This window comes from Camellia sinensis, chromosome 5 (genome assembly GCF_055761805.1).
Source record: "Camellia sinensis isolate YWXY chromosome 5, ASM5576180v1, whole genome shotgun sequence".
Lineage (NCBI taxonomy): Eukaryota > Viridiplantae > Streptophyta > Magnoliopsida > Ericales > Theaceae > Camellia > Camellia sinensis.
In genome coordinates this window covers 174,502,522-174,574,610 of record NC_138965.1, presented here as the reverse complement: position 1 = coordinate 174,574,610, position 72,089 = coordinate 174,502,522, and the positions used below count along the sequence as shown (strand labels likewise).

At 38.5% G+C, this 72,089-nt stretch overlaps 1 protein-coding gene and 1 pseudogene across 3 annotated transcripts; both read right to left on the bottom strand.

Annotated features, from left to right (window-relative positions):
- Nucleotides 1-29,552: 29,552 nt before the first annotated feature.
- Nucleotides 29,553-35,402, bottom strand: LOC145790996 (26S proteasome non-ATPase regulatory subunit 2 homolog A-like; annotated as a pseudogene). The gene is made up of 12 exons (XR_014330520.1): nt 34,653-35,402; nt 34,434-34,574; nt 34,250-34,354; nt 33,650-33,871; nt 33,300-33,413; nt 32,999-33,214; nt 32,844-32,903; nt 32,630-32,743; nt 32,418-32,503; nt 31,370-31,478; nt 31,067-31,245; nt 29,553-29,950 (listed from the first exon to the last, which is right to left on the bottom strand). The product of XR_014330520.1 is annotated as a 26S proteasome non-ATPase regulatory subunit 2 homolog A-like (transcript).
- Nucleotides 35,403-35,417: 15 nt separating this feature from the next.
- LOC145790995 (putative E3 ubiquitin-protein ligase XBAT31) lies at nt 35,418-42,320 on the bottom strand. 2 transcript variants are annotated; one of them, XR_014330519.1, is made up of 6 exons: nt 41,250-42,320; nt 37,938-38,078; nt 37,744-37,851; nt 36,587-36,845; nt 35,691-36,338; nt 35,418-35,503 (listed from the first exon to the last, which is right to left on the bottom strand). XR_014330519.1 is itself a non-coding variant. In XM_082870479.1 (6 exons), the coding sequence occupies exons 3-6, from the start codon at nt 37,985-37,987 to the stop codon at nt 36,246-36,248; spliced, it is 510 nt and encodes a 169-aa protein (XP_082726605.1). In that variant the 5' UTR covers nt 37,988-38,078; nt 41,250-41,566; nt 42,124-42,320; the 3' UTR covers nt 35,426-36,245. The 2 variants fall into 2 exon arrangements, 1 of the variants encoding a protein (XP_082726605.1); XM_082870479.1 differs by having other exon boundaries at nt 35,426-36,338; nt 41,250-41,566; nt 42,124-42,320.
- Between the last annotated feature and the right edge of the window lie 29,769 nt (nt 42,321-72,089).

Sequence of the window (72,089 nt, the reverse complement as noted above, 5' to 3'; positions counted from 1 at the left end):
CTTTTTGGAGCTGAACCAACCCGGTAATGCCACGTGTCCGAGCTGTTTGTTAAGACAGCCGACAGACCTTGAAACAAATCATTTCTTGTCTCAAATCTTTGTTTTAGAGAGAGAAGCTCTAGAGAGGAGGAAGAAGAGTTCTTGAGTGAGAGTAGTCTTCCAAGCTTGATCTTTGTGGCTTGAACCGTTAGATCCGAGTTTTGAGGTTAGAATCTTGATCTCCTTTGGTTGTTCTTGCTGAATATCTAGCTGCATTGCATGATCGGATCTGTTTTGCATGTCATGCATCGTTTTGAAGTTGGTTTTAGAAAGAGAAAATGGTTTTTCATGTGTTCTTGAACAAAGTCTCATTTTGATCGTAGAGTTTGGAACGAAAACCATGTTTTTTGTGTTTGTTCTTGCATGACCTTCTTGAATGGGTACTTAGGTCCATATTTTGAACTCTTGGCATGAAAACTTAGATTTTTGTAACAAGTTGTGAGCTTGCATCCATCTTTCAATGATCATGTTCTCCATGTTCTTCAAAGGAAAACCCAGGTTTTTCCTGATTTTGTATAACGGGACCTCGGCTTAGCCCTGGACGGTACCCAGTGTGTTTTCGAGAAACGGGAGCAGTGGTTAAGCTCCCAGCTTGTTTTGCTTTGTCTTTGACTTGGATCTGGCAAGAATGCCGAGATCATTTGCATGTATTTGAAGCTTGCTTGAGAATGTGACTTGCCATGTGATTGTAGGTCCTTGATATTTGCTTCGAGTCTACACCTGAAGAACTAGGTGAGTGGTATTATTGATAAAGCTATGTTATACTCGTTTTGATAAATCTTGCTTGCTTGTTTGACGAAAGTATTTGATAGCATGAATAAATAGCTCTTGTTTGATGAGTCAAGTATACTCCTTGTTTTGATGCCATCTTTGGAAAGGATACGGTCCTTGTTAAATCGGGCTACGGGCCTAAGTAACACAAGTCCCTTGTGCTGGAGGACTCTAAACTTCCGCAGTACTATGTGTAAAGGATACGGTCCTTGTTAAATCGGGCTACGGGCCTAAGTAACACAAGTCTCTTGTACTGGAGGACTCTAAACTTTCGCGGTACCAAGTGCACAAGTCCCTTGTATTGGAGGACTCTAAACTTTCGCAATACTTTTGACCAAGCGATTACGGATCGTACAGCTTTCGATATTTGATGATGAATACGGTTCATCCCTTGTCTCGCCGATGTTACGATATTTGATGATGAATACGGTTCATCCCTTGTCTCGCCGATGTTACGATATTTGATGATGAATACGGTTCATCCCTTGTCTCGCTGATGTTACGATATTTAACGATGAATACGGTTCATCGCTTGCCTTGCTAAAGTTTTGGTGTGTTCCGTTTTGAAGGACCTCGGCTTTATTCATGTAAAACCTTTATTTTTAGTACCATTCACTGAGTTTTGTACTCACCCCTCTATATATATGTAGGTGATGAGCAGGACGGCGGCGACGCCTAGTTCGTTGGGATACTTGTTTTGGATTCGTGTATTTGTCGGCCTTACTTTGTATTTACGTCGGCGATGCCCTGTTTTGCATGTCGGCGAATTCTTGAAAATCATGCTTCTTGACTTGTATTAGCTGTATTTTGTAGATGTCGGCTCGAGAAGCCTTTTGATCAAGATGTAACATGTATGTTGTACCTTGTTGGATTTAAATTGTGAAGTTAATTGGAAATGTTTGGCACTGCTTTAATCTACGCACAGCTCTTATGGACCGCTTGTAATTGATTTATCGCTTCCGCATTTGTGAGCCCCCTATATTCGTACTCTGATTGTGTTAAGTTTTGAAAAGTTGGCCTTCGGTAATTACGGATTACTGGCCATCACGGCACCAAACTACTAGGGGCGGTTTGGGGTCGTGACAACATGCATTTACATTTAAACTAACCGCATCCCTTTCATTCATTAGAATTTCATTACATAAGTATTACATGTTAACCTCATAACAAAATGCCCTACGGGCTTACAGCTTTCCAAGTTAACACTTGGTTACAACAAAGAGTTCTAACTCGTTTACACATTAAGCCCTTGGCTTGAAGTTACATGTAATACATCAAAAGTAAAACAACTACACTATGCCCGCCTCAAGCCTCCCGAACTATGTCCTTGGAGGTGGCATGCTTCCTGTACCTGAAAATGATGTTCCCATATAGGGTGAGCCACAGCCCAGTAGAAATACACTAAACCAACCATGGACAATGACTAAAACATTAGCAATTGATAGTTGGTCAACACTGATACAATCACATAAATTACATATTTATGTCAACGACTTACAAGTCCCAATTACTTTTCATTTTCCCTTTTTCAACAGATAAGCATGCTAGCTCTATCATCATTTCCACAGATATGTATAAAAACTATATCTCACATTCAGATAAGCATAAAAGCTATATCCACATTCTCAACAGATATGTATATCAACATTATCCACTGATAAGCACACAAGCTGTATCCACATTCTACAACAGATATGTATATCAACATTATCCACAGATAAGCACACAAGCTGTATCCACACTTCACAAAGATAAGCATATGAGCTCTATCTTCACTTCTCTAGACAAGCATATGAGCTCTGTCTACGGAGTTCATCCCCTATCTCCTCCCAATACCTATCCGGTTTAGAGGTACATCCCCTATCTTCCCCTAAACCGCGGAGTACATCCCCTATCTCCTCCTCTACACATAACGTATATAAACACATTGGTTCTATATACAATCACACAATACACACAATTAATGTATTCTATCAACCGTCAAGTTCCATGACACTTTCCATTGATTAGTTTCAGTTTACCTAATCATCATGCATTGTCTACAACAATCACGGCTATCCTCCACCGATAGCCCAAGCAGTTATTTCTAAACAGAAAATAAATGCACAAATGGATATTCAATCAACATTTCTTTTCCTCATTTCTCACCAATTAATTATCTCAATTAATTAAACAATGTAATTAGGCCATTTTCCATAATTACTATTTCAACCCTTAGGTTCCATTTTCATCAATGATTCAACAATCATTCTATTTTTCTATGCCAAACATGCATCTAGGTTTATTATGAATAAAACCCCAACTTTTGTAAAATTACACAAAAGCCCCAAACTTTCACAAATTTACCAAACCAAGCCCAACATCTCAAAATACCAAAATTTAAAGACAAAACCCATAGAGAGGAGTAGGTTATCCCTACCTCAAATTCGGAGTCCCAAAGGAGAAGACGACAAAACCCAACGTGTTCCAAAACCCGAGATTTTCAGATTAAAATGAAGCCCTCGACGATCAACAACTTTTTTGTAAAGGCCAAAGGTGAGTAAATCACTCCTACTAGATCAAAACCTAGAGAGAAGGTAGAGTCTAGAGTGAGAGGCTCAACAATGGTGATTTTGGAAAAGTAAGAGAGAGAAGAGAAAGTGAAAAAGTGATTTGAAAAGTCAAAATTTCGGGATTTAAACCCAGTCTTCCGCTCGAGCGTAAAACACCCCGCTCGAGCGGCCACTCACAGACTTCCGCTCGAGCGGCCAACCTCCCGCTCGAGCGCAGAATGCACTCGCCCAGCACTTTTGCAGAACCAGGCCTCCGCTCGAGCTCCCAACCCTACGCTCGAGCTCACAACACTGCACAACAAGATACTGGATGGATGTAATCTACGCTCGAGCGCCAACACCTCCGCTCGAGCGTACAGGCCAAAAATCTGGGCAACTAGTTTTGGTTTCTAAACTCAACTAACCTGTAACAAACCCGCTCAACACATCCTATAACTCAAATACAAAGTAAGAAAGGATGTAAACAAGATAATAAACAACTACCAACATCCACGGACACATGTCCGGATCACTATACAACAAGGGTAAACCTGGGATCGCTATAACCTCCCCCCCTTAAAGAATTTCGTCCCCGAAATTAAACACAAGTTTTCAAAAACAAGTTTTCCTCCATTTTAAACAATGTTACATTTTAACATTCACCAATTCGACCCATTACCGGTCATCCCATCCCTTTAACAAGAGACATATCACAATATGTAAACAACATATGTATTTTCAACATGCATTAACATTATGCACTATCTTTCCAATTTCAACAATATATTTAACGCATATAATGTCACTTTCAACTTCCATAAGAGGCAAGTTCCAAAACATACTTCCATTAACCAAAACATTTTCAATGTTTCACAACTTAAGACATATATCCAAGCTCTTAAGTTCAACAAAATGTAAAATTTAAATGCAAGATTACATATCAACAAACAAGTCCGGATATTTCTCACGGACTTCCGACTCACGTTCCCAAGTGGCTTCCTCCACTCCGTGATGTTTCCACAAGACTTTCACCAAAGGAATGGTCTTGCCACGCAGGACCTGATCCCGCCTATCCAAGACCCGAACCGGTCTCTCCTCATACGAGGCATCCTCATCTACCTCTAAATCAGTCCAATCCAACACATGTGATGGATCTGGCTCATACTTCCGAAGCATACTCACATGAAACACATCATGCACTCCGGACAACTGCGGCGGTAAGGCTAACCGATAAGCAACCTCACCTATCCTCTCAAGGATCTCAAAAGGACCTATAAACCGAGGGGATAACTTCCCACTCTTTCCAAACCTCATCAGGCCTCGCCTAGGTGATATCTTCAGAAAGACATGATCACCTACCTCAAACGCCAAAGGCCTCCTCCTACGGTCGGCATAACTCTTTTGTCGACTCTGGGCTGTAACAAGCCTCTTACGGATAAGCTCAACTTTCTCCGTCGTCTCCCTAACTAACTCTGGACCCAACAAAGGTGCATCACCCACCTCGGCCCAACAGACTGGAGACCTACACGGTCGGCCATACAAGGCCTCAAACGGTGCCATACCGATGCTAGACTGAAAACTGTTGTTGTAGGCAAACTCTACCAATGGCAAGTGCCTCTCCCACGTCCCACTGAAGTCCAGGACACAACCCCGAAGCATATCCTCGAGGATCTGAATAGTACGTTCGGACTGTCCGTCAGTCTGAGGATGATAAGCCGTACTAAAGGTCAACTTAGTGCCCAAGGCACTCTGCAAACTCTGCCACAACCTAGCAGTAAAACGAGGATCTCTATCTGAGACGATCGTCACTGGGACCCCGTGCAATCTCACTACATCCCGAATATACAAATCGGCAAGATGATCTACCGAATCTCTCACGCGCATAGGAATAAAGTGCGCCGACTTAGTCAACCGGTCTACAACCACCCAAATAGCATCACTACCTCGCTGAGTCTTCGGAAGACCTACAACGAAGTCCATAGTGACATGCTCCCACTTCCACTCGGCAATAGGCAAGGGTTGCAACAAACCCGCTGGCCTCTGATGCTCGGCCTTCACTTGCTGGCAAGTAAGGCACTTTGATACGAAAACAGCCACATCTCTTTTCATACCCCGCCACCAAAACTGGCGACCCAAATCCTGATACATCTTAGTACCTCCCGGATGCACCGCAAGGCGCGAATGGTGAAACTCTCGGAGTACTTCCTCACGGCAAGCCTCCGGTACAAACAAACGGTCTCGGTATCTCACACTCAGGTCGGGATACACCGTCAAACCCTTCTCAACTTTCCCACTGGAGATCTTCTCTCGGAGGGATTCTACCTCAAGGTCACCTCTCTGTGCCTCTAACACTCTAATCACAAGTGTAGGCTGCGCAACAACAGAAGACAAGGCCGCAGCCTTGACAGATTCGCCCAGTAGCAAATCAAACTCGCCAAGTGCTCCCAACATCTCCCATTCCCGGATGGCTATACAAGCTACATCACTAATGGTTTTCCTACTAAGGGCATCGGCCACAACATTGGCCTTTCCCGGATGATAATGCAACTCAAAATCATAATCCTCGATGAACTCCATCCATCTCCTCTGCCTCAGATTCAAGTCTCTCTGTGTAAACAGATACTTCAAACTCTTGTGATCCGAGAATACCTCGAACCTCTCACCATAAAGGTAGTGCCTCCATATTTTCAAGGCAAAGATCACAGCTGCTAACTCTAGGTCGTGTGTGGGGTAATTCTTCTCGTGTATTTTCAACTGGCGTGAGCCATAAGCTACCACTTTCCCCTCTTGCATCAACACACAACCCAAACCCGCTCGTGAAGCATCACAATAAACCGCATAACCCAACCCTCTCTCCGGAATAATCAACACCGGAGCGGTGGTCAATCTAACTTTCAGCTCTTGGAACGACTTTTCACAAGTCTCACTCCACACAAACTTGACTCCCTTCCGAGTCAGCCTAGTCAACGGTGACGCTAACCTGGAGAAATCTTTCACAAACCGACGGTAATACCCAGCTAATCCCAGAAAACTGCGGATCTCAAACACACTCTTAGGCTGTGCCCAATCTTGCACTGCCTCAACCTTGGATGTATCAACAGACACCCCTTCCCCGGATATCACGTGGCCTAAGAATTTGACTTCCCTCAGCCAGAACTCACACTTCCCAAACTTGGCATACAGCCTATGGGCTCTAAGTAACTCAAGCACCACTCTCAAGTGTGCCTCGTGCTCCTCCTCAGAAGACGAATAGATAAGGATATCGTCCACGAAAACAACCACAAATCGGTCTAAGAACTCCCGGAAAATCCGGTTCATCAAGTCCATAAAGACTGCTGGTGCATTGGTAAGCCCGAATGGCATCACCAGAAACTCGTAATGGCCATACCGCGTACGGAATGCCGTCTTAGGAATATCTTCCTCCCTGACCCTCAACTGATGGTAACCCGATCTCAAGTCTATCTTAGAGAAACAACGGGAACCCTTCAACTGGTCAAACAAATCATCTATACGGGGCATAGGATACTTATTCTTAACCGTAGCCCGATTCAACTTCCGGTAGTCTATACACAATCTCAAGGCACCATCTTTCTTTTTAACAAAGAGTGCCGGTGCTCCCCACGGTGAAACACTAGGGCGAACAAAGCCCTTATCTAGCAATTCCTGGAGCTGAACTTTCAACTCAACCAACTCTGCTGGAGCAAAACGGTAAGGTGCCATAGAAATCGGCGCCGTACCAGGCACTAAATCAATAGAGAACTCTATCTCTCGGTGAGGTGGCAAACTAACAAGATCTTCGGGAAAGACATCCGAATACTCACAAACCACCCTCGGTAATACATGCTGGGTCTCACCACGCTCACCACTCTTAAAGCTAGCAAGTAGACTACTAAGCTCACTTCGCCCTCGCGAATCATACCCCGGTGGCAAAACACTACCAACCCGGTCTCCCAAGAAATGGAACCACTCCCCGCTCAAGGTACATAACGTGACCCTCTGGCGGTAGCAATCAATAACAGCCTGGTATGACGATAGCCAGTCCATACCCAAAATAACATCAAAACCCTTCATGGGCATGACAACAAACGAAAAAGGAAGCCTATAGTCGGCGACCTCTATATCACATCCTCTAACACCCTGTTTCAGGATCAACTCACCACCCAAAGGCGATACCACACAAATAGGAGATGCTAACTGTGCTAACTCCAATTCCAAAACAGATGCAAATGCAGCAGATACAAAAGAATGAGATGCACCCGTGTCTATCAACACATTAGCAACTGAGTTGCAAAACAGAAAAGTACCTCTCACTACTGATGGAGTCGGTACTAAATCCTGCGCGGTAACAGCATACACGCGCCCCGTAGGCCCCTGGTCTACCTGCTCACCTCTCGGAGCAAAAGACTACTGCACAGACTGGGATGACAAAACTCCCGGATTGACCCTCGAGGCCTGCACAGACTGAGCTGGCTGAAAACCCTGCGTCTGCCTAGAACCAGACGCTCCCGAAGTGGCACTCAACTGTGGGCAAAACCTCTTCATGTGCCCAGGTTGTCCACACTGATAACAAGTCAAGAGCTGCCCCCTGCCCAAACTCTGACTCTGCGGTCTAGCTGAAGAAGAAGCAGCTTTCTGACCCCCACCCTTCTGCGGGCAAACAGAAACCTTGTGACCCAGCTGGCCACACTTGTAACAAGTGAATTCCCCCTGACTGCCTCTCCCTGAGCCAACACTCGGCACTGGAAAGGTCGATCTAGAGACTGCACCCTGAGACTGCTGAGGGTTATAACCCTTCTGTCTCCTGCCATCACCCTGACTATCCTGGCTCCTCTTGGAGCCTCTCTGACCCTCCTCCTCCTCCTGCATCATAAGCTCCATATGAGCTGCAGCATCAACTAGGTGTCTATACTCTCGGATGTAAGACCCACCAATTCTCAACTTGAGGCCCCGCCTCAACTTCCGCTCAAACTCATAGCAACGGCGTTCCTCAGACGCCACCAGTTCAGGTGCAAACCTAGACAGGCTGGTAAAAGTAGCCTCAAACTCGGCCACTGACAAGCCCTGCTGATTAAGCCGGCTAAACTGATCCCTCAGCTTCTCCCTAGCTGCTGCTGATAAAAACCTCTCCTGAAAAGCATTCACAAACGCCTCCCAAGTACCACCAACACGAGCTTTCTCGTACTTCCACCATTGACCCGCATCTCCCTTCAGTTGGAAGGATGCCAAGGTCACTTTCAGTGCTCCGTCCTCGATGCCAAGCATCTCAAACGTCTTCGTTGTCTGTTCGAGCCATTCATCTGCCTTAAGCGGCTCTTTAGGATCCCCGATAAACTCGTCCGGATTACACCGAAAGAACTCCCTCTTCAAGAAGGAAGGCCCTGTCTCAGCCGCCTGATTCCCAGCTCTAAGAATACCCAAAGCTCCTGCTATCTCTCTGGCCAAGGCACCCATAGCCTGCTGACCTACTGGCTCGGCCACATTGGCCTGCCCAACTCCCTCCTGCACTGCCGGAATCTCACCCGGTAACGGTACTTCCTGCCTCGCAGGTCTACCACGCCTAGCACCTCTTCCTCGTCCTGACATCCTAATAAGGGCAACACAGAACATTAGCACATTCATAAATGTGCCGAAACTAAACACTCACGTCCTAATACATGGACAACTGTAATTCACTCCACATAAGCACATAAACACATAAGCACTTACGAATTTCATTTCCGGATAATGATAGTCCCGAGACGTTACTAGAGTTCCGGTTAGAAATAGCATTGATCAAGTGCCTTTCCAACAAGACTCCCAGAAACTCAAGGGTCCAATCAACATCCTAGAAATTAAATCCCATACCCACATAGTCACATAAGCATGTTAGCATTTAAGCACATAGCATATGATACTACATCTAAGTCTCTATCAAGCGAGACAAACCCATTGTGATCCTAATCACTTCCCACGTACCCAAAGTATTCGAACCCGGTACGCTCTGATACCAAGTTGTAACGCCCTCAAAATAATAACAATAAACCCAACAGATAAGACATGCATTTACATTTAAACTAACCGCATCCCTTTCATTCATTAGAATTTCATTACATAAGTATTACATGTTAACCTCATAACAAAATGCCCTACGGGCTTACAGCTTTCCAAGTTAACACTTGGTTACAACAAAGAGTTCTAACTCGTTTACACATTAAGCCCTTGGCTTGAAGTTACATGTAATACATCAAAAGTAAAACAACTACACTATGCCTGCCTCAAGCCTCCCGAACTATGTCCTTGGAGGTGGCATGCTTCCTGTACCTGAAAATGATGTTCCCATATAGGGTGAGCCACAGCCCAGTAGAAATACACTAAACCAACCATGGACAATGACTAAAACATTAGCAATTGATAGTTGGTCAACACTGATACAATCACATAAATTACATATTTATGTCAACGACTTACAAGTCCCAATTACTTTTCATTTTCCCTTTTTCAACAGATAAGCATGCTAGCTCTATCATCATTTCCACAGATATGTATAAAAACTATATCTCACATTCAGATAAGCATAAAAGCTATATCCACATTCTCAACAGATATGTATATCAACATTATCCACTGATAAGCACACAAGCTGTATCCACATTCTACAACAGATATGTATATCAACATTATCCACAGATAAGCACACAAGCTGTATCCACACTTCACAAAGATAAGCATATGAGCTCTATCTTCACTTCTCTAGACAAGCATATGAGCTCTGTCTACGGAGTTCATCCCCTATCTCCTCCCAATACCTATCCGGTTTAGAGGTACATCCCCTATCTTCCCCTAAACCGCGGAGTACATCCCCTATCTCCTCCTCTACACATAACGTATATAAACACATTGGTTCTATATACAATCACACAATACACACAATTAATGTATTCTATCAACCGTCAAGTTCCATGACACTTTCCATTGATTAGTTTCAGTTTACCTAATCATCATGCATTGTCTACAACAATCACGGCTATCCTCCACCGATAGCCCAAGCAGTTATTTCTAAACAGAAAATAAATGCACAAATGGATATTCAATCAACATTTCTTTTCCTCATTTCTCACCAATTAATTATCTCAATTAATTAAACAATGTAATTAGGCCATTTTTCATAATTACTATTTCAACCCTTAGGTTCCATTTTCATCAATGATTCAACAATCATTCTATTTTTCTATGCCAAACATGCATCTAGGTTTATTATGAATAAAACCCCAACTTTTGTAAAATTACACAAAAGCCCCAAACTTTCACAAATTTACCAAACCAAGCCCAACATCTCAAAATACCAAAATTTAAAGACAAAACCCATAGAGAGGAGTAGGTTATCCCTACCTCAAATTCGGAGTCCCAAAGGAGAAGACGACAAAACCCAACGTGTTCCAAAACCCGAGATTTTCAGATTAAAATGAAGCCCTCGACGATCAACAACTTTTTTGTAAAGGCCAAAGGTGAGTAAATCACTCCTACTAAATCAAAACCTAGAGAGAAGGTAGAGTCTAGAGTGAGAGGCTCAACAATGGTGATTTTGGAAAAGTAAGAGAGAGAAGAGAAAGTGAAAAAGTGATTTGAAAAGTCAAAATTTCGGGATTTAAACCCAGTCTTCCGCTCGAGCGTAAAACACCCCGCTCGAGCGGCCACTCACAGACTTCCGCTCGAGCGGCCAACCTCCCGCTCGAGCGCAGAATGCACTCGCCCAGCACTTTTGCAGAACCAGGCCTCCGCTCGAGCTCCCAACCCTACGCTCGAGCTCACAACACTGCACAACAAGATACTGGATGGATGTAATCTACGCTCGAGCGCCAACACCTCCGCTCGAGCGTACAGGCCAAAAATCTGGGCAACTAGTTTTGGTTTCTAAACTCAACTAACCTGTAACAAACCCGCTCAACACATCCTATAACTAAAATACAAAGTAAGAAAGGATGTAAACAAGATAATAAACAACTACCAACATCCACGGACACATGTCCGGATCACTATACAACAAGGGTAAACCTGGGATCGCTATATAATATACCAATTATTGATGATGATTAAATTGTATTTTGACCCAAAAAAATTGTAATTGATCTTTTTAACTCACTATGTTTTTTGAAAAATAAATTATTGTGTTTTTTAATTATCAATTGACTTAATTTGTGATTGATTTTTTTTTTAATTATTGATGATGATTAGATAGCATTAAAAAAATTGTGATTTGTATGATTGAAATTATCTCCTTTTATTTATAATTTTATTTTTTAATATGATTGAAGTTAGATAAACATAAACACTCACAAAAAGAAAAATGTGATTGTAGTTTGTTCAATGGTTCTATATAATCTTTTTTATTTACTATTTTAATGGTTATTTTTTTCAATTATTTTTTTTATTATGAAAAAAATGTCATTGTAGTTAGATAGCATTAAGAAAATAGTGATTTGTATGATTGAAGTTATCTCATTTTTTTTATAATTTGATTTTTTAATATGATTGAAGTTAACTCACAAAAAGAAAAATGTGATTGTAGTTTGTTCAACGGTTCTAAATAATATTTTTATTTACTATTTTAATGGTTATTTTTTTCAATTATTTTTTTTTATTATGAGAAAAATATGATTGTAGTTAGATAGCATTAAAAAAATTGTGATTTGTATGATTGAAGTTATCTTCTTTTGTTTATAATTTGATTTTTTAAATATGATTGAAGTTAGATAAACATAAACACTCACAAAAAGAAAAAATGTGATTGTAGTTTGTTCAATGCTTCTAAATAATCTTTTTATTTACTATTTTAATGGTTCTTTTTTCAATTATTTTTTTTTATTATGAGAAAAATGTGATTGTAGTTAGATAACATTAAAAAAAAATGTGATTGTATAATTGGAGTTATCTCCTTTTGTTTATAATTTGATTTTTTTTAATATGATTTTTTAATATAATTGTTATCATCCCAATTAATGAAAATTAAACGATATGTATATAATTTGTTTATAGAGAGATTAATTTATGTTTTTTAAAATATTTTGTAGGTTTCATATTTTCGAATATTTGGGTACATCGAACAAATTGATGTTGACAACTTTTGGATTGATTTGTGCAAAAGTTGCTATCAAAAAGTTGAATATCATTATGGTCACAATGTTTGTCGTCACTGCCTACATGATGATATTGATATTATAACAAGGTAATTTTCTTTAGGTAAATAATTACTATGTGCAATAATAATTCAAACTTAACAAGTGTTTTAATTTTTTATTAGGTACAATATTTCCTTTTAACAAGTGTCTTTTTTTTTTTTTGGTTGATAAGATACAATGTTAACCCTGTGGTCAAAGACAGTACTGGTTCAATAAATCTCACTGTTCAAGATAAACGGGCAGAGTTTATTTTGCGATGTCAACCATCATATTTGAAGAATATGAGATCAAATGTAGGAAATTATAAAATTTATTATAAATAACTTATTCTTACTTTTTCAAACACAAAGTTATAATTTCAAAATTTTATAGGATAATAACGTTAGAATGATTATATATTATATTTCGTCATGCCAAGACCGTACATATACATTTATCATACTTGTACCAACAATGCCATGTCAACTAGATTGTGCACCGTGCGTGTAGCAACCCTCACCTTACTCTTGTCATACTTGCATACATTCATGCATGATCTTGTCTTGATATGTTATTTCGCTAGTTTTGCCTTGCCTTGTTTTGGCTAAGTATTGCTTGCATGATTTTGTTCTTTACTCGACGTGTAGCCGAGGTCATCTTGAGATTTGATCCACTCTGAGCCTTTGTACTTTGAATGTTGTGGAACCGCTTGGTCGATACCATCTTCACCTCGGGCATTATTGCCGAGATGTTTTGCACATTAGTGAACATTGTCCGCAGGCAGGTATGGCCTAGGCCGAGATGTGGCACACCCCGGCCAAGGTGTGGCACAACTTAGTCAAGTGTCGTCCTCCCTAGCCGATGTCTTTGTTAACATGTTGCCGGATCCATGATTTGAGCCGATGTCATTACTTGCCGATGTGTCTTACCCAGCTTGCTGCGTACGCCTTGTCAGAGACTTGTCTTATCTATCAATCACCTTTTTGAGTTGAGCCAACTCGATAGCGCCACGTGTCCGAGCTGATTGTTAAGACAGCCGGCAGACCTAGAGACAAATCATTTTGTCTCAAATCTTTGCCTTTAGAGAGAGAAGCTCTAGAGAGAAGGAGGAGAAGTTCTTGAGTGAGAATAGACCTTCCAAGCTTGATCTTCGAAGATTGAACCGTTGGATTTGAGCCTTGAGGTAAGAATCATGATCTACTTTGATTGTTGTTATTGATCATCTAGCTGCATTGCATGATCGGATCTGTTTTGCATGTCATACATCGATTTGAAGTTGGTTTCGGAAGAAAGAGATAGTGTTCATGTGTTCTGAAGAAAAGTTTCGTTTTGATCCGAAAGTTGGAACCAAAACCATGTTTTTATGTTTGTTCTTGCATGACCTTCTTGAATGGGTACCCAGGTCCATGTTTTGAACTCATGGCATGAAAACTCAGATTTTTGTAACAAGTTGTGAACTTGCACCCATCTTCCAAATGATCATGTTCTTCATATTCTTCAAAGGGAAACCCAGGTTTTCCCGGCTTTGTTTTGATGAAGCCCTCGGGACCACACCTCAGCAAGGAGGTGTGGGACCTCGGCAAGGACCTGGTTGGTACCCAGTGTGTTTTCATGGGACGGGAGCAGTGTTTAGACTCCCAGCATGTTTTGCTTTGTTTGACTTGGATCTGGTAAGAATGCCGAGATCATTCGCATGTGTATATAAAGCTCGTTTTGAGAATGTGATTGCCATGTGATTGTAGGACCTTGATCCTTGCTTTGAGCCTGCACCTGAAGAACTAGGTGAGTGGTATTTTTGATAAAGCTATGTTACACTCGTTTTGATAAATCTTGCTTTGTTTTGTTTTGACGAAAATATTTGCTAAGCATGAATGAATAGCCCTGTTTTGATGTATCAAGTATAAGCTTGTTTAGATGTCATCCTTGAAAAGTCCCTTGTGCTGGAGGACTCTAAACTTTCGCAGCACTAAGTATAAAAGGATACGGTCCTTTCTTGGAAAGACTATAAATGTTAAATCGGGCTACGGGCCTAAGTAACACAAGTTCTATAATGTTAAATCGGGCTACGGGCCTAAATAACACCAGATCATCGTGTTAAAAGGAGCTACGGGCTTAAGTAACACAAGTCCCTTGTGCTGGAGGACTATAAACTTACGCAGTACCTTTGGCTAAACGCTTACGGATCGTACAGTCCTTGTTTGCCACTGACGGTTTACTGCGTGGACTTGCTTGTTTTGATAAGCTTGATGTGTTTTGCCGATGTCAGTAAGCATCCCTTGAGATTTGTAAGACTTGACAGATGAATACGGTTCATCCCTTGTTTGATAAGCTTGATGTGTTTTGCCGATGTCAGTAAGCATCCCTTGAGATTTGTAAGACTTGATAGATGAATACGGTTCATCCCTTGTTTGATAAGCTTGATGTGCTTTGCCGATGTCAGTAAGCATCCCTTGAGATTTGTAAGACTTGACAGATGAATACGGTTCATCCCTTGTTTGATAAGCTTGATGTGTTTTGCCGATGTCAGTAAGCATCCCTTGAGATTTGTAAGACTTGATAGATGAATACGGTTCATCCCTTGTTTGATAAAGGTTTGACGTGTTTTGTTCTATAAGGATCTCGGCTATATTCATGCAAAACCTTTATTTCTAGTACCATTCACTGAGTATTCAAGCTCACCCACTCTATATATATGTAGGTGATGAGCAGGACGTCGGCGACGCCTAGAATGTGTTTTGAAAGCTTGTTTTGGATCCATGATATTGTCGGTGTTATTTTGCATTCACGTCGGCAATGTCATTTTCATTTACGTCGGCAAATCTTGAAAATTATGCTTCTTGGCTTGTATTCACTGTATTTTTGTATATATCGGCTCGAGAAGCCTTTTGATCAAGATGTAATACGTATTTTGCTTGGTTGTATTCAAGTCTGTAAAGTTGTAAAGATGTATGCCATTACATTGGATCTATGCACTGTTCTTATGGACCACTTGATTGTTGATTTATTTCTTCCGCATTTGAGAGCCCCGTTATTTATACTCTGATCTTGTTAACTTTTGAAAGTTGGCCTTCGGTAATTACGGATTACTGGCCATCATGGCACCAAACTACTAGGGGCGGTTTGGGGTCGTGACAGAATAGTATCAGAGCACAAGTTCCTCAATTACGTTATTCACACACTTGAGTCCTAAAGAGCTTAGGATTTCCCTTAGAAAGATGTTAGGATTGCATCATAGTGCTTGCTACTCGAACAACGTGTGCATTGTCTTGACATACCTATGTGTTACTTGCCTACGTGGTTATTTGCTTGATTGCCTTAAAGTCATACTTTGCATGCTCATAGCATTATGAGGAGAGGTAGACCTCTGATTGGTCGAGATCAGCCCGAAGACAGAATGGATAGACTGGAAAGACTAGTTGAAGGTTTGGCCCGCGAGTTGAGGAAAACCAGACAGCAGTACGCTAGTGCCACGTCGACCCAGGCCGAGCAAACCAATGGCCGAAATGTAGTTCCGCCTCCACCTCCTCCAGTGCCGCAAGTTCCTCCGCAGCCAGCCTTATATGGGGATGGCAAGATAGCTTTGATCAGGGAATTCAAGAAAATGAAACCACCGAGATTCTCTGGGGGTATAGAGCCGATGAAGGCAGAGGCGTGGGTTTTGGAAATGGAAAAGTTTTTCGAGATCTTTCCTAGCACCGACGCTCAGAAGGTGACGTTGGCAGCATTCACCTTAGATAATGACGCTCGCAGATGGTGGATGATGGTTCGAGGAAGCAATCCAGATCTGACCTGGACCTGATTCTTAGAGTTGTTCTACAACAAGCACTTTCCAGTAAGCGTTCGAAACCGCAAGGCTACCGAATTTCATACTTTGACGCAAGGCAACTGAACAGTGGTGGAATACGACCGCGCTTTTACTGAATTGGCGAGGTTTGTACCTCACATGGCCAACGATGAATACATGAAGGCCAGGAAGTTCGAGTGTGGGCTTCGTGGACCGATTCAAGATCGAGTAAATTTACACAATATGCCGACTTATACCGAAGTGTTGAACAAGGCTATTCAGGCCGAAGCTAACCTGAATCGATACCAGAGCTCGGGAGAGAATCAGTGAAAAAGGCAGAACTATGACAACCGCCGAGGACAGCTGGGCACCAAGAAGAGAACGAACATGGGCAGTATTGGTAACCTAAGACAGGAGGGTACTACTAAACCGATGTGTTCGGATTGTGGGAAGCCGCATTTCGGGGTCTGTCGACGGACGTCTGGAGCTTGTTATGAATGTGGCGAGATGGGTCATTTTGTGAGAGATTGCCCCAAGACGAAGGCTGATAACAACAAGAAAGGTGAAGATACCTCGAACTCCGCTCAGAAGGGAAATGCTGGGAAAGGACAGATGAGACAGGGCAGAGTATTTGCGTTGGTACCAGGAGACACTCAGAATGCTGAGGCAGTGGTGTCAGGTATACTTCTAATTTGCTCCCAAGATGCCTATGTGTTGATTGATTCGGGTTCTACTTATTCGTTTATATCTACTAAGTTTGCCGAGAAAATTAATAGAGAACTAGAGCCCCTTGATTTCGTATTATCTGTGTCTACTCCATCTGGGAGACCTATGATTGTTGTGTCCATTTATAGAGCGTGTGTTGTTGTGATTGAGAATGTCGAACTGTTAGTAGATTTAATGCCTCTGGATATGATTCATTTTGATGTTATATAGGGAATGGATTGGTTAGTCGCAAATCATGCATCTATTAATTGTGTTTCGAAAAGTGTCACATTGAGACCCTCAAACCTAGCCGAGGTTATTTTCCAAGGTAAAGGGATAGTGCCCCCACCTTACTTGATTTCGTCCATTAAGGCCTGTAAATTAATTCAGAAGGGGTGCCGAGGCTACCTGTGTAGTATACTGAGTGATCAGGATGGAAATGTTAATTTAGCCGACATCCCAGTCGTTAGTGAATTTTCCGACGTCTTCCCAAACGAATTTCCTGGCCACTTAACCGATAGAGAAATAGAGTTTACTGTTGACATCGTGTCGGGAACGCAGCCGATCTCCAAAACACCTTATAGGATGGCCCCAGCTGAACTTAGAGAATTGAAACTGCAATTACAAGAATTGTTGGATAAGGGATTTATTAGGCCGAGCACTTCACCATGGGGAGCACCCGTTTTATTTGTTAAGAAGAAGGATGGCACACTCCGTCTTTGCATCGATTATAGAGAACTTAATAAAGTCACTATCAAGAACAAGTACCCATTACCTAGAATTGATGATCTGCTTGGCCAATTACAAGGAGCACGAGTCTTTTCCAAGATCGACCTTAGGTCTGGTTACCATCAGCTTAAAGTTAAAGCCGAAGATGTTGAGAAGACTACTTTTCGGACAAGATATGGCCACTACGAGTTTTTAGTAATGCCTTTTGGAGTGACCAATGCCCCTGCTGCATTTATGGATTTAATGAACAGAGTCTTCAAGCCATATTTAGATGAGTTTGTAGTTGTCTTCATTGATGATATACTAATCTATTCCAAGAGTAAAACTGAACATGAAAATCATTTGAGACTTGCCTTACAGATTTTGAGAAAACGGAAATTGTATGCCAAGTTTAACAAGTGTGAATTTTGGCTTTCTACTATCTCGTTCTTGGGTCATGTGATTAGTAAAGAGGGTATTTCGGTGGATCCTAGCAAAATTGAAGCCGTGGTTAATTGGCCGAGGCCGACTAATGTATCCGAGATTCGTAGTTTTTTGGGTTTGGCAGGTTATTACAGAAAGTTTGTGAAAGATTTCTCAAAGATTGCAATTCCATTGACGCAACTGACTAAGAAGGGAACATTGTATGAATGGACTAAAGATCGGGAGTCAGCCTTCTAGGAACTGAAGTCGAGGTTAGTTACAGCACCAGTACTCGTACTTCCATCAGGTAATGAAGAGTTTCATGTCTATAGTGATGCATCGCATAAGGGTTTGGGTTGTGTGTCAATGCAAGGGGGTAAGGTTATAGCCTATGCATCTCGCCAGTTGAAACCCCACGAGAAGAACTATCCTACCCATGATTTAGAATTAGCGGCCGTGGTATTTGCTTTGAAGATTTGGTGTCATTATTTGTATGGAGCCTCTTGTCAGGTGTTTACAGATCATAAGAGTTTAAAGTACCTGTTCACTCAGAAGGAATTGAATTTGAGACAGAGAAGGTGGCTTGAGTTGTTGAAAGACTATGATATGCAAATTCAATATCACCCTGGTAAAGCTAACAGTGTAGCCGACGCTCTGAGCAGAAAGTCAGATGGAAATTTGGCGTGTTTGACCATGATAGCAGTAGAGCCGACTATTGTTGATGAGGTAAAGACAAGACAGATGGAGGATAAATTCTTCAAGAAAGTAGCCGAGGAGATTGTTACAAAGCCGAGATCAGGTTATACCATCGAGAATCAAGTGCTTAAGTTTGAAGGAAGGTTATGTATGGCCGACATCCCAGAGTTGAAAAGGAAAATTTTGCAGGAAGCTCACGGTTCTAAGTTTGCTGTTCATCCAGGGAACACCAAAATGTATCAAGATGTGAAGCAGACCTTCTGGTGGCCAAACATGAAAAGAGAGATAGCCGAATTCGTGTCCCAGTGTTTACGTTGTCAACAAGTGAAAGCAGAACATCAAAGACCGGCAGGACTTCTTCAACCTTTGCCGATTCCTGAGTGGAAATGGGAACACATCTCCATGGATTTCGTGACTGGTCTACCGAAGACACCGAGAGGTATGGATTCGATTTGGGTTGTTATTGATAGATTAACTAAGTCAGTACACTTTTTACCTGTTAAGACTACCTTCAACGCCGATCAACTTGCCTCGTTATATGTGAACGAGATTGTCAGACTTCATGGAGTGCCGATGTCAATTGTGTCAGACCGAGACCCTAAATTTGTTTCTAGATTTTGGCAGAGTTTACAGAGGGCTTTCGGAGCCGAGCTGAGATTTAATACAGCATTTCATCCCCAGACGGATGGGCAGACAGAAAGGACAATTCAGACACTTGAAGATATGCTTAGACTTTGCGTACTGGACTTCCTAGGAAGTTGGGGAACGCACTTGCCCTTAGTGGAATTCACTTACAACAACAGTTATCAAGCCAGCATTGGCATGGTGCCATACGAAGCCTTGTACGGAAGAAAGTGTAGGTCGCCGATATGTTGGACCGAAGTTGGAGACAGAGCTCTGTTTTGTCCCGAATTGATTCAAGTAACAACAGAGAAGATTAAACTTATCCAACAGAGGATTAAAACTGCCCAGAGCCGACAAAAGAGCTACGCCGACCAGAGAAGGAATGAGTTAGAATTCGAAGTCGGGGACCATGTATTCCTGAAAGTTTCACCAATGAAAGGAGTTTCCAGATTTGGAAAGAAGGGTAAATTAGCACCTCGGTATATTGGACCGTTTGAAATTCTTGAGAGAATTAACCCCGTTGCCTACAAACTTGCTTTGCCGCCAGGTTTAAGCCAAGTCCACAATGTGTTTCATGTTTCAATGTGGAGGAAGTACCTCCGAGATCCACTACATATAATTGATCATTCTGGGATTACGGTTAATGAGGATTTGGGCTACGAGGAGAAGCCGACGAGAATTATTGACAGACAAGTGAGGCGGTTAAGAAACAAGTTGATACCAATGGTAAAGATAGAATGGAAAGAGCATCACGGCAAGGATGCCACTTGGGAAATGGAAAAAGAGATGAGAACTTGACATCCAGAATTGTTCCTGGAACAAGGTAATTTAAGTTTGGGGACCAAACTTCTTTAAGGGGGGTAGACTGTAGCAACCCTCACCTTACTCTTGTCATACTTGCATACATTCATGCATGATCTTGTCTTGATATGTTATTTCGCTAGTTTTGCCTTGCCTTGTTTTGGCTAAGTATTGCTTGCATGATTTTGTTCTTTGCTCGGCGTGTAGCCGAGGTCATCTTGAGATTTGATCCACTCTGAGCCTTTGTACTTTGAATGTTGTGGAACCGCTTGGTCGATACCATCTTCACCTCGGGCATTATTGCCGAGATGTTTTGCACATTAGTGAACATTGTCCGCAGGCAGGTATGGCCTAGGCCGAGATGTGGCACACTCCGGCCAAGGTGTGGCACTGCTTAGTCAAGTGTCGTCCTCCCTAGCCGATGTCTTTGTTAACCTGTTGCCGGATCCTTGATTTGAGCTAATGTCATTACTTGCCGATGTGTCTTACCCAGCTTGCTGCGTACGCCTTGTCAGAGACTTGTCTTATCTATCAATCACCTTTTTGAGTTGAGCCAACCCGATAGCGCCACGTGTCCGAGCTGATTGTTAAGACAGCCGGCAGACCTAGAGACAAATCATTTTGTCTCAAATCTTTGCCTTTAGAGAGAGAAGCTCTAGAGAGGAGGAGGAGAAGTTCTTGAGTGAGAATAGACCTTCCAAGCTTGATCTTCGAAGATTGAACCGTTGGATTTGAGCCTTGAGGTAAGAATCATGATCTACTTTGATTGTTGTTATTGATCATCTAGCTGCATTGCATGATCGGATCTGTTTTGCATGTCATGCATCGATTTGAAGTTGGTTTCGGAAGAAAAAGATAGTGTTCATGTGTTTTGAAGAAAAGTCTCGTTTTGATCCGAAAGTTGGAACCAAAACCATGTTTTTATGTTTGTTCTTGCATGACCTTCTTGAATGGGTACCCAGGTCCATGTTTTGAACTCATGGCATGAAAACTCAAATTTTTGTAACAAGTTGTGAACTTGCACCCATCTTCCAAATGATCATGTTCTTCATATTCTTCAAAGGGAAACCCAGGTTTTCCCGGCTTTGTTTTGATGAAGCCCTCGGGACCACACCTCAGCAAGGAGGTGTGGGACCTCGGCAAGGACCTGGTTGGTACCCAGTGTGTTTTCATGGGACGGGAGCAGTGTTTAGACTCCCAGCATGTTTTGCTTTGTTTGACTTGGATCTGGTAAGAATGTCGAGATCATTCGCATGTGTATATAAAGCTCGTTTTGAGAATGTGATTGCCATGTGATTGTAGGACCTTGATCCTTGCTTTGAGCCTGCACTTGAAGAACTAGGTGAGTGGTATTTTTGATAAAGCTATGTTACACTCGTTTTGATAAATCTTGCTTTGTTTTGTTTTGACGAAAGTATTTGCTAAGCATGAATGAATAGCCCTGTTTTGATGTATCAAGTATAAGCTTGTTTAGATGTCATCCTTGAAAAGTCCCTTGTGCTGGAGGACTCTAAACTTTCGCAGCACTAAGTATAAAAGGATACGGCCCTTTCTTGGAAAGACTATAAATGTTAAATCGGGCTACGGGCCTAAGTAACACAAGTTCCATAATGTTAAATCGGTCTACGGGCCTAAGTAACACAAGTTCCATAATGTTAAATCAGGCTACGGGCCTAAGTAACACCAGATCATCGTGTTAAAATGAGCTACGGGCTTAAGTAACACAAGTCCCTTGTGCTGGAGGACTATAAACTTTCGCAGTACCTTTGGCTAAACGATTACGGATCGTACAGTCCTTGTTTGCCACTGACGGTTTACCGCGTGGACTTTCTTGTTTTGATAAGCTTGATGTGTTTTGCCGATGTCAGTAAGCATCCCTTGAGATTTGTAAGACTTGATAGATGAATACGGTTCATCCCTTGTTTGATAAGCTTGATGTGTTTTGCCGATGTCAGTAAGCATCCCTTGAGATTTGTAAGACTTGACAGATGAATACGGTTCATCCCTTGTTTGATAAGCTTGATGTGTTTTGCCGATGTCAGTAAGCATCCCTTGAGATTTGTAAGACTTGATAGAGGAATACGGTTCATCCCTTGTTTGATAAAGGTTTGACGTGTTTTGTTCTATAAGGATCTCGGCTATATTCATGCAAAACCTTTATTTCTAGTACCATTCACTGAGTATTCAAGCTCACCCTCTCTATATATATGTAGGTGATGAGCAGGACGTCGGCGACGCCTAGAATGTGTTTTGAAAGCTTGTTTTGGATCCATGATATTGTCGGCGTTATTTTGCATTCACGTCGGCAATGTCATTTTCATTTACGTCGGCAAATCTTGAAAATTATGCTTCTTGGCTTGTATTCACTGTATTTTTGTATATGTCGGCTCGAGAAGCCTTTTGATCAAGATGTAATACGTATTTTGCTTGGTTGTATTCAAGTCTGTAAAGTTGTAAAGATGTATGCCATTACATTGGATCTATGCACTGCTCTTATGGACCACTTGATTGTTGATTTATTTCTTCCGCATTTGAGAGCCCCGTTATTTATACTCTGATCTTGTTAACTTTTGAAAGTTGGCCTTCGGTAATTACGGATTACTGGCCATCACGGCACCAAACTACTAGGGGCGGTTTGGGGTCGTGACAGTGCGTAACCTTTATTTTAAATATAGATTAGTCTGAAGAATGTCTATACCTTTTATAAAGTAAAAAAAAAAAAAAAAACATTTAAGTATAACGTTTTTACTTTATAACATTTTATAAATACATAATATATGTCTTGTTCATTAATTATAATACTAACTATAATGTTAACAATGCAGGAATGTTGATGGAAAGCTCACAACAATTTAGATTTTAGTTATTTTTTTGTTTTACTTATTCAGTAAATTTCAAACAAATGTAATAAATTCTTATTTTTATTACCTTAATTATGCAATATCAATATTTTCTTTTAAAATTACATATATTTTATGCTAACAATTTAAAAATATGTTTGACATAACTATGAATGGTTTTTTTTTTTTAAATTTAATCCCGTGCATAGCACGGGTGATATGCTAGTAAATATATTAAGGAAAAGGGAGTTTCTAAATCCCAAGTCTTGTGGGAGCTCCAATCTATCAATCTTAATTTAAAAAATTTTTGATTTAAAAAAAAAATCTCAGCATTTATTGATTTTGTCAAAACTCCCTGATCAACATTTATTAACTTTTTTCAATCCACATGCTTGTATTTATTGATTTGGTCAAAATCTCTGATTAGCATTTAAAATCCTTTCATACAAATAATTATAAATACAGTCCGTGCATAGTTACTGCAGTAGCCTTTTTAATTTCTCCTGTACACTATGATTAGTGATAAAATTGTTAAATTATTTTTATAAAAAATCTTAAAAAACATAATTTATATATTAAAAAAAATTAAAATAAATATAAATATCTATAATTATTCCGTATATAGCACGTGTGATAGGCTAGTATGATTATTATCCAAAATATTAAACTTTAATATAATATAATAAAAAAAAGAAAACATTTAATTCTTTGAAAAGTCCAACACATATGATTATTATCAAAATATTAAACTTTAATATAATATAAAAAAAGAAAAAAAGAAGACATTTAAAAAAAAAATTTAAAAATCGCATTTCATATATATAGATAATTTATACTATATATTAAGCAAAAGGGGGTTTTTTAACCCCAAGCTTTGTGGGAGCTCCAATCTCCCAATCTAAATTTTCTGATTTTTTTATTTAAAAAAAAACCTTAGCATTTATTAACTTCTCCCAACTCCCAAGTCTTACCCTCATAATAACACTTTAATTCATTAAGAACAAGCATAAAAAAAATTCTTTGAAATCCAATACATATGAATTTCTTAAAAAGTCCCAACACATATGATTATTATCTCTCATAATAACACTTTAATGCATTAAGAACAAGTATAAACAAAATTCTTGAAAAGTTCAACACATATGATTATTATCAAAATATTAAACTTTAATATAATATAATAAAAAAAAGGACATTTAATTCCTTGAAAAGTCTAACATATATAATTATTATCAAAATATTAAATTTTAATATAATATAAAAAAGGAAAAAAAGAAGGCATTTAAAAAAAAAGACATTTAAAAATCACAATTTACATATATAGATAATTATAAACACAATCTGTGCATAACACGTGTGATTTGCTAATCTATACTATATATTAAGCAAAATGGGGTTTTTAACCCCAAGGCCTGTGGGAGCTCCAATCTCTTAATCCTAATTTTTTAATTTTTTGATTTAAAAAAAAACTCAGCATTTATTGACTTCTCCCAGCCCACAATCCCTTTTGACTTCTCTCATAATTTTTGCAACACCCTTTTCAATTTCTCACATACACTATAGTTACACACAATTTTTTTTTTTTTAAAAAAAAATAAGAATTTAGCTATAGATCTCAAAAAGATATAACATCTAAATTTAAATTATAATTTAATAATATAATTATGTATTTTTTTTATGTATATCTATCACAATTTTAAATCGGTTAATGGGACAAATTAATCAATTTTTCAAAATTATTGATTTTTAATTTACAAAATAGATTAAAAAAAACTATTGACTGATTTATTTATTTTTAATTTAAAAAATAAATTAAAAAAATTATTGACTGATTTATTTATTTAATAACCAAAATATTTCATAATCTCTCCCTCCTAATCTCTCTCACAAATTTTCAAAAAAAAATAAATTAAAACTTGCATTCCTTTTCTCTTCTCCAAAAAATCAGATAATATTTTTTATTAAAGTTGTAGATATCTACCTATATTTTATATATTATATTATAACATAACAAAAAAAAAAACTAAAAAAAAAATCTTTAAAGTTTATCTAAATAAACTTTTAAATCTTATCTGAATAATCTTTAAATCAATAAAACTCACATGCCTATCACATATCTAACTCACATCATAACTTACCTAAATAATAATAATTAAAAACAAATGAAAACCACAGATAAATTAAATTTAAAAAAAAAAGATACCCACAACTCCATCTTAAATAAATTGAAAAAAAAAAATACCAGAATAGAAACCACACAAAAATAAAAATAAAAATAAAAATAAAAAGATATATCTATCTATCTATCTATCTATCTATATCTATACTATATATTAAGTAAGTGGGTGCTGTTATGGTGTGCAACCCCTTAAGGTTGCACACCATATGCAACCAACACAAAGGGTGTAAGTAGAAGGTGCAAACATAAAACAAGATAGCAAACAGAAAGACGTAAGTGTAAGGTGTAAGTTGTATACTTAAGAAAAGTCCTAAGTAAAAAGGAGTTTTTAACCCCCAAAGCTTGTGGGAGCTCCAATATGTCAATTCTAATGTTCTAATTTTTTATTTTTTTTAAAAAAAATAACCTCAGCATTTATTAATTTCTCTCAACTCACAAGATTTTTTGACTTCTCTCATAATTATTGCAGTACCTTTTCCAAAATAAATAATTTGTATATTAAAAAAATTTAAAACAAATATAAATATCTCTATCTATATCTATTTATTTATTTATATTTATCTCTAACCCACAAGTTTTGTGGGAGTTTCAATATCTAAACCTTAATTTCTTAATTTTTTTGATTTTTTTTGAAAAAAAAAACTTAGCATTTATTAAATTCTTCAAAGTCTTTTTTATTTTTCCAACACACACACTCTTTTTAACTTTTCACATACATATTGCAAATAGTGAGTCTCTTTTTTGTTTTTTCCTTCTTGACTTCTCACTTCTACACTTTCAACTTCAGTAACCACGTATGCAAACAGTAAGTCTTCTTTTGTTTTTTCTTTCTTGACTTTTCCTTTTGTTTACTGTTTTAATATTGTAGTTAGATAGCGCATAAAAATATTTGTGATTTATCTAGCGAATAAAAAATTATAATTTGATTTTTTAATATGATTGAAGTTAGATAAATATAAATCTTCACAAAGAGAAAAATGTGATTATAATTTGTTGAATGATTCTTTTTTTTTTTTTAATGTGATTGTAGTTAGTTTAATAGTTCTTTTTTTTTCATTTATTTATTTTATTATGGAAAAAATGTGATGTGATTGTAGTTTGTTCAATGGCTCTTTTTTTTAATATGATTGTTGTAGTTAGTTCAATGGTTTTTTTTAATGTTATTTAATCTTTTTATTTATTATTTTATTTTTATTTTTAATATGATTGAAGTTAAATAAACATAAACACTCACAAAGAAAAAAATGTGATTCTAATGTGATGTGATTGTAATTTATTTCAATGGCTCTTTTTTTTTTAATATGATTGTTGTAGTTAGTTCAATGGTTTTTTTTTAATGTTATTTAATCTTTTTATTTACTATTTTAATTTTATTTTTAATATGATTGAAGTTAGATAAACATAAACACTCACGAAGAAAAAAAATGTGATTGTAGTTAATTCAATGATTTTTTTTTAATGTGATTGCAGTTAGTCAATGGTACTTTTATTTATTTAATTTATTATGAGAAAAATGTGATGCGATTGTAGTTTGTTCAATGGTTCTTTTTTTTTTAATGTGATTTAATCTTTTATTTACTGCTTTAATGGTTTTTCTTTACAATTATTTATGAAAAAAAAATATGATTGTAGTTAGATAGCATAAAAATATTTATGATTTGATTTGATTTGATTTTTTTCTGATTTGGTTTTTAAAGTACCAATTATTGATAATGATTAGATTGTATTTTGAAAAAAAAATTGTAATTGATTTTTTTAACTCACTGTGTTTTTTGAAAAAAAAATTGTAAAAGATTGTAGTTTGTTCAATGGCTCTAAATAATCTCAATTTGAATTTCTAAATTTTTTATTAAAAAAAAACTCAGCATTTATTGATTTGGTCAAAATTCTCTGATCAACATTTATTAACTTTTGTCAATCCACATGTCTTTCCACATGCCTGCATTTATTGATTTGGTCAAAATCCCTTGATCAGCATTTAAAATCTCATCATACAAATAATTATAGATACAATCTGTGTATGGTTACTACAACACCCTTTGCAACTTCTCTCATACACTATGATTAATGATAAGATTGTTAAATTATTTTTATAAAAAATCTTAAAAAAACATAATTTATATATTAAAAAGAAATCTAAAACAAATATAAATATTTATAATTATCCCGTGTATAGCACGGGTGATAGGCTAGTACTATATATTAAGGAAAAAGGGGTTTTTAACCCCAAGGCCTATGGGAGCTTCAATATCACAATCTGAATTTTCTAAATTTCTTATTAAAAAAAAACTCTGCATTTATTGATTTGGTCAAAATCTCCTGATTAGCATTTATTAATTTTTTTTCAATCCACGTGTCTTTCCATATGCCTGCATTTATTGATTTGGTCAAAATCTCCTGATCAGCATTTAAAATCCCCTCATACAAATAAATATAGATACAATCCGTGTATAGTTATTACAGTACCCTTTCAACTTCTCCCATACACTATGGTTAGTGATAAGATTGTTAAATTATTTTTATAAAAAATCTTAAAAAACATAATTTATATATTAAAAAAAATCTAAAACAAATATAAATATCTATAATTATCCCGTGCATAGCACGGGTGATAGGCTAGTCTATACTATATATTAAGCAAAAGGGGGTTTTTAACCCCAAGCCTTATGGGAGCTCCAATCTCCCAATCTAAATTTCTTAATTTTTTGATTTAAAAAAAAAAACATTAGCATTTACTAACTTCTCCCAACCCCTAAGTCTTACCCTCATAATAACACTTTAATGCATTAAGAACAAGCATAAATTTTTTTTTTGAAATCCAACACATATGAATTCCTTGAAAAGTCTCAACACATATGATTATTATCCCTCATAATAACACTTTAATGTATTAAGAACAAGTATAAAAAAAATTTGTTAAAAAGTTCAACACATATGATTATTATCAAAATATTAAACTTTAATATAATATAATTAAAAAAAAAGACATTTAATTCCTTAAAAATTCTAACACATATAATTATTATCAAAATATTAAACTTTAAGGGTATTTTGTAAAGTTGATAAAAAGTTGACTTTTGACTTTTTACTAAGTTTTTTTGCTTTTTTAGAAAATGATATGAGAAGTTGGTAAAAATGTAACTTTTGACTTTTTAGTTAATATTTGTTTATGGCATTAAATCAAAGTAAAATGACCAAAATAACCTTGCCAAACTTTGGAATTCTACATAATTTGTTAACATAGAGGGTATTTATGTAATTTGACAAGGCAACGCTTTTAGCACATCCCAAATGCAACAATTGCTTTTTTAGTTGGCTCAGTTTTTTTTCCATAGCAACAACAGCTTAATATAATATAAAAAAGGAAAAAAAAAGAAGGCATTTAAAAAAAATAAATAAATAAAATAAAAATCGCAATTCACATATAGAGATAATTGTAAACACAATCCGTGCATAGCACGGGTGATATGCTAGAATCTATACTATATATTAAGCAAAAGGGGGTTTTTAACTCCAAACCTTGTGGGAGCTCTAATCTTGCAGTCTAAATTTCCTGATTTTTTGATTTAAAAAAAAAAACCTTAGCATTTATTAACTTCTCCTAACCCCCAAATCTTACCATCATACACTACAAGAAATTGCATTTTTCGCAACGCAACAAAATATGTTGCTAAAAGGGAAAATTCGTTGGCAAAGAGTTTTGCCGACACACAAAGCTACGTTGGCAACCCGTAGGCAAAAGTGAGTTGGCAAAAGTTTTTGCCGACGAAATGATCATTGCGTTGGTAAAAGTAATACCTTTAGCGACGAACATAGTCGTCGCTAAAAGCCTCCATCCATCGTCGGCAATTTACCTTGCGTTGGTAAAAGTCATTCAAATATGATAATTGTGTGACACTTTTCGCGACACAAATTTGCATGGGCAAAAAATATACTTTTAGCAACAACATATGCGTCGGCAAAAGTAAACTTTTGGCGACACATTTAAGTCGGTAAATGTTGCCATTTGCCGACGATTTGTTTGTCGCTAAAGCTTTACTTTTGGCAACGACAAATTGACATTGGCAAAAAATACACTTCTACCAACACAATATGAATGGGGAAAAGTAACTTTTAGCGACACATTTACGTCGGTAAATGTTGCCATTTGCCAACGATTTGATTGTCGATAAAGCTTTAGTTTTGGCAACGACAAATTGACATTGGCAAAAAATACACTTTTAGCAACACAATATGAGTGGACAAAAATAAACTTTTAGCTACACATTTACCGACAAGTTATTTGTCGAGAAAACTTTACTTTTTAACGACGACAAATTTGCAGCGGCAAAAATAATTGAAACTCATTTATAATTTTTTAAAAGATTTACAGTTTTACAAGAGGCATCCCTCAGGTGCCACTATAACAAACTAATAACAGTGATATGAAATCACACAAAATACCCATCCATACCCTTCCATCCAAAACACTAGCAGTTGCCCGAACTTACACCTAATGACAACCCCCATTAATGAAAACCTAATCTATTACAGATTGGACAAAAAATTCTGCACCCTTCCAAACATCAACAACACCAGCAAACATCCAACAACAACACCGCAGCACCTCATCGTAACAATCACCATCACAGCAGCATCACCACAGCATCTCAACAACAGCAGCAACATCGCAGCAGCACCAGAAGAATAGCAGATTAGTATAGCAGATCAGCAAACTGATTCAACACAGATCATCACCAGTTTAGAAAACCATTTCAACTCAGCAACCCAAACAAAATCATATAACCAAATCAGAATTGACGCAGCAGTTTACCTCATTTACCAGAACAGTCAGAAAACAAATCAAACAAAACCAGTAACAAAACTATACAAAATGCTCAGAAATCAGTTTACCATGTTTGTCATCCATCAATTGTTCAAACAGCCCTCAAAACTATACAATTCTTAGTAACTTTTAAGCCATCAGGTTAACAGAAGTTAAGTAAAAATTCAAACTAATTCACTGGCTGTCATGTTTACACTAGGAGAGTGAGTCATATAAAAACACTCAATTCAAGTACACCACAATGTTTACCAAGCTAACCTTATACCAATGCACTGGAAACAGTAAAAGTAACTAAGCATTGAGATTGTCCATACACCACAATGTTCACTAATGGCTCTCTTCACTGCTTTAGAATGTGACTGGTGCACTGAAATATGAAACAAAGTCGAATCATTTCACTCAAAACCATTAGTGGCAAATTTATTACACTCAAATCATTAAATTAGTCATGAGAAAGTCAACAAAATGCTTCTATAATGAAGGTACCAGTAAACAAGATCAGAAACATTGACCTCCTTCCCCCACCATCTGCTAGTGGAGAAAGAAAAAAAAAATATATATATATATCCATCCTACAATAAAATACCCGAGTAATGCACAATTAAAATCTTGAGATTGTTAACAACTCTCTCCTTGTATTCCTTGCCGCTTATTCTAGCTTCTGTAGGAAGCAGGTCTAGCTTCAATGGAGTCTGCAATCAATCGGAAGATGGTCACACGAGGGTGAGGAAGATAAGAGGAAATTTATGCACCCAACAGACTGATCTATAAAACCAAATAGACAACAAACCAGCTAGCAAGTTTGATGGCATTAGTATTACAATAAATGCTAATAAATGCATTCAGGTCATAATATATGCTTAGTATCTCACACATAGAACAATACGGTACGTGCATTATGTTGCAATATGTGATTTGTTATGTCCACGTTCTCATGAGATTTGGTTGTTTCTCTAGGCTTCAGTCTTGAATAAATTCTACACTAGCAAGGGATAGAATGTAGTACTTCTCAGTAGCAAGCTCCGCTCTATCACCAGCAGCCAGAAGAACCGGTGTTGAGTGGGTCTGGAAACCAGTAATGGTCTTGGGTCGACCTGCCTGGCCAACAACATCAACAGCTTGGCCTACCCGCACAGGTACTGACAGAGGTTTCAAGTTCTCATCTACTGTCAGTAGCATTCTTGGCTGTAGTATTGAAGGAAATATATAACATAATCAACCATTAGTAGTAGTGTGTTAACAGCCCAATGATTAAAAGCAATAGAGAGTGAGATAGAAGTAGACAAACTGTTATAAACTGAGACCAAACCTGCATTGCCAAAACGAGGAAGTAAAGAACATAATGATATTTCCCCAATATGATCGCTTTCATATCAAGACATGCATGCAGTAAGGTTACTATTCCAGCCAGTGCCATTCTGGAAGAAAAAGATGAAATACATACAGAAAGTGAGCCGACAGAAAAGCCAGAGGTATGACTTAAAAATACTTCTCCTCACAGATACTAAAATTTATTTATTCATTTAATTGCATAAAAGAAGGCTAGATCATAATCTAAAAACTTCATATTTGTAACCCTGTCTCCCAATATGCTTTATCCCACAAATTATTTATTTATTTATTTATTATTTTTTTATAAATAAAAATGTTTTACTCCACATGACAGCCTTTTAACAGCTTTGGACAAAATAGCCACATTACAGATTACAACAGTAAACAAACTTTGCAAACAATACAGATCATATATTCTTTTAGCTCTACTGAATGATTTACCCTGTCGAAGAAGTGAATGCATGAAGCATTTGACACCATTCTTAACCCAACAGAGCTGTAAGCTGAACTTATTTGGATCATCTGATTTAATCCTCTTCCAACACTCGGCTGTATCTAAGACCAAAACTTCTCTTATACAAAAGATGCTCATAGGATGACGAATTTTTTGTTTGTTTCTAGTGTGTTTGGAAATTCCATATGAATGCTATTGATTCATTTCTAGAATTCCATCACATAAATAATGTGGAATAATTCTTCTTTCAAAAATAAATCTCTTAAATGGGAAACAAACCATTGTTCCCCTATATACGGGATATTAACTAAAAGCGGAATGAACCACTTGAAATGGTAGGTTTAAACTACATGGACTAGCTTAGGTGCCATCAAAATTCTAACAAAAAACCTTTAGATTCAACAGAAACATCCCAATTAACGGGTCAGTCCTGATGTGAAAACTACCACTTTGGAAGAAGTCTCCCATTGTTGAAACTTGCTCATCTCCCGCTGGATATGTATGTATGTGAATCAGCTCTAACCCACACCCTAAAATTGAAAAGTTAATATGGGGGAGAAGAAACACTTACGGGGATAGCAAAAAGCGCTCAGAATGATATGGAGCAAGAGTCAACAAGCCTTTTCCCAAATGTACAAGACCCTGGGCAATTCGTACCTGCACAAGTGGCCAACACAAATCATTAAAACAGAACCCCTTAAAAAAATAAAAAATAAAAATAAAAATAAAAGAAAGAAAGAAAATCTGAGATGCACTGTGGAACAAATTCCAAGAGAAACTTACACAAAAAAGGAGGCTAGCTTCTTTGTAGTAGTAACTCGAAAGATTGCGAAGCATGCCAGCTATTCTAGCGTTGTTGGTTCCAGCACCAATCAACCCTAAGGAGATGACGCCAGCCTGTAGAATCCAGATAAATATGTCAAGATTTAGGCTGTAACTAACAAGGAATCGATAATACTAACTATAGTCCTAATATATTATATGAAAGAGAGAATACCATTGCTACTTCTGTATCTGTATCGTGACTAAGTCTGTTTAATGTATCCATAACATTGACCTGGTGAGAACATCCAATTCATAAATTAGCTCAACTGCAATTCAAACACCAGTTCCAAGGTTGCTCAGCTTGGAAAATATCACAGGATAATTTACCTTAGGGTTTGATATACAAAGAAGACCAAGAGCCAAAGGAACAGCCCTTCGGATATTCTGCTCTCCATACTGTAATAGATGCTCTAATGAGCGAATAGCCATTTCAAGTCCCAATTCTTCAGCCATTGCTACCATAGCAATTCCAAGTATAGCTGGTCCCTGATGGGTTTCTCCCTTCTCAAGATGTTGGGCACATTGACCAAGAAGGTGTTGGACCTATGTGAAAATAAACAGTAGAGTGAGTTATTTCATCTACATAACAGTCGACTCCAATTTAAATTAAAGGGGTTGGAGTAAACACCTTGAGCACATTCCCAGTTCCAGCATAAGCACAGGAAAGTAGGGTCATGTCATAATATTTCATAATTTTCTCATTAAATGTCTTAGAAACCTCTGTTGTTGCCTCCACACTTTACTGTCAAACGACACAATGGGATTCCAAAGAAAAAAAACACAACAAAAACGAATGATGTAAATAAGAATCAAGTCCAGAGTCTACAAGGTGTTATCAACAATAAATAAATAATAATTTTCAGATGCACCACCAAATTTTTTTTTTTTTTAAATTATCACAATTTGAAAAAGAATAATCTGTGATAAAATAGAAAAAAAAAATTAAAAAACGCCCCACAGCTTGCATTTTTTAGTTACCTGCTTCCCAAGGTATAGAAGGCCAAGGCCAAGAGGCAAAAGTCGAGTGAGGGGCTCCCCCAATTCTGATTCACTTCGGTCCATTAATGCAAATATAATTGCCTGACCAACCTCTTCATTACAGGAACCAACATATACCAAGGCCAATGAAATAGCAGTGAACGCAATCACATCAAGAGGCACTTTGTTATCTCCAAGGATAGGAGTCAATTTACTACGGATCTGACAAATGATTTAGATTAGTCCGCTGCAATGAGAAATAAACATATCAAACAAAGAAAGTAGAGGAACAAGTCAAATGATGTTTTTGCATTCCACAGATACAAGATAATTAACTATGGAACTGAGAAAAATTATAAATTAATCAACATCAACTTTAATTAAACATGTTGTACAAAGAGAAGGGAAGGTATCTTCCAGTACTCATCAAATTTTATCTCTCCCTCTCTATTTGTGTGAATTCTGTAACTTCTGTGATGAAATTAACAATCTATGGTAGAATAGACAGAATGATTCCACTGATGTGCCTCTTGAATCAGACATAGTATTGTTTCCATGGCCTACCAAGAAACCACCAGTTAAAAATGCAAGGAACCTCACCTGCTCATTTTGGGCACCAGCATAAGCATGGCCCAGACCCATTATTGCACCGATTCTGACAGAAGAATCCTCTGTATCTATATAATCAGCAAGAAGTGCCAATGCCTGAAAAAAAAAATTTAGGATTTCCAAATACATAACAGTCACAGACTTGTGTACAGAAAAATGCCAAAGTATAACTCACACGATCACAGTCATTCTTGATACCGCAGTTCACAATACCAACTCCCAACAATGCACCGGCTATGACATGGTTGTCATTACTGTGGAAATACTAGTCAAGTTGGGCAAGTCCAGAATCAACATCCCAAAGCAGAATCATACCCTATAAGGAAAAATGGTGATAATCCAGCAATAAAGAAACTTGGACCAGCAAATAGACTGAAAGGGGAGGGGAACATACCAGACTTGCTGCAGCACTGGCTTTTCCGTGTTCTTTATTCTCAACCTTTACAATTTCCTTCTTTGGCAAAAAGCCAAAATGAAATTTGTACATCTAGCGTAGTTTATATGCATCGTTAAAATAAAACTTACTCTCCAAACAATTATAAAAGGAGAGACAACCTAAACATTTTCTTCACTTGAATCCTTCAAAACAGCTATTAAAAGAAGCCTTTTAGTTTTGTTGTTTGTTGTTGCAGTAACACTAGAGGGTAAGGTTTAATAAACTTTATATCAGCAGGACTGCTCCATTTTACACTAGAGGGTAAGAGTCTCTCTCTCATTTTACTTGTTTCTTCCAACCAGGACTGCTCCATATCAGTAGGATGCAGTGGTGGTGGGTCTATAGGCCACAATCTGTGGGTTGGTGCTGACCCATATTCTTCATCCTACCCAATGGTGACCAAATACCAACCAGTGGCCCGATTTAAGAATTCTCTTAATTAGAGGTATAGATTACAAGGATGAGTGCACTGTGGCATTAGTTTGCTCGTGGAAGATAAGGAGTTCCATTATGCATAAAGACTACTATATTATTCTAATTTGTTAACCACAAGTCTAACAGATATCTTAATACAGTTTTCAACGTTCATATAATATTCAAATTCATTATAGGCTACGAACATATAATACAAATGACAAAATATAGCATGCATACATAGTCTAGTCTAAAAATAAGAATATACTAGTTGTTACCTTCCCTTCAAGATGCAAGCCTGTGCAACTTCACCCACATTCAGCAACCCATTCTCTTCCAGCAAGTATTGCACTCATATCATCTGCAGTTCAAAAATTCATCCCCAACTCCAAAACCTGCATTTAAAGATTTGTAATGAATCAGACAGATCCTTCAAGGTTGTCACTCCCGAAGTATTTATATCTGTCAATTTATTACTCCTAGATTCTAGTATCCGAGTGGCCTAAGAGAAAACGATGTAAGATTAACAAAATTAACTAACAAGTTTAACATATGAAAGAGACAACAACTTTCAGTTCATACGTCATATTTACTAGCAACAAATGAAGAGACATGTTCCTCCATGCATCCCCATTGTTGCTGTTGTTGAGAAACTGACCCCAAGATGGTCTTGTGCAGCCTTTTAAGCTCTGATCAAGCTGTGAACCAAAATTCAGAAGCAGCCCTTGGTTTTCTGCTTCTAATTTATTTTTCTGATCTGTATAACTTTTAATTTTAGTGAGTGCCTGAAAGCAATGCAGCTAAAGCACAAGAAAGAAGCACATTAACGCATGTAAGGACATACAAGTTCGAAAAATTTGTGCTTAGTAGTTATGCTAGAAATTGAACTATGTAATTTGATTAGAACATCCTAGGATAGGGTGTTTGTTCATCGATGTCATGACCTTGTGATCTCCAAAGCAACAAAACAATGTTACAGTATTCTAGTGTCACTTAAAGCTATTTCTTGTTAACCATGGAACCTTACTACTCAATTGTTTACTCCTAGCCAAGGGCTTTTTAGCCCAATGGTATTTACCCCAGCACTCTTATTTTAGTTTGGATGTTCAAACCTCGCCTTTTTAGCTCCTATCTATTCTACCCAGGACCACCACCACTTAGCGACTGGCTCTTTCCCAATACCATTAAGAGTAAGCTTTGGTAAAGAAAACCAGGTCCACTATTTGTTGCCTGCAAAGAAAATTTACAAGGTAAGAAAACTTCATCATCAGTCTGTTAGAAAATACTGTCAATTGCAGTTGTAGGTAGTTGTACTTGTTTGCATAGAAAGCTTTGGTAAAGAGGAGTCATTAAAATCCAACATTCAAATCAGAAATTAAAAGAAAAAAAACCTGGATAAAGGATGATTACATCTGAATCAGTGATCAGTCATGCAGTGTGTCAACTAGAAACTACAGGTTTAGTGGAAAACAATTTACCTCATACATAATGTCACTAGCCGCAGCTTCAGAATGCAAAGGCGATGGAAGTGAGTAGACTATCGCCTTCAAGATGGTTTTTTCCCTTTCCTTGTTTGTCTCCATTAGTGCCCTGTCTAACAATGCTTTTGCCTCTGGATTAAGCTCGGTAATGAACTTCAATGGTGATGGCCATATAAGAGGATCTGGAGCTGACGGGTTCAATAATGCTGCACATGTTGCATGCTTGTGCCTCAAAGCAACCATGTAAGGTATCCTCCTGCCAAGATATCAGCTGGTAACAATCGTTTCATTCACAAAACATTCGAAGCTAATGTCTCCACTCATTTAAAATACAAATAGAGCAAACTTCCCACAATATTGGAAGTATTAAAAACAGAAAAATAGCAAAAAAAAATTTCAAGTGCAACTATGTCAAAAGTTCAGTGGAACTCCAGTGGTGATTGCCAAAAGGAAAATGTCAAAATGTCATTTTTTTAGCAATGTTGTTCCAATGGTGCAAATGCGATTTTGGCACATCTAGATCATTGCTTAATTCTGTCCAATGGATGTCTCACATCCAGACCATTGGATCAAAACCCTCTCTTGGGTAAGTTGAGTTGGCACAAATGATGCACAAGATTTGGCAATATAAGTTTTTAACAGACCTTTTGGCAGGCCACTAGAGAGGATTTCTTAGGTGCAGCCACCATATAATTTGGCAATAGCAACCATTATACAAGCCCACTGAAGTTGCTCCTTCTTAGGTGTCAACCATATCTTTTGTTAAACCATACTTGTCAAAGCCTCAATCCAAATTCTTTAATGCCATCATGTCATCGTCAACAATCTCAATAGGAACCAATTACTCTCGATTTTCGTTATGATTGAGCATGAAGGCTAATATTGTTTAACCACACTAGAAATACGTAGATTGTGGCACATTCAACTCCATAGAAAGGGAATAACAATGGGGTTCAGACACTGCTATAACATTAATTCCATATTGAGTACTCAAAACTAATTTCAGCATCAAAGACCTTGAAATCACCTACTTCGTATGTCAGTGGATCTGGTCTGCATCAATTATCATATAGTTCTTTCTAAAGTCAGGAAAGAAAGAAAAACTAAAAAAATTAAAAACTAAAAAAATTAAAAATTAAAAATAAAAAGTTTACCCAGATGAATCTCTATGAAGTCTATCAGCCCCCCAAGCAAGTAATTCCCGAACACAATCCAATGAACCCCCACGAACTGCAAAATGAAGTGATATAATCCCAGGGAAACTGCAAACAGGACTCTTATAAATATTAATGACAAATTAAGAGTGCTATGACATTACACTAGAAAACCTTCAATAAGAGAGTTTTACCCATATCCTCTAGAAGATGCACAAACAAGAGCCCCACTGTCTAACAACATATGAACGCACCCCGGCCATCGTTGTCGGGCTGCCAAGTGCAATTGGGTTGCTCCATTTTTATCTCTTATATTCACAAACCTTGCAAATTCCCTGCCATCAACTCCAAATCAAACCAAACAAAACAACCACGGCTTTAGCAACTTCATGGATATTCTCTACACACAAGCATATATGAGTGTGTGTGTGCAGAGAGAGAGAGAGAGAGAGGGTCACCAGGAATGTGCAACAGAGGTGGAAAGGGTAGCAGAAAGAATAGCTTGTAGGCAATCTAGATGGCCATAGAAAGCAGCATAATGCAAACAGGTTTTTCCATGGAGTGAATCAAACATCAAAATCTAATGAAATTTCATACACAACCAATGATCAATTTATCTTCTACAATTCAACCAATGATAGTATTTTGTTTGCATAAAAAACAAGTATTGCAAGTGGGGGCGACATAGGCTAGCGGTAAACCAGGCCCCTACCGCACAACCACCGCATACTGCCAGCCATATATGTCTAAGGGCGGGCCCAAATTGCTAATGGTAGGGACAGAGAATAAGCACAGAATCAAAAAGTGAACAAAGACACCTCTCTACCTCTAATCTAATCTAATCTTACAGTGAGGAAAATGACAGTAACTACCAAAAATAATTGTCGAGACAATAAAAGAGATGTGTGCGGTGTGGAGGGCTCACTCCAATTGATTATATCTTCCTGTTATTTTGTGATGGTAATGAAACGGGATGATTCAAGATGCTTCACAGGGCTCACACTCTATTGTCAGCAATTGCACCCATGATTGCAAAAATTTCACAATGTGAATTGTAAGGAGTAATCATGACAACCAAAATAAATATTAAAAAATTAGAAGCACATCTGGTTATTTATAGTCACATAACAATAATCAAATTATTTATTTAAACATTGCCACAAAATCTTTTTTTGTATGAAATGGGGCTATAACTTAATTCTCATTATCTCAAAGAAGTTTGAGGCAAATGAACCCAAAAAAAAAAAAAAAAAACTCATTTTGATATGAATGATCATCAGAGAAGTGATGAACCAAAATAGAGCCAGCATATTCAAATAGTTATCTTGCCCAACCAAATTGCCCATTTACAAGTTTATTTACTTTCATTACAAATCTTTGAGGGGCCAAGATGTGTGAGAACATGTCTGTTATCAAATAGAATTGCAATCCACGAAAAATAATTTTAGTTTAGGTAATGGTCATAGAGCAACTGCAAAATATGCAATGGCCTTAAATAGGTCTAAATTCCATGAATTTGGCTGGGAAATTCATGACACGTCTTCATGAATAATTTGTAAGATTTTAATTTATCATAATCAAATCTTTCAAAGTCTATTACAAACAATAATTTACCATTTGTATTGCTAATCAGTGCTTGTTCATTGTTCAATAATTGCATCTACTAGCTTTTCAATTTCATTAATAAGTGCTTGTTCATTCAAGCACTTAGTGCCAAACAATCAGGTTAACAAAGTGATTTTATTTATTTATTTATTTTATTTTTTTTGTAGGATACATCTCAGTTTTTTACCTTTAGCATCTTCTTTGCCTTCTCAATTTCAAGATGAAATGGATGGCTTGTAACAAAACCCCCTTCCATATTTCTTCTTTTGGGATGGTGACTTTCAACTTCACCATCAATATGTTAATCGGTTATGACTGAATATTTGTTCTAGCAATAATCTCTTGTCTCTTCACTTTATTTATTTGTTTTTAATTTGCCTATAATTTTCTGTTAACACCAACCAGCTTTTTGACTTCGAATGAATAGATATAAATAAAATATATTATTCTATATTAAATATTTGTATATAAATTCTATTGGTACATTATAGTATTACCTTACTTGATTTTCTCTCAGTGATGTCAATTTCCAACTAGCCAAACAAACAGGCTTTGTCAAACGGGCCTGGTGATTCTTCATGTTTATGGTCCTACGATGTACAGTCTGATATAACATCATCTTTGAGGAGAACAAGTATATTCCTACAGGCTAAAGCATATTACTCACTAAAAATAGATCTAAAAGACATGAAAGGCAATTGTAAAGAAAGGAAATGACAGAGACAAACACTAAAAAGCCTTTTGCAGAGACAAACATGATATATATCAACTCAGAGAATAACAATTCCTGCTGGTCCTATTGTGAAAGTTTTGCACCATCGTTATCTTTACCAAAACAAAAATGACAAAAATGCCTAATATATGGTTGGTCTAAGTGAGAAATTTCAACAAATTACGAAAAAAATTTCTTAGAGGAAGTGGAAGGCCCCATGATCACATTGAAAGTCTATGATCCGTTTATATCTAAAATACACTTGACTACTACTGCAACCCGCATTACAACACGGTAATGACTGTTAATGAAAAGGTCTATTGTCGTGTTCACATTTTAATTTTTTTGAATTCATTGATCACAGCCCTATCACAGGTTCACCATGAATTTCCATAAAAGCAACATTTCATTTTATCAAAGTGAACAATTTTAGGGAGGTGGTTGGAGGTTTGGCAGTGACGGCTACAGGGCTAAAGTTATCCAGATTTAACTAAAAGATAAAATAGCAGGGAAATTGCATAACATGCCACAAAAAAATAGTAACTTTTTCTTATAATGTGTGCACTTTGTAAATCAATTAAGAACATTGAGACATCATTTAAGTGGCTAGTATAAAACATTTGTTTTATATTGACATAATGTTATAAAAAAGTACAACCTTTTTTTAAAAGCACATTAGACCTTTATACAGTAACAGAAAAATGTTATACAGCTCAACCACCCTTTTTCTACTCATTTTCTACCTACAAACCAATACAGACTAAAAATGCATCGATAGGTAATATTAACTCAAACTGTCTGATCTAATGCATGTATTATTCTTTTGGTTTATTCTGCAGAATTTTACAATACCTCTACAATTTTAATTTTTTTCTTGGGGGCAATGTTTTTTTTTGGGCTTGCCATGCCATTTATCACTTCCTTTACAATGTAACAAGCAACCTGAAAAAAACCACCAAAAAAAAAAAGAAGAAAAAGATGCACACAAAAGAACATGCTCTTTAATCTTTATGATGACTACAATTTAACATGTCACATTTTATAATTTTTCAACTTCTCTTCACAAATTGCCCCTGCAAAAAAAGTGAAGAAATGATATTGAAAAGAAAAACACTATCAAAATCATTTGCAATAGCTAAAACATTTAAACATGATAGATTAATTACATATATATATAATGTTTATTTACCTTCATACGAGGACGCTTCTCTGCGTTGATCTTTCGAACTTCATAACGGATACCTTTGAAGAAAAGCCAGTTCTGCCTCTTCTCCTTGTACCTCAACACACTAGCTTCTCTTTTCCCTAACTTCCACTCCTCTCCTCCTCCACCTTGAAATATTACTTCCTCTTTTACCTTGATATTATTGCCACCATCACCACAGCCATTGCTAATGCTATATTCTGGAACTGTCCACAACCCTCCATTACTTCCCCAACCATCCTTCAACCCCTATAATTCTTTTAATTTTCCTCCAAAGATCAAAATGGTGGTACATATAATAGCTTTACACATTCACCAAAACATGAACATTATTAGACAAGTTTAATACAAATTTTAATGAAACAATTAAAGCTGTAATAGATGGGTTAGTAAATCATCTAAAGCCGCTACATGTATATATACATATATATTTTAGGGGGAAACTGAAATATTTCATGATTTTCAAAAATCATGGATTTTCAAAATAAGGGGTACTAAATAATATATTTATAAATGCTTTAAAAATGATCACAAAGCAAGGGACAGACATTTCAGGAAATGTTCTCTTACAGAGTACAACAAATCAAAATACAAAATAAGGGCATTGATATACAGATTTTATTCTAAACCTAATTCAATCAAATACCTATAAAAGTTACTTTGATTTCATATCAGTAGGTTAATCACTACATATAGCTTACCGACAGTGGCATTTCGAACAGCAAAATCACATGGACATCAAAGACAGATCAAAGAAAACCAGATTAACAATAAAAAACATAGATCCACAACATACGAGAGAATCGATTTGAGCAAGAGACAAATAGAGAACTATAAGTTTTTTTAGTCGAATCTTCACCTGGTCTCGCACATCAGCAGCAAACGGCGGAAACCTGATAATCAACAAACGTCTATGCGGATGTGCGATTGTAAGGGTAGGGACCTACGGATTATGAGAGAAGGCTGTGCAAGATGGAAAATCGGGTAGAGTGATGAGGGGGTTTGTTACCTATCCTGGGGGAAAAAAGAGGGAATTTTGAGAGGGAACATTCACACCGCCTGAATAAGCAGATCACCAAAAAAAAATGAGGACAATAAAAACAATTTTTAGATTTTTTTTTGGAAAAACTTAAAATTAATTTGAGAACAATAAAAATCAAAAATATATTTTTAAAATTTTAAAAATTATTTATGACCTCCCAAAACATAAAATTATACAAAAATAATAAGTATATTTTATTTTTTCACCAAATGTTTTTTAATTTTTTAGAAAAAAATTTTTGAAATAAGTTTCTAAAAATACAACCAAATATATTGAAATTGATGATCTAACCACTTTGGAAAAGTTTAGATTATCTTAAATTAGCCATCTCAACTTAAAAACATGTTTGAGTTTGACGGGTTTATTTTGTGATATAATTCGATGATCACTTTAATTTTACAATTCAATAATTAGAATATTTAAAAATTTTTGAAAAATTATAATAAAAATACAAATAACTAGATCACCTCATTTCACTACCAAAACTTTTACCGACGAATAGTATTATCATCGCTAAATGTTTAACTCTTTGCCCATGCCAACTTGTCGTTGCCAAAAGTAAGCACATTAATAGCGACGCTTATTGTGTTGCTAAAAATTAAGCCTCGTAGCTAAAATTTATGAAATTTTGGCGCCAACCAATATTTTTGGCGCCTAGTCAGTGTTATGCTTTTTTAGCGACGATAGTAAATTGCGTTGGTAAAGGTCTACTTTTCCCAACGAAATTGATTGCTGTGTCGCCAAAAATATACTTTTAGCTACGAAAAATTGACGTTGTAGCCAAAAGTAGCCGCCAAAAGTGCAATTTCTTGTAGTGATAATAACAATTTAATGCATTAAGAACAAACATAAAAAAAAAAAAAATTCTTTGAAATCCAACACATATGAATTCCTTAAAAAGTCCCAACACATATGATTATTATTCATCATAATAACACTTTAATGCATTAAGAACAAGCATAAAAAAAATTTCTTGAAAAGTCCAACACATATAATTAATATCAAAATATTAAATTTAATATAATATAATAAAAAAACAGACATTTAATTCATTGAAAAGTTTAACACATATGATTATTATCAAAATATTAAACTTTAATATAATATAAAAAAGGAAAAAAAGAAGGCATTTAAAAAAAAAAAGACATTTAAAAATTGCAATTCACATATATAGATAATTGTAAATATAATCAATGCATAGCACGGATGATATGCTAGTTTATACTATATATTAAGCAAAAGGGGGTTTTTAACCCCCAAGCCTTATAGCGACCCCGGTCTTTTCCCATTTGATTATAGTATCCGCACTTAGGTTCCGTAGATTCTGTCATTGTATAATTGTTGTTATTGTCCCTTATTTTCTCATTTGGAGTTAGGATGTGTTGGGCAGGTTTGTTTCAGGTTGGTTGGGTTTAGAAACCAAGTGTTGCTGTCCAGAATTTTGGATCTTCGCTCGAGCGAGGAGTTGGTCGCTCGAGCGAGCTGTTGTTTTTGGTTCTTCGCTCGAGCCGGAGTTTGGTCGCTCGAGCGAGAGTTTGCGTCCAGTATAGACCTGTAGTATTGCATTCTTGGCTCGAGCGAGCTTTTCTTCGCTCGAGCGAGGCTTTCTTGTGTCTGGTCGCTCGAGCGACCATGTATTCGCTCGAGCGAGCCTGTCCAGTTTATATACGCAGCAGCGGGTTTTGATCAGTCTTTTTCATCTTCTTTTTGATTCCAAACCCTAGGTCCGACTTCTCTCTATCCCTACTCACCTTCTCTCTTAGATTTGATCTATTTAGAGTGTGTTTCTACCCTAGTTTCTTTATTAAAAAGATAGAGGGAGTCGAGGGCTTTCATTTAATCTGAACATTTGGCGATTTGGAGCACATTGGTATTTGGGTATTCAACTCTGTCTTCTCCATTTGGGTTGTTTTCTTCGAGGTAGGGATTTCCTACTCCATTTTATAGGTTTTGTTCTAAGTTTTGGTATATTGATATGTTGGGGTTACTTTGATAATTTTGAGAAAAAAAACCCTAGTTGTATTAATTAATTAACTAATTTGTATAATTAATTTAAGGGAATTGGGGAATTTGGTTAAATTCATGAAATTGAGGAATTCATTGATTAAATGGTGTAGTTGGATAATTTAAATCACTCGCCTATTGAATTGTTGATATATTTATTTCCAAATCTAGAAATAACTGTTTTGGGCTATCGGTGGAGGATAGTCGTGATTGTTGTAGACATTGCATGTGGATTAGGGATAACTAAAACTAATCACATTGGTTGAGTCATTCATTTTGACTGCTGAATTAATACAGGCATTATGTGTATTGATCGTGTGTTATATGTTATGTGTTTACATACATTGTTTTGTGTGGGAGGAGATAGGGGATGTACTCCACGGTTTAGGGGAAGATAGGGGATGGACCTCTAAACCGGAATTTGTTTGGGAGGAGATAGGGGATGGACTCCATTAGCATCACTTTTATGTGTGCTTATTTATATTGAAGTGTTTTTATTGATACAACACTAAAATGTGTATCAAACTGGAAGTATGAAGTGTTTTGATTTGAGCTTGAGTCTCATTTGTTTGTTGACATTGGGAAGAATGTGAATTTGATACATATAGTTCACTGTTGTAAGTTTGGCCAGGTTCTGAGTCATATTGATAATGTTGGAAAGTAAAACGTGTCTTAGACATTAATGTCATGAAACTGTATAATGAAGTAATTGATTATCTTGGTTAACCATCTGTTGAATGCTATTGCTTTATTCATTGCTTATATGTGGTTTAGTATATTTCTACTGGGCTGTGGCTCACCCTTTATGGGAACATCATTTTCAGGTTCAGGTGATAAACTACCTCCAAGGACTTAGCTTGGAAGGACTTGGATTTTGAAGACTATTTCTAGTTATTTGTTTTTCATTGTTAGTACATGTAAACACTCAAGCCTAGGGCTTTATTTATATTTGAGTTAGAACTCATACTTTTGTGTCCAAGTGTTGGCTTGGAAAGATGTAAGCCGTTAGGGCATTTAATTTGATATTACATGTAATGCTTTTGTTTAGGAAGACTCTGATGAATACTATAATGAATTATTAAAGTGTTTTCTTTAAATAATGCATGTCAATGATATATATATATAATGGGTTAATTTTTAGAGCGTTACAAGCCTTGTGGGAGCTCCAATCTCCTAATCTAAATTTCCTGATTTTTTGATTTTAAAAAAAAAAATCTTAACATTTATTAACTTCTCCCAACTCCCAAGTTTTACCAACATAATAACACTTTAATGCATTAAGAACAAGCATAAAAAAAAATTCTTTGAAATCCAATATATATGAATTCCTTGAAAAGTCTCAACACATATGATTATTATTCCTCATAATAACACTTGAATGCATTAAGAACAAGCATAAAAAAAATTTCTTGAAAAATTCAACACATATGATTATTATCAAAATATTAAACTTTAATATAATATAATAAAAAAAGACATTTAATTCCTTGAAAAGTCCAACACATATGATTATTATCAAAATATTAAACTTTAACATAATATAAAAAAGAAAAAAAAAGGCATTTAAAAAGTGGGGTTTTAACGCCCAAGTCTTGTGGGAGTTTCAATATCCCAATCTGAATTTTCTAAATTTTTTATTTAAAAAAAAAACATAGTATTTATTGATTTGGTCAAAATTTCTTGATCAGCATTTATTAACTTTTTGTCAATCCACATGTCTTTTCACATGCCTACATTTATTGATTTGGTCAAAATTTCCTGATCAGCATTTAAAATCCCCTCAAACAAATAATTATAGATACAATCCGTGTATAGTTACTGCAGTACCATTTTCAACTTCTCCCATGCATTATGATTAGTGATAAGATTGTTAAATTATTTTTGTAAAAAATCTTAAAAAAACATAATTTATATATTAAAAAAAATCTAAAATAAATATAAATATCAATAATTATCCCGTACATAGCACGGGTGATAGGCTAGTATATATTAAGCAAAATGGGGTTTTAAACTAATTCAAATGGCCTTATGAACCATTTGAATTTTTTAAATTTTTTATTAAAAAAAGAAAACTCAACATTTATTGATTTGGTCAAAATTTCCTTATTAGCATTTATTAACTTTTTTCAATCTACATGCTTGCATTTATTGATTTAGTCAAAATCCCCTCATCAAGGGGGGTTTTTAACCCCCAGAGCTTGTGGGAGTTTCAATATTCCAATCGGATTTTTCTAAATTTTTTAATTAAAAAAAAACTCGACATTTATTGATTTGGTCAAAATCTCCTTGTTAACATTTATTAACTTTTTTCAATCCACATGTCTTTCCACATGCCTGCATATATTGATTTGGTCAAAATTTTGATCAATATTTAAAATCCCCTCATACAAATAATTATAGATACAATCCGTGTATAATTACTGCAGTACCCTTTTCAATTTCTCTTATACACTATGGTTAGTGATAAGATTGTTAAATTATTTTTATAAAAATATTAAAAACATAATTTATATATTAAAAAAAATCTAAAACAAATATAAATATCTATAATTATCACGTGCATAGCACGGGTGATAGGGTAGTATATATTAAGCAAAATGGAGTTTTAAACTAATTCAAATGGTCTTATGAACCATTTGAATTTTTTAAATTTTTTATTAAAAAAAGAAAACTCAACATTTATTGATTTGGTCAAAATTCCCTTATTAGCATTTATTAACTTTTTTCAATTAATATGCTTGCATTTATAGATTTGGTCAAAATCCCTTCATCAGCATTTAAAATCTCCTCATACAAATAATTATAGATACAATCTGTGTATAGTTACTGCAGTATCATTTTCAACTTCTCTCATACACTATGGTTAGTAATAAGATTGTTAAATTATTTTTATAAAAAATAATAAAAAAACATAATTTATATATTAAAAAAATCTAAAACAAATATAAATATCTATAATTATCTCGTGCATAGCACGAGTGATAAGCTAATCTATACTATATATTAAGCAAAAGGAGGTTTTTAACCCCAAGCCTTGTGGGAGCTTCAATCTCCTAATCTAAATTTCTTGATTTTTTGATTTAAAAAAAAAAATCTTAGCATTTATTAACATCTCCCAACTCCCAAGTCTTACCCTCATAATAACACTTTAATGCATTAAGAACAAGTTTAAAAAAAATTCTTTAAAATCCAACATATATGAACTCCTTGAAAAGTCCCAACACATATGATTATTATCCCTCATAATAACACTTTAATGCATAATGAACAAACATAAAAAAAAATTCTTGAAAAGTCCAACACATATGATTATTATCAAAATATTAAACTTTAATATAATATAATAAAAAAACACATTTAATTTCTTAAAAAGTCCAACACATATGACTATTATCAAAATATTAAACTTTAATATAATATAAAAAAGGAAAAAAATAAGACATTTAAAAAAAAAAATAAATCACAATTTACATATATAAATAATTATAAACACAATAAAATAGGAGGGCATTCATGTCTACACGTTGTTTTTTATAAGATCTCCTCCGTTATAATAAGATAACACTTTATTTCTCTCATGTTATAATCCATATAAAAAAATTCTTTGAAATCCAATATATATGAATTCCTTGAAAAGTCCCAACACATATGATTATTATCTTTCATAATAACACTTTAATGCATTAAGAACAAACATAAAAAAAAAAATTCTTGAAAAGTCCAACACATATGATTATAATCAAAATATTAAACTTTAATATCTATACTATACATTAAGCGAAAAGGAATTTTTAACTCCCAAGGCCTGTGGGAGCTTCAATATCTCAATCTGAATTTTCTATATTTTTTATTTTTTATTTTAAAAAAAAATTCAGCATTTATTGATTTGGTCAAAATTCTCTGATCAACATTTATTAACTTTTTTCAATCCACATGTCTTTCCACATACCTGTATTTATTGATTTGGTTAAAATTTCCTAATCAGCATTTAAAATCCTCTCATACAATTAATTATAGATACAATCCGTGTATAGTTACTGCAGTACCCTTTTCAACTTCTCTCATACACTATGGTTAGTAATAAGATTGTTAAATTATTTTTATAAAAAATCTTTAAAAAGCATAATTTATATATTAAAAAAAATCTAAAACAAATATAAAAATCTATAATTATCCTGTGCATAGCACGGGTGATAGGCTAGTCTATACTATATATTAAGCAAAAGAGGGTTTTTAACTCCAAGTCTTGTGGGAGCTCCAATCTCTCAATTTAAGTTTCCAGATTTTTTGATTTAAAAAAAAAAACTTTAGCATATATTAACTTCTCCCAACCCTCAAGTCTTTTCCTCATAATAACACTTTAATGTATTAAGAACAAATATATAAAAAAAAAAATTCTTTAAAATCCAACACATATGAATTCCTTGAAAAGTCTCAACACATATGATTATTATCCTTTATAATAATACTTTAATGCATTAAGAACAAGCACAATTTTTTTTTTTAAAAGTCCAACACATGATTATTATCAAAATATTAAACTTTAATATAATATAATAAAAAAAAAAAGACATTTAATTCCTTGAAAAGTCCAACACATATGGTTATTGTCAAAATATTAAATTTTAATATAATATATGATTATATTTAATTCTTTGAAAAGTTCAACACATATGATTATTGTCAAAATATTAAATTTTAATCTAATATAATAAAAAAAAGAAGATATTTAATTCCTTATAGAGTCCAACTGTAACGCCCTCTAAAAAAAACACATTAAACCCATCAATAAAGATAAACATTCTTCTATTCATCAGAGTAGTTCTTTACAAAAGTATTACATATTAATCAACAAAAGCAAATGCCCTACGAGCTTACAGCTTTCCAAGTTAACACTTGGTTACAACAAAAGAGTGCTAACTTATTTACACATTAAGCCCTTGGCTTGAATATACATGTAATACATCAAGAAATAAAACAACAAAAGCCCGTCTGCCTCTAGCCTCTCAAGCTACGTCCTTGGAGGTGGCATGCTACCTGTACTTGAAAATGATATTCCCATAAAGGGTGAGCCACAGCCCAGTAGAAATATACTAAACCAAATATGAACAATGACTAAAACATTAGCAGTTGATAGATGGCCAACACTACTACTTTCCTTTATCACACTATACATTTTCATGACATACAAGTCCATATTACCATTCATTTTCCAATTCCTTTCAAATTCTCAATTTATAACCATGGCTCAGAACCTGGCCAAACAACTCATATGAGACAGTAACTCATATCAAGCACCTCCCATTACATAACAGATAAGCATACAAGCTATATCACATACTAACAGATAAGCATACAAGCTATATCATCACTTCTACAGATATGCATATGAGCACTATCACACTTCCAATGACAAGCATATGAGCTCTGTCAACACATTACTAGATAAGCATATGAGCTCTATCTACGGAGTCCATCCCCTATCTCCTCCCAACAACATCCGGTTTAGAGGTCCATCCCCTATCTTCCCTTAAACCGCGGAGTACATCCCCTATCTCCTCCAACACAACACAATGCATATAAACAATAATTATACACATCATCAACCAATACATAACATTTAATGTATTCATTCAACCGTCATACTCAATGACACATTCTGGTGATTAGTTTTAGTTTGCCTAATCATTATGCATTGTATACAACAACCAAGACTATCCTCCACCGATAGCCCAAAGCAGTTATTTCTATACAGAAAATAAATGCAACAAATGGATATAAAATCGACATTTCCAACTAGGTGAGTGACATAAAATTCAACTACACCCTTTAATCCCATGTATTCCCAATCTCAACATTTCCAATTCAATTCCTCATTTCTCACAATTAATTTTACAAATTAATTAACCAATGTAATTAGGGCATTTTCCATAATTAACATTTCAACCCTTAGGTTCCATTTTCATTAATGTTTTAACCTTAATTCCACTTTTCCATGCCAAACATGCATCTAGGCTTTTATATAGTTAAAACCCCAACTTTGTAAATTTGCACAAAAGTCTCAAACTTTCACAAAATTACCAAACTAACTCCAACATCTCAAACTACTAAAATTTAAAGACAAAACCCATAATAAGGAGTAGGTTATCCCTACCTCCAAAGATAACTCCCAACCGAGAAGACGAAGAAAACGGAAGTGCTCTAAACCACAAACTTTTCGGATCAAAAGGTAGCCCTCGACGATCAACAACTCTTTTGTAAAGGCCAAAGGCAAGCAAATCACTCCTACTAGATCAATACCTAGAGATAAGGTAGAGTCCTAGAGTGAGAAGCTCAACAATGGGGTTTTTGGAAAAGTAAGAGAGAGAAGAGAAATGGAAAAAGTGATTTGAAAAGTCAAAACACGAAGCTTTAACCTAGTCGCCCCGCTCGAGCGTCCTACGCCCTGCTCGAGCGTCACTCACAGACTCCCGCTCGAGCGTCAACAATCCTGCTCGAGCGGCGGATACACACTTCCAGAACTTTTACAGAACCAGGTCTCCGCTCGAGCGTCAACCCTCCCGCTCGAGCGTCACACACAACAACCCACTCGAGCGTCAAAACTCCCGCTCGAGCGTACAACTCTGCAGAGGAGATACTGGAAGATGGAAAACTACGCTCGAGCGTCGAAAGCCCCGCTCGAGCGGACAGACAACAACGAAGGGCCCGCTCGAGCGTCAAAATCCACCCTCGAGCGTGAGGGCCAAAATCTGGACAACTACACTTGGTTTCTAAGTTCAACCAACCTGTTTCAAACTCGCCCAACACAACTCAAGACTCAAATGCAAGGAGTAAAGGATGTAAACAAGACATATACAACAACCAACTCCACGGAACCTAGGTCCGAATACAACAGTTAAAGAAAAGGGGAAACCGGGATCGCTATACCAACACATCTATACTATATATTAAGTAAAATGAGATTTTTAAACCCCAAGGCGTGTAGGATCTCTAATATCCCAATCTAAATTTTCTAAATTTTTTATTTTTTAAAAAAAAACTCAGCATTTATTGATTTGGTCAAAATCTCCTGATCAGCATTTATTCACTTATTTCAATCCACATGTCTTTCCACTTGTCAACATTTATTGATTTGGTTAAAATCCCCTGATCAACATTTAAAATCCCTTCATACAAATAATTATAGATATAACTTGTGCATAGTTATTGCAGAACCCTTTTTAACTTCTCTCATATACAATGGTTAGTGATAAAATTGTTAAATTATTTTTATAAAAAATCTTTAAAAACATAATTTATATATTAAAAAATCTAAAACAAAAATAAATATCTATAATTATCCCATCTATCTATCTATACTATATATTAAACAAAAGGGAGTTTTTAACCTCCAAGGCTTGTAGGAGTTCCAATATCCCAATCTGAATTTTCTAAATTTTCTATTTTTAAAAAAAACTCAGTATTTATTGATTTGGTCAAAATCTCCTGATCAGTATTTATTACTTTTTTTCAATCTACATGCTTACAATTATTGATTTGGTTAAAATCTCTTGATCAGTATTTAAAATCCCCTCATAAAAATAATTATAGATACAATCCGTGTATAGTTACTGCAGTACCCTTTTCAACTTCTCCCATACACTATGGTTAGTGATAAAATTGTTAAATTATTTTTACAAAAAATCTTAAAAAACATAATTTATATATTAAAAAAAATCTAAAACAAATATAAATATTTATAATTATTCCATGCATAGCACGGGTGATAAGCTAGTTATATATTAAGCAAAAGAGAGTTTTTAAACCCCAAGGCCTCTGAGAGCTTTAATATCCCAATTTGAATTTTTTAAATTTTTTATTTTAAAAAAAAACTCAGCATTTATTAATTTGATCAAAATTTCCTGATCAACATTTATTAACTTTTTTCAATCCACATGTCTTTCCACATGCCTGCATTTATTGATTTGGTCAAAAACTCTTGATCAACATTTAAAATCATCTCATACAAATAATTATAGATACAATCCATGTATAATTACTGCAATATCCTTTTCAACTTCTCTCATACACTATAGTTAGTGATAAGATTGTTAAATTGTTTTTTATAAAAAATCTTAAAAAACATAATTTATAAATTAAAAAAAATTTAAAATAAATATAAATATCTAAAATTATTTCGTACATAGCACATGTGATGTGATAGGCTAGTAATAGTTTAAAAGAAATGTAGAAAGAAAGAAGACGGAAAGGAGAGGCACGAGAAAAGTGGGAAAAAGAGAGGAGAGAGAGAGAGAGAGAGAGCATAGAAGAGATAAAGAGAGAGAGTAGAGAGACATCAGAGGAAATGATAGGATAGGCGCGTGACTGGGGATAAATTTCCCATGAGTTGATAAAGAGAGAGAGTAGAGAGATATGAGAGGAATGCTAGGATCGGCGCGTGACTGGGGATAAATTTCCCATGAGTTGATTGATAAATTTTGAGTTTCCCACTCACTTTGAAGTTCGCCCACTAACAAATAAATAAAATCTCCTGTCCCAACTGATCAGCTTGTGAGATATGCATAGGATCACATTGCAGAATGATGATAGTGAAACATCTACCCGCGTTTTTTTATTTGTTTTTAAAATTTATTTTGAGATGTGTATTAAAAGTTATTTTTTAATTTATTTTTTTTAAAAAAAGAGTTGAAATGTTAAAAAAATTAAAAAATTAAATTTTAACTATTTTCTTAAAATAGGCCTAAACTGAGGTTAACGTTTTTTCTTGAGAAAATATATCAACGGTAGTGCTACGTAGCTCGAAAGGTGGAGCTTGAAATTGGCTCGAATCAGAAGTAGAGAAGGAGAAGAGAAGGAAGGAGGAGGAGGAGGAGGAGGGACTGGAGGGGGAGGGGGAGGAGGAGAAGGGACTAGAGGGGGCCCAACAAATGGGGCTGGAGGCGGGGGGCGGGGGGCGGAGGCGAGGCAGAGGCGACGAGCAGCGACGGCGGGCGACGAGGCGACGAGTAGCGACGGCTGGCGAAGAGCAGCGACGATCCTCGGCGGCGGCGGCGGTGGTGCTGGCTCTTCTCCTCTCTTCTTCCTCTCTTCTCTCCCTCTTTCTCCTCTGTCTCTTTCTCCTCTCTTCTTCCTCTCTTCTCTCCCTCTTTCGAGCCAATTCGAGCTAACCAATTTGAGCTACGGCCCCAAAACATGAAAACACCTCAGTATATGCATGCGATGGACCTCAAAACTCAAAGTTAAGCATGGATATTGAACTACAGGCATGCAAAACAAACATCATTCGACCATGAGACCCAAAACAGAGCTAAGGCAGTCCAAAACATGCACAAAATCAGTTTAAGGCATGGCCAAAAAGTGCTAAAATCAAGGGTCAACAAAGCATGCAAAGAAAGCTAGTGAACCATGAGTTGTACTACAACTATATGAAGCATATGAGAGCTCACCAAACCAGCAAAAAACAGAAGTATGCCATGCCAAAATATGCCCAAAAACTCACTAAAACTCAGTCAATGCATACAAGAATGATAGGCTCCTTTGGAAGGCCATGCAAGGGGTTATTCTACACATGTATGATGGACACACAAAATGGCAAAACTACCTCTAGGAAGAGGTTATGAGGGTCCTAAAACCCACCAAAAAGGTACTAAAATTAGTCTAGGAAGCATGCAAGTGAAAGCCCCTTTGAAAAGCCTTGAATAGGATTGTTCTACACATGCATAATAGACACTTTATATGGCAAAATGGGCTCTGGACAGAGCCTATGCAGACCTTAAAAGTCACCAAATAGGGCCTGAAATATGGCTTTGAAACATGCAAGTAGGAGCCCCTTTGGAAGGCCAACAAAGCTAGTAAACAAATCAAGGGGTGAGAGGGTCACCCCTCTCTGATTTTAGGGCTCAAAAATACATGTTAGCCACTGAAAATCCGCTGGATTTCAGTGGCTAAAAGGCCAAACCAAGGCCAACACAAATGCTCTAATGCATAGCCCTAAACATGAGGAAATGAAGCATGCAAAGGGGTAGATGACCCCAAACAGAAAAAATGTCTTAAACAAACATGTTTATAAGCTCAAAAAAAACTTTTTTCAGTTTATGACAAAATCCAAAAATGCTTGCAAATAAGGCTAAAGAATGAAGCAAAATAAAGCTACAAAGAGGGAAATGGTGACTTACCCTTGTAGCACAGCAATGTAGCAAGCTTTAGACCAAGAAAGTGAGCCCTCAACCTCTGAAAAACAGCTCCAAGGTACTTAGGATGGTAGTGGAGGCGTTGTGCTTGGAGGTATAGTGCAAATGGCCAAGAACCATGGAGCTATGGAGCTTGGATGTAGAGATATAGAGGGAGAGTATATGTATGCCTCAGCCAAAAATGTTCAACGCTTGCAAATGGAGAGGAGAGCCTCTCTTATAGAAGAAGAGGTCCAAGGCTTCTTGGAGAAGCCTCAAGCAAAGGGACCAAGCTTCTAAAAGAAGCTAAACCAAAAGGGTCAAGTTTCTTGAGGAAGCTAGACCAAAGGGGTCAAGCTTCCTCAAGAAGCTTGACAAAAGGTCAAGCTTCTCTTAGAAGCTAAGCAAAAAGGGCCAAAGCTTCCTTAAGAAGACAAACAAAAGGGTTAAATCTTGGAGGATGGGGCAAATGCCTCCCAGCTGACACAACCGTATGCAACTCAGGAAGGCCAAAAAGGAGATGGCTGGCCGACCAGTTCAAGTGGTCGGCCAGCCACTTCCCCTGGTCAGCCGACCAGGGGTCAAAAGGGTCAACAAGAAAAGGTGGTCGGCCATGCCAAAAAAGTGGCCTCCCAGGTGAATGCAACACAGTGGTGGTATGGGAGACCAGAAAATGTGGCTCAAAAGTGAGGGAGACCAAGGGGTCAAAAGGGTCAAGCACCAAAGGTGGTGGGCCATACCAAATAGATGGCCTCCCATATGAATGCAACACAATGGTGGTATGGGAGACCAAAAATTATGGCCCAAAAGTGAGGGAGACCACCTTTCTAACAAGAAAACTAGGCGGCGAAAAGAAAAGTGGTCTCCAAGAAGAAAAGGTGGTCTCCCACCATACTACCACCTTTCTAACAATGAAACTAGGGTCCATGCCAAAAATGAACCCTAACCGATGCGAAACGAGGGTTCAGGGGCCAAAACGCGTAGCCAGGGGCCTCGAAAACTGACTGTTAAGCGCCGGAAGTGGCGTGGGACCTTGAAGGTGGTCTCTCGGGCCACAGTGTCCCGCTAGGGAGAGAAAACAAGGTGTGTGCCAAAAACCGGAGCAAACGGAGGTAGTTAAGCAGTCCCGAACCGAGGCGCGCGGCCGACGGCTCCGAAAATCGGAAGCTGGTCTCCAAATGGGAAAAATGGTCTACGACCACGAAACGTAGCCTACGGCCACTGAGAGATGGTCTACGAGACCTCTCCCTCCTTTCGAGAAGAGAAAGATAGAGAAAACAGGACCTGGTTCGTAAACCAAGGCAAAGCACAAAAGAGCCTCGAAGTCCGGAGGCAAGGCTCTCAGTCGAGACTCCACAACCTCAGAACGAGCACAATATGCGTCATCACCGAGCGCTCAATCGGTGATGTCTGAGTCTTAAGGTCAGTCAAAAATGGGGTGTCTACAATTGCCCCTCTATGATAGAACTCGAAAGTCATACGTGACGGGAGTGAATGTCAAAGCCCAGAGACGATCTATTTTTGACAAGACCGAAGACTTAGACAAATAGGCAAGATAACAAAGAAATGTGCCCACAGGCATACCTGCAAGCAGGGGGCGAAATGCAAAACGATATGCACCAAGTCGAACGTAACTCATGATCATGCAAAGCAGCAAGCTGTAATGAAGCACATATTCACAATAGATGCAACAGTTTTAAGCAAGAATGCAAAGCAAAACTACATTTCATGCAGTTTCAAAAAATACAGAGAATTTATTCAATTCTCGACACGTCTCACACGGAGAAGATATAATACCTGTGCGGTTCGTCTGGTCGCACCAGCCTCAAATGAACCGTACATACAATATCATGCCTGCAAAATAAAGAAACTTAACAAGCACAACATAGTTAGCAACATATGTTCAACGCTATATCGAACGCAGACAAACATGGTGTCGATGAGAGAGTGCATCGCAATGCGAGGAGAAGTGTGCGCGACAACGCAAGTTAAGCATGGAGGTATGACAATACCGGTGAAACGTGCACAATAATGTAAGTGACGTGCATAACAATACAAGTGACGTGCATAACAATGCAGGATAAGTACAACATTGAATGCACATTTGACACAAAACAACGGGCAAAAAAATGCAAGTTTCGACGAGGGCGACTCAATCGCGGCCTCCGGTTTACCTCCCGAAAGGGTCACAACGTACTCAAAAAGGATACATCTTGCTCTTGATGAGTAACAATGAAACACGCATCGAAAGTTGGAGCTGAAGTTCCCGCGGAGGGATTTTGCGACGAAAAGTGCACTTTTCTTGTACTTTCTCGGGTGCTGGGGACTCTGATCACTACCAAATTTTGCAGGGAGCTCAAAGAGACATTGGAGACCACCTTGGGAACACCACCGACCAGGTTTGGAGGCCATCGACCAGGTTTGGTGCAGGGGGTGGTCGGCCTACCAGAAAAGGTGGTCGGCTAACCACCTAGTCAGAAATAGGGGCAGTTTTGTCCTTTCACCCTTGTTTCTTTAAATACACATTGCCAAACACTTTTTGGCTCACACCTTCAGATCCGAAATCATCTCCCCTTGCTTCCTAGATCATTTTCTCTCTCAGATCTGTGCTCTATACGCGTTTTCCAACGTCCTACGCAAAGTTGTTTCGCGAAACTTTCAATTCTCTTCACTTTAAACTGATTAAATTTTGATTTCGATGCTTCTTTCTCCATTTTCACCACTTGGGGTAAGTTTGTCTCAATATTTGGAACATTTTCTCGGGAGTTGACTTTTGTTGACTTTTTCATTTCCGGAGAGTTGACTTTTGTTGACTTTTTCCAATTTTGGTTCATTTCGCTCATTTTTGCTCCTTTTCGCAGATTTCTTGAAATGGCAGGTCATTTTCCTTAGGGCGGAGGTCCTCCAGGTGCCGGAGATGAGCTAGACATTATGTCTTTGCCTCTGAGGGTTCGGCCATTCAATCCCGAGAGGTATCACCCTCCGGAGCACATCCTTCCTTGGGCCGTTTTCTACTATTTTACCGATTTTGATGATCGAGCACCTGTGGATCTGCTATTGCGGGAGCCGGAGTCCCGCCTCTCTCATCAGGCATGAGAGGTATGTACTTCACTTTTACATTTTTCACAATGTATTATGCATTTTTCGTGCATTTCATGCTTTCGCTATGCTTATCTGCTCATTCTAGCACACAGCTTGTTCTGAACACTTAGTCTATAACACAGTATTCCGTTTGCATCTTGAACACATAGCTCAATCACTTGAATTTCTGAACACACATAGGTCATTGCCAAGTGCCCCTGTAAGGTACCTTTACTTCCTAACTACTGCATCATCTAGCTATTACATTGCATTTTAGCTATTCATTGCATTTGTAGTTTGCATGCATTTACTGCATTATCCATCTATGGCTTACGCCTTTCCATGTTGAGCTTGGTCTGGCATGTGCTCATACTTTCCGCATCAAAGCATGGTTATGAGATTTTGTGTACGCACCTATTCCACTAAAGGGATTGTGGTTTGAGGGTGACGGCACTATTTCCGTGTTAGGCATGGTTTTCCGTGTCCATGCCTTTCCTAGGCAAGATACGGTTTGGCCGCGCGCCTTATCCATTGCATTCATTGCATTGTGTAATGAGTTGCATCTAGCATTTAGGATCATGATCTTTCCTCGGCAGATTATTCCTCACTTATATCATACCACCCAATTACTTGTATCTTGTGTTCCGTCTACACACACATAGTTCTGCATGTGTACGAGCCTATTCCACTGATGGGATTGTGGTTTGAGGGTGCCGGCACCTTTTCTATGGTAGACGGATTTTGCATCTCCATCATCTTTATGATATTTGTGTGGTTTTATATTGCTTGTGGTTTGATCATCTCAAATGCATTGCATATCATTTGCATTGTTTACTACATTGTTTGGTAATATCACCTATCATTTTGGGTTTTTCCCCCCGCCTGCGGGCATGCCTGCGAGCGTATCTCTTTTGTCTTGCCTGTTTCTCTAAGTCTTCGGCCTTGTCAAAAATGGGTTGTCTCTGGGCTTTGACACTCACTCCCGTCACTTATGACTTTCGAGTTTTGTCAAAGAGGGGCAACTGTAGACACTTCATTTTTGACCGACCTTAAGACTCAGACGTCACCAATTGAGCGCTCGGTGATGATACATATTGTGCTCGTTCTGAGGTTTCAGAGTCTTGGCTGTGAGCCTTGCCTCCGGACTTCGGGGTTCTTTTGTGCTTTGCCTCAGTTTGCGAACCAGGTCTTGTTTTCTCTGTTTTCTCTTTCCGAAGGGAGGGAGAGGTCTCGTAGACCATCTCTCAGTGGCCATAGGCTACGTTTTGTGGCCGTAGGCCATTTTTCCCGTTTGGAGACCAGTTTCCGGTTTTCAGAGCCGTCGGCCGTGTGCCTCGGTTCGGGACCGCTTAACTACCGTCGTTTTCTTCGGTTTTTAGCACACACAATGTTTTCTCTCTTTTGAGGGACACTGTGGCCCGAGAGACCACCTTCGCGGTCGCACGCCACTTTCGGTACCTAACAGCCTGTTTTTGGAGCCCCAGGCTGCGCGTTTTGGCCCCCAAACCCTCGTTTTGCATCGGTTAGGGTTCATTTTTGGTATGGACCCTATTTTCATTGTTAAGAAGGTGGTAGGATGGTGGGAGACCAGCAATTCTTTTGAAAATTATTTTCTCTCTCCTCCAGCCGATTTTCTTGACAGAAAGCTGGTTTTTCTCACTTTTGGACCTTAATTTCTGGTCTCCCATACCACCATTGTGTTGTACTCACCTGGGAGGCCACCAATATGGGTAGGCCGACCAGCTTTTCTTCCTGACCCTTTTGAACCTTACTAGAAAGCTGGTTTTTCTCACTCTTGGGCCACAATTTCTGGTCTTCCACCATACAGTTGTGTTGTACTCACCTGGGAGGCCACCAATCTGGTATGGCTGACCACCTTTTCAACTTGACCTTTTTGACCCCTGGTCGGCCAACCAGGGAGAGTGGCCGGCCGACCACCTTAACTGGTCGGCCTGTTTCTTGCTTTTTGGTCTCTTTGAGTGTAAGCCAGATGTGTCAGCTGGAAGCCTTTGAGCTTGGTTTGAAGCTTCTTAGAGAAGCTTTGGCCTCTCTTCTCTATAAAGGGAGGCCTCCTCTTCCATTGCTAGGGTTGAACCTTTTGGTTAGAGCACACATACACTTCCTTCCATATCTCTCTCTTCCAAGCGCCAAAACTCCATTATTCTTGGCCATTTGCACTACACCTCCTAACACAACACCTCCACCATCCATCCAAGCACCTTGGAACTAATTTGCAGAGGTTGAAGGCTCATTACCTTGGTTCAAAAGTTGCTGAGGGTCGGCTCTACAAGGGTAAGCCTCTATTTCCCATTTTTTGGTATTATTTTACTTCATTGCTTAGCCATACTTGCAAGCATTTTTGGACCTCGACATAAACTGGAAAAAGTTTTGTTTTGATCTTATAAACATATTTGTTTAAGATACTTTTTCTGTTTGGGGTCATCTTCCCCTTTGCATGCTTCATTTCCTCATGTTTTGAGCTATGCATTAGAGCATTATGTGTTTTTGAGCCATAAAATCAAAGAGGGGTGACCCTCTGACCCCTTGTTCTCTTTACTAGCTTTGTTGGCCTTCCAAAGGAGCTCCATTTTTCATGTTGAGAAGTCTTGTTTCAAGCCATTATTTGTGAGTTTCAAGGTCTGCCTTGACTCTGTCCAGAGCCCTTTTGGCCATATTTTGTGTCTTTGATGCATGTGTAGAACAACCCCATTCAAGGCCTTTCAAAGGGACCTTTATTTGCATGTTTCCTAGACCCCTTTTCAGGCTCTTTTTAGTGGGTCTTAGGACCCTCAGAACCTCTGTCCAAAGGTGGTTTTGCCATTGTGTATGTCCATTATGCATGTGTAGAGCAATCCCCTTATTGGCCTTTCAAAGGAGCCCATCATTCTTGCATGCATTGATTGAGTTTCAGTGGTTATTTGGGCATATTTTGGCATGGCATACTTCTATTTTTGGCTGGTTTGGTGAGCCCTCATATGCTCCATATAGTTGTAATGTAACTCATGGTTCACTAGCTTTCTTTGCATGCTTTGTTGACCCTTGATTTTAACACTTTTTGGCCATGCCTTAAACTGATATTGTGCTTATTTTGGACTACCCTAGCTCTGTTTTTGGGTCTCATGGTTGAATAATGTTGGTTTTGCATGCTTGTAGTTCAATACCCATGCTTAACTTTGAGTTTCGAGGTTCATTCCATGCATATACTGAGGTGCGTTCATGTTTTGGGTCCATTATATATCATATTTCAGAGCTTGTATCAATGCCATATTGCCATGTTTTATACTCCTTAAGTGTGCTTGAGAGTTGTCCATGAATGCCTTGTTTTCGGACCATTAAATGAGCTCCATTTCGTTGCATCCCGAGCCATCATTTTAGGCCATTTCCCCATTGTTTCAGACCTTCCTAGGGTCTGTTTGGGGTTGGTTTTTCCATTAGTGCATTGTTTTGGGTACCTCTAGAGTAACGCACTTCGCTAGTTTCGGTACCCGGGCCCCCTGGCTTGCATTGTGTGCCATGTTTGCGTGTTTCGGGACCATTTTGTATCATGTTTCAGAGCTGGAATTTGTGTATTTGTATGCCATATTTCATCCTTTTCCATGCTTTAGTAGAGTGGCATTTGATGCCTTAGGATCGATCCCTTGCATCGTGCATGTTTGTATGTGTTTCAGTTGTCTCATTTCCGTCATATGACCACTGATGTGAGTGTGGCTGAGGTCCACTCATATTGGTGTAAGCCCATCTTGCATTGTGTATGCCATTTTAGTCCATAGCATTGCGTATGCTAGGTTGCATGTTAGTGTATTGTGCATGCCATGTTGTGTCACGTGCATTGTGTATGCCATTTTAATCCATAGCATTGCGTATGCTAGGTTGCATGTTAGTGCATTGTGCATGCCATGTTGTGTCACGTGCATTGTGTATGCCATTTTAGTCCATAGCATTGCATATGCTAGGTTGCATGTTAGTGCATTGTGCATGTCATGTTGTGTCACGTGCATTGTGTATGCCATTTTAGTCCATAGCATTGTGTATGCTAGGTTACATGTTAATCGCATTGTGTATGCCATCTCATTTGCATTGTGTTTGGGATAGGAGTTAGCCCAAGCACGGGAAACGAGGGATGTTCCGTACTATAAGTGACGAAACGTGTCTCAATTCCCGGTTGCCGACACTTCGGATTAACCATGATGGAGTCTAGGCCTTGTTGTGTTTATATGTGCATTCATTTCACATTGAGTCGTGCAATTCGACTCCTCGGCCATCGTGCATTGAGATGTGTGATTGGTGGCACGAGGATCGAAGTGTGTATACATATGTGAAAATACTTTGTCATGCCCCTTTCTTGCTCTCTGTTGCAGCAAATCAAAAATCAGTAACTTCCTAAAGCCTTGCATAGCATTCCGGGATCAATTGCAAACAGAGGCGAATCGGGGGCATTGCAATGGATTTCCGCGCAAGGCAACTCAAGCATGCATCTTTCATCATTCGGAGCAGAGCTGAGGCGGTCCATGAATTTGCATACTAGTTTATTGCTCTCCTAGTTAATTTGTTAATTAATTAGGGTTTTGTAATATTCAATTATTCATTTGGACTGTAATTATTTATTCGGATTGTATTATTCATTCGGACCCTCCGAACGAGGGCAATTGTGTAATAAGTGTGCGTGTGTGTGATGCATGTCTTCTAACCCCACGCCTTTCTCCATTTTATTTACCAGCTTATGATGGTTAGATTAGGGCATGTTTCAATTAGCATACTTATGCTCGCATATTTGCATCCATTCATCTGTCTTGCATGTACCGGGCTCGGCGCATCATACTAACTACATCGTATTTCAATTCCAAGTTGAATACGTGTTAGCTGTAGCATCTCATATGCCATTCTTAGAATAGCCGAGCCTATTGTAGTTGCATTTTTGCATGTGTTGCATTAGGCATTTCTGTATAGTTAGGATCATGCATGAATTTTTAACATAGCTTCTGTTTTGGCTTGGAGTACTTGGTAAGTGTTTAAGCTTTAGCATCCTTGCATGCGTGTGAGTAACTGCCATGATAGCATGCTTACCATGAGGCTAACTGCTTATGTGATATAACTGCCTGAACGCCTGTGGGTGAAGGTTGGATTATCTGAATTGGAATAATGCATTGACTGTGAGTTTTAAGCCCACTAGATAGTGGCAAAACCATGTTTTCTAAGCCCACCCGAGGGTGGCAAAATCTACATTTTTAGCCTACTTGCGAGTAGCAAACCGCTTTCAAAAACCAACCATGAAATGTTTTGTTCCAATTCAGGCAATCCAGTCTATATTTGTATGCTGTGCGCATCACCTAGTAAATCTAGGCTAATAACCGGAATAAGAACGCATAATGTTTTCAAAACTAAATATCATGGTTAGTAGAGGCCGATCTTTGATCGGGTGAGGGGCGGTGCTCACGAAGTGACCTTCCCCAATCGTACCCAAGTTCCCAAGCCGAGGCAACTTTGGTGATGACGGACACGTGGCCTTAGGCAAATGAGTCAGGGTTTCCTAAATTTCCCTATAAAAAATATTTAGGTGGCTATAGACGTCCCCCGAATGCCCCGGCGAGGAACGAGTCCCCTCCCCGTTCCGTTCGATATTGGGCTCACTACAGTTCAGGACTCTAAAATTTGTCACGGTTCTAAGTCTGAACCAAAGAGTCCAAATCCGGTAAATCGTTTTGAGAAAACAGATTTTTTGAAAGAAGTGTCAAACATGGACTGCTTTGCCAGATACAGAGTCGCCACCTAAATGTTTTATTTTGGGGAAATTTAGGAAACCCTGACTCATTTGCCTAAGGCCATGTGTCCGTCATCACCAAAGTTGCCTCAGCTCGGGAACTTGGGTACGATTGGGGAAGGTCACTTCGTGAGCACCCCCGCTCGCCCGATCAAAGATCGGCCTCTACTAACCATGATATCTATTTTTGAAAACATTATGTGTTCTTATTCCGGTTATTAGCCTAGATTTACTATGTGATGCGCACAGCATACAAGTATAGACTGGATCGCCTGAATTGGAACAAAACATTTCATGTTTGTTTGTTTTGAAAATGGTTTGATGGTGCTACTCGCAAGTAGGCTAAGACGTGGATTTGCCACCCTCAGGTGGGCTTAGAAAACATGATTTTGCCACTATCTAGTGGGCTTAAAACACACATTTGATGAATTGTTCCAATCCAAATAACCCAACCTTCACCCACAGGCATTCGGGCAGTTATATCACATAAGCATATAGCCTCATGGTAAGCATGCTATTCATGGCAGTCACTCACACGCATGCAAGGATGCTAAAGCATAAAACTTACCGAGTACTCCAAGCCAAAACAGAAGCTAATTAGAAATCCATGCATGATCCTAAATATGCTGAAATGCCTAATGCAACACATGCAAGAATGCAACTATAGCAGGCTCGGCTATTGTAGACATGGCATATGAAATGCTACAGCTAACATGTATTCAACTTGGAATTGAAATTACAATGCAGTTAGTATGATGTGCCGAGCCCGGTGCATGCAAAATAGATGAATGAATGCAAACATGCTATCATACTGTATGCTAATTGAAACATGCCCTAATCTAACCATCATGAGCTGGTAAATAAAAAGGAGAAAGACGTGTTGTTGGAAGACATACATCACACGTACGCACACTTATTACAACATTGCCCTCGCACAGAGGGTCCGAATAAATAATATACAGTCCCAAATAAATAGTACAGTCCAAATAAATAATACAGTCCAAATATGTACAAAAATCCTAATTAATTACCAAATTAACTAAGAAAACAATAAACTGGCATGCAAGCTAGGGACTGCCTTGACTCTTCTTCAGATGATGGATGATGCATGTCCGGGTCGCCTTTGCATGGAAATCCACTGTGACGCCCCAATTAGCCTCTGTTTTGCAATATTTTTTTGGAAAGCGTGCCAAACCCCGGAAGACTGCTGATTCTTGATTTGCTGCAACAGAGAGCAGGAAAGGGGCGTGGTAATGTATTTTCACACATGTATGCGTGACTACTCTTCAGGGAGTGTAGTCCTCGATCCTCGTGCCACCAATCATGCATATCGATGCATGATGTCCGAGAAGCCGATTTGCACAACTCAATATGAAATGAATGCACATATAAACACAACGAAACCTAAACTCCATCATGGATAATCCGGAGTGTCGGTGACTGGGAATTGAGACACGTTCCGTCACTCGGAGTACGAAACGTCCCTCGTTTTCCGTGCTCGGGTTAACGCCTATCCCAAACACAATGCAATATGCATGACATGCATGAATGCAATTCTAACATGCAACCTAGCATACGCAATGCTATGAAATGGCATACACAATGCGCGATGTAACATGGCAGACACGATGCTCTAACATACAACCTAGCATACGCAATGCTATGAAATGAAATGGCATACTCAATGCACAATGGACTTACACCAACATGAGTGGACCTCAGCTACACTCACATAAGAGGCCATACGATGAAAATGAGATAACCCGAGATGCGTGCACGCATGCACGCAAATCGAGGATCGACCTTAAGGCACAAAATGCCACTCTAACATGACATGGCAAGGCATGAAATATGGCATACAAGCATGCAAATTTCAGTACCAAAATACGATGCAAAACAGCCCCGAAACATGGCAATATGGTACCCGATGCACGGAATGAACCCGAAACACGAAACTAGGCATAGGCATTGGCCTATAGCTATACAAAACATGCATTATTTGAACATGAAATGTGAAGACAGATTCAAGGCATCCCCAAAAAAAGCATATTTACAGTTTTAGGTAAGGCCAAACAATGAACACAAATAGGGCTAAACTAGCATGCAAAAATGGCCCCGAAAGAGAGGTAATGAAGCAAGTGGCAGATGCTGGACCTAAATGGCTAAGATCCCTTCAACAAAGTTGAAGAGGGGCTCAAAATGAAGCACTTTATAGTTTACAACCGAGCCCAAAACAGTGAATAAATAAGCTTAAAATATCATGCAAAATAAGGCCTAAAAAGAGGTTTAAACACAAAGTGTAAAAAGGGAGCCTCAAACAGAAAAAGACCCTTGATAAAACATGAATAAGGGGTCAAAATAAGGCCATTTATAGTTCGGACCAGAGTCCAAAAATGCAAACACAAGGGGGTAACAAATCATGCAAAAACAAGGCCAAAAGAGGGATATAAAGGCAAGTGGCAAATGGAAGCCTCAAACAGTGATGATCCCTTCAACAATGTTTAATAAGGGCTCAAAATAAGCCACTTTAAAGTTTATGATAGAGCTCAAAACAGTTTACACGTAGGCCAAAAAAGCTACACAAGAAATAGGCATGCAAGAGAGGTAAAGAAGCAAGTGCAAAAAGGAAGCCTCAAACAGTGAGAGGCCCTTAAACAAACATGAAAAAAAGCTCAAAAAAATGCTATTTTTAGTTATGGTCGAAGTCCAAATATGCAAGCATGTATGGCTTAGAAAGGATCCAAAAATAAGCTTAAAAGAGAGGAAATGTTGCTCACCCTTGAAGACCAAACTTTAGCAGCCTTTTGGCTTGAGAAAAGGTGCTTCCAAAGCTCTGAGAAAGCCCTCCAAGCTGCTGGAATGGAGTGGTGGTGTGGTGTTAGGTGGTGGTGTAGAAATGAGTGTAGGACTTGAGAGGTTTGAAGCTTGAAAGTGTAGAGGGAGAGAGATACAATATGGGAGCTCAAAGGAAAATTTTCTAACCCCTAAACCAGAGCTGGGAGGCTGGTTTTATAGGCAAAAGAGGGGGAGAAAAGGAGGGAAAAATGGGGGGGAAATGAATTCAAGTTTCCCCCCAAAAAGTTGGCCTCCGGATACAAAATCTGGTGGAAAAAGAGATGCATATTTGAAATGTACCTGCAGCAAGGAGCAAGGCCGACTGGTTATCCAGGTTACTGGTGGCCAGTCGGCTACTTCCCGTGGCCGGTCGGCTAGGGGTCAAAAGGTCCAAGAACAATTGCTGGCCGGCCACCACATATTGGTGGCCTCCTATGTGTGCTCAACACAATCATGTGGTCAAATACTGGAGATAGTGAACCAGGAGAGAGAACAACCCACTTTTCAAAGGGGTTCAAAAGGTTCAAAAGCAATTACTGGCTGGCCACCAAATATTGGTGGCCTCCCAGATGTGTACATCACAAATATGGGGTTTAGGGTGCAAGAAAATGGCCCAAGGGTGGTCAACATTGGCTTTGAAGTGAGAAAAATCGGGCGACGGAGGGCGATGAAGGGATAAAGTTGGCTGACAGAACAATTACTGGCCTCCCATCCTTCTACGACCTTCTTACCAATGAAACAGAGGTCCCTGCCAAAAATGAACCCAAACCGATGCAAAACGAAGGTTCGTGGGCCGAAACGCGCAGCCCGAGGCCCCGAAAACTAACTGTTGGGCACCGAAAGTGGTGTTCGACCACGAAGTTGGCTTCTCGAGCCACAGTGTCCCTCAAAAGGGAGCAAATAAGATGTATGCCAAAAACCGGAGCGAACGGAGGTGGTTAAGCGGTCCCGAACCGAGGCACACGGCCAACGGCTCCGAAAAACCGAAAACCGGACTCCAAACGGGCAAAATGGCCTACGACCACGAAACGTAGCCTACGGCCTCTGAGAGATGATCTACGAGACCTCTCCCTCCCTTCGGGAAGAGAAAACAGAGAAAACAGAGCTTGGTTCGCAAACCGAGGCAAAGCAAGAAAGAGTCCGGAAGTCCGGAGGCAAGGCTCGCGGCCAAGACTCTGAACTCTCTGAACGAGCACGATATGCAACATCACCAAGTGCTCAATCGGTGACGTCTGAGTCTTAAGGTCGGTCAAAAATGGGGTGTCTACAGTTGCCCCTCTTTGACAGAACTTGAAAGTCATAAGTGACGGGAGTGAATGTCAAAGCCCAGAGACGACCCATTTTTAACCAGGTCGAAGACTTAGACAAACAGGTAGGATAAACAGAGATGCGCCCGCAGGCAGGGGGCAAGATGCAAAATGATATGCACAAAGCCGGACGTAGCTCATAATCATGCAAATGCAGCAAGCTGTAATGAGGCAAGTATTCGCAAATAGATGCAACAGTTTTAAGCAAGAATGCAAAGCAACAACTACATTTCATGCAGTTAGGAATGCAGAGAATTATTCAATTCTCGTCGCGTCTCACACGGAGAAGATACGATACCTGCGCGATTCGTCTGGTCGCACCAGCCTCAAATGAACCGTACATACAATATCGTGCCTGCAAAAGAAGGAAACTCAGCAAGCACAACATATCTAACAACATATGCTCAATGTGATATCGAATGCAGACAATCGCGGTGTTGATGGAAAAGTGCATCGCAATGCAAGAAGAAACGCGTGTGACAACGCGGGTTCAAGCACGGAGGCTCGGTGACATCAAAGAGACGTGCATAACAATGCAAGTATGTGCATGAGAATGCCAGTTATGTGCATGAGAATGCAAGCTAAGTGCATGATAATGCAGAATAAGCGTAAACCAAGATGTATGTTTGTCACAAAACAACGAGCAAGGAAATGCGCGTTTCGGCGAGGGCGACTCGATCGCAGCCTCCGGTTCACCTCCCGGAGAGGTTACAACATGTTCAAAAGGATATTTCTCACTTTCGATGAGTAATGATGAGACGCGCATCGGAAGTTGGAGCTGGGGTTCCGGCGGAGCGATTTCGGGCACAGAAAGTGCACTTCTCTTGTACTTTTTCAGGTCTCGGGGACTCCAATCCTCCCCAAAATTTGCAGGGACCTTGGAGGGCATGTGGGGAACACCACCGGCCAACTTTATTGGGAGAGGGAGGCCACCAGCTAGTTTTTGAAAAGTGATTGGCCGGCCTGCCAGAAAAAGTGGCCGGCCTGCCACTTTGCCAAATCCGGGGGCAGTTTTGTCTTTTCAGCCTCTTTTCTTTAAATACACTTATCCAAACACTTTGTGCTCACAAGTGCAGCTCCGAAATCCTCTTCTCTAGCTTCCCAAACCATTTTCTCCCTCAGATCTGTGCTCTATACGCGTTTTCCAACGTTCCACGCAAGTTGTTTTCGCGAAATCTTTCAGTTCTAAGCACTTTGAACCGATTAAATTTTGGTTTCGGGGCTTCTTTTCTCATTTTCGCCACTTGAGGTGAGTTTGTCTCAATATTTGGAAGATTTTCTCGGGAGTTGACTTTTGTTGACATTTTCATTTCCCGAGAGTTGATTTTTGTTGACTTTTTTCAATTTTGGCTCATTTTTGCTCATTTTTGCCCCTTTTGCAGATTTCTTGAAATGGCGGGTCAATTTCCCCATGGCGGAGGTTCTCCAAGCGCCGGAGGCGAGCTTGACATCATGTCTTTGCCTTCGAGGGTTCGCCCCTTCATCCCCGAGAGGTATGACCCACCAGCACACATTCTCCCGCGGGCTGTTTTCCATCATTTCACCGATTTTGACGAGCGAGCACCCATGGATCTCCTTCTGCGGGAGCCAGAGTATCATCTCTCCCATGAGGCACGAGAGGTATTTACTTCATTCTTACCTTTTCTGTAACGTATTATGAATTTTCTTGCATTCTGTTTGCACTCTGAACACACGGTCCAATCACTTGAATTCCTGAACACTCAGCCCATAAATTGATTGTGAACACACGGCGCACATCGGTTGAGGGTTGAACACGCAGCCTAACACACTGATTTTCTGAACACACAGCCCAAATTGAAGGTGAACACACAGTGCACATTGATTGAGGGTTGAACACGCAGCCCAAAACACCGATTTTCTGAACACACAGCCCAAATTGAAGGTGAACACGCAGCACACACTGATTGAGAGTTGAACACACAGCCCAAAACATTGATTTTCTGAACACACAGCCCATAACACTGATATTCTGAACACACAGCCCAAAACATTGATTTTCTGAACACACAGCCCAAATTGAAGGTGAACACACAGCACACACTGATTGAGAGTTGAACACGCAGCCCAAAACATTGATTATCTGAACACACAGCCCAAATTGAAGGTGAACACGCAGCACACACTGATTGAGAGTTGAACACACAGCCCAAAACATTGATTTTCTGAACACACAGCCCAAATTGAAGGTGAACACGCAGCACACATTGATTGAGAGTTGAACACACAGCTCAAATTGAAGATGATCACGCAACCCACACTGATTGAGAGTTGAACACGCAGCCCAAAACATTGATTATCTGAACACACAGCCCAAATTGAAGGTGAACACGTAGCACACACTGATTGAGAGTTGAATAAACAGCCCAACACATTGATTTTCTGAACACACAGCCCAAATTGAAGGTGAACACGCAGCACACACTGATTGAGAGTTGAACATGCAGCCAACTTACTTTACTTTGCACGCAGCCTACACTGATTGAGAGTTGAACACGCAGCCCAAAACATTGATTATCTGAACACACAGCCCAAATTGAAGGTGAACACGCAGCACACACTGATTGAGAGTTGAACACACAGCCCAACACATTGATTTTCTGAACACACAGCCCAAATTGAAGGTGAATACGCAGCACACACTGATTGAGAGTTGAACACGCAGCCAACTTACTTTACTTTGCACGCAGCTTATTCATTTTATTTGCACGCAGCTTATTCACTTTGTGCTGAAACATGTATTCATCCTGAATGCAGGTGACTTCTCGCAGTGTGCGGGGGTATGGCTCTACCGCGGCAAGAGACTGGTACGCAGAGCTCCCGGAGGCTGTTCGGGATTTGGTTGACTTAGTGGGGTTTGGGCCCTTCTGTACTGGGCTATCTCGTTGTCCTGCCAGGAGGACGCTGATGGCCGCCTTGGTGGAGAGATGGTGGGACACCACCAACTCCTTCTATTTCTCTGCCATGGGGGACTTGACTATGACCCCGTTTGACTTTGCTGTGCTGATTGGCCTTGACGTGGGATGTTGGCCTATTCCTTACGACGAGGACATGGGCTAGTGGGAGGCCGCTTGGATATATCTACTGGGGGCTCGCCCGCCTGTTGACAGAGCTTCAGGGAGAGTCCGATACACCTGGTTCTCTTCCCATTTCCGGCGGGTGGAGATGGAGCCCGGGACTCCTGAGGAGGCAGCACAGTATGCCCGCGGCTTTCTGATGTTCCTCTTCGGGACCACTTTGTTTGCCGACAGAGGGAACACTGTTGGGCTTTATCTGTTGAGTGCCTTGGTGGACCTGTCATAGGTCAGGCGGTATGACTGGGGTGGTGCCGGCCTGGCTACCCTTTATTGCTACATGAGCGCGACCTCCCGCGGACGGGGGGACTTACTTGGCGGCTATTGGAGAGCCTGGGAGGTACTTTCTGCCCTTTTGATTTATATTTCTGCTCCTCATTACCTGCACATCGCACACACGGCGCACTTTATACTCTGTATTGTGCATTTTGCCCTCAGCACTTCGTATTCTGCTTTGTTTTCTATAGTTGTGGGTCTATATTTCCCGACATTGGCCCCGGAGTTGGTGGTAGCGGGACCTCTCGTGACCCCGTACTCACTTGTATTTGAAGGCCAGCACCGGCCAAGACCTCGGGAGTCTCTCCTTTACCTGCGACAGTATTTCGACACGGTGCGCTCGTCGGAGGTACTTCAGAACTCTCAGTTCTTTCTGTTTTCATCTTTGATTTGTCCTGTACATCTTCGATTTCTGCTTGGTTTATGCGCCTGTTATCCGCAGATTACATGGCAGCCCTGGGCGCCTTTAGGTGAAGGTCTCTGATTCTAGTTTGTCGGAGGGTGGGGTGCCTCCCGGTACAGGCTCCTGTTCGAAGGGTCGGTTGGTAGGGCCTGGTTTTTGGGGGACCGCTTTTTGCGTCAGGTCTGGGGGTACACTTCTCAGGACCCTCCCTCAGCACCCCCAGTCGATATGCGGATTGCTGATATGCTCTTTTCTCGGGATGTTGTTAATGCTATGCTGGGTACTGATGCTTTGATACATCTTGAGGAGGGGGATTACGCTACTTACCGTCACATATACCTGATGCCTCCATTGACTGGAGTTCGCACTCCGATGATGAGGCCTGCTGGTATGCCATCTTCGAGCCAGACCCGGGCTCGGGCTGCAGACGCCCCTTCCACTAGCAGGGCTGGTACATCTAGAGGTGGGGGTGGATCGGTTCCCCCGATTCCTCCGACTTATCCTCATCCTGGGTGGCCGGATATGCCGACCAAGCTGATGGGGTGGCAGTATGGGACTACCTCCCTGATTCCGATCCTGATAGAGCCTCCGATGCCCGGTCATCAATATGTCAGAGACCTCGACTCACCACCGGTATGCTTTACGGCTTTGATTCATTACTCAGATACTTGGACTTTCATTCCTTTACTGATGCCCCTGCCTTTGCATCTGCAGCCCCCTGTTGAGTATATGGATCAGGTGCTCGAGATGGTAGCCTCACTTGAGGGGATGGTCCTGCGGAGGGAGGCACAGTTGTCTATCATGGGCTTCCAGGTACCCTTTAGTTTTCTGGCATTTATCATACTTCTGATGATATGC

What these genes read in the sequence shown, in the direction of transcription:
- LOC145790995 (XM_082870479.1), bottom strand. Translation starts at nt 37,987, where the DNA reads ATGTTGTTAGACAGTGGGGCTCTTGTTTGTGCATCTTCTAGAGGATAT. An exon ending in GCATCTTCTAGAGGATATGG is followed by an intron (nt 37,852 to 37,937) that starts GTAAAACTCTCT and finishes TCCTGTTTGCAG; the next exon opens with TTTCCCTGGGATTATATCAC. An exon ending in CTAGTGACATTATGTATGAG is followed by an intron (nt 36,339 to 36,586) that starts GTAAATTGTTTT and finishes TTTTCTTTGCAG; the next exon opens with GCAACAAATAGTGGACCTGG.